Source organism: Salvelinus namaycush, chromosome 17, assembly GCF_016432855.1.
Source record: "Salvelinus namaycush isolate Seneca chromosome 17, SaNama_1.0, whole genome shotgun sequence".
In the NCBI taxonomy this organism is placed as follows: Eukaryota; Metazoa; Chordata; class Actinopteri; order Salmoniformes; family Salmonidae; genus Salvelinus; species Salvelinus namaycush.
The window spans coordinates 10,249,773-10,312,574 of record NC_052323.1 but is presented as its reverse complement, the minus strand read 5'-3'; the positions used below and the strand labels follow the sequence as shown (position 1 = coordinate 10,312,574).

The following is a 62,802-nucleotide window of genomic DNA, read 5'->3' as shown; positions in this document are numbered from 1 at the left end:
GATTTGAAATGTATTGAAAAGTAGTTGAAATTCCTGAAATAGTATTTGAACCCAGGTCTGGTGAAAACAGTCATTTGCTCTCCAAAAATGGCATAGCCTCTCACCTCTAAATTGGATTAGTTAAAATAAATATTTTAATAGATGGAAATCATTAGGCCCATGAAATAGTAAAATAATTGCATCATGGGTAATGCAGAGAGTCATGAAACCAATCTTAGTAGATTTAACTTAACCAATATTGATCATTCAATATGTGTGAAATGCTTGATAATGTATGTCATATCAACAGAGAAGTATATTTTCTGTGTGATTTAAATATTGACTGGCTCTTTCATCAAGCTGCCCACTCAAGAAACAACTTCAAACTGTAACCAGTGCCTGCAACCTGGTTCAGGTTATCAGTCAACCTACCAGGGTATTTACAAACAGTACAGGAATGAAATCATCAACATGTATTGATCACATCTTTACTAATGCTGCAGAAATTTGCTTCAAAGCAGTATCCAAATCCATAGGATGTAGTGATCACAATATAGTAGCCATATCTAGGAAAACCAAAGATCCAAAGGCTGGGCCTAATATAGTGAATAAGAGGTCATACAATACGTTTTGTAGTGATTCATATGTTGATGATGTAAAGAATATTTGCTGGTCTGTGGTGTGTAATGAGGAGCAACCAGATGCTGCACTTGACACATTTATAAAATTGCTTATTCTAGTTACTAATAAGCACGCACCCATTAAGAAAAGGACTGTTAAATCCCCTTGGGTGAAAAATTGTATGGTTGAGAGGAATGAGGCAAAACGTATGGCAAATAAGTCTGGCAGCACAACTGATTGGCAAACTACTGCCAATTAAGAAATCATGTGACTAAGCTAAATAAAAATAAAAATAAACTATACTATGACACAAAGATAAATGATAACAATGAATGATAGTAAAAAAAACTTTGGAGCACCTTAAATGACATTTTGGGGGAAAAAGCCAACTCGGCTCCATCATTCAGTGAATCAGATGGCTCATTCATTACAAAACCCACTGATATTGCCAACTACTTTAATTACTTTTTCATTGGCAAGATAAGAAAACTTAGGAATGACACTACACATCCAAGTATATCTAACCAAATTATGAAAGACAAGAATTATAATTTTGAATTACGTAAAGTCAGCGTGGAAGAGGTGAACAAATTATTGTTGTCTATCAACAATGACAAGCCACCGGGGTCTGACAATCTGGATGGAAAAGTACTGAGGATAATAGCAGACGATATTGCCACACCTATTTGCCACATGTTCAATTGAAGCCTACTAGAAAGTGTGTGCCCTCAGGCCTGGAGGGAAGCTAAAGTCATTCTGCTACCTAAGAATAGTAAAGGAAACTTTACTGGCTCAAATAGCCAACCAATCAGCCTGTTACCAACCCTTAGTAAACTTCTGGAAAAAAATGGTGTTTGACCAGATACAATGCTATTTTACAGTAAACAAATTGACAACAGACTTTCAGCACACTTATAGGGAAGGACACTCAACAAGCACAACACTTATACAAATGACTGATGATTGGCTGAGAGAAATTGATGATAAAATGATTGTGGGAGCTGTATTGTTTGACTTTAGTGCAGCTTTTGACATTATCGATCATAGTCTGTTGCTGGAAAAACGTATGTGTTATGGCTTTACACTCCCTGCTATAATGTGGATAAAGAGTTACTTGTCTAACAGAACACAGAGGGTGTTCTTTAATGGAAGCCTCTCAAACATAATCCAGGTAGAATCAGGAATTCCCTCAGGTAGCTGTTTAGGCCCCTTTCTTTTTTCAATCTTTACTAACGACATGCCACTGGCTTTGAGTAAGGCCAGTGTGTCTATGTATGCGGATAACGCAACACTATACACGTCAGCTACTACAGCAACTGAAATGACTGCAACACTTAACAAAGAGCTGCAGTTATTTTCAGAATGGTTAGCAAGGAATAAGTTAGTCCTAAATATTTCCACAACTAAAAGCATTGTATTTGGGACAAATCTTTCACTAAACCCTAAACCTCAATTAAGCCTCGTAATGAATAATGTGGAAATTGAGAAAGTTGAGGTGACTAAACTGCTTAGAGTAACCCTGGATTGTAAACTGTCATGGTCAAAACATATTGATACAACAGTAGCTAAGATGGGGAGAAGTCTATCCATAATAAAGCGCTGCTCTGCCTTCTTAACAACACTATCAACAAGGCAGGTCCTACAGGCCCTGGTTTTGTCGCACCTGGACTACTGTTCAGTACTGTGGTCAGGTGCCACGAAGAAGGACTTGGGAAAATTGCAGTTGGCTCAGAACAGGGCAGCACGGCTGGCCCTTAAAAGTACACAGAGAGCTAACATTATGACATGCATGTCAATTTCTCAATGATCAAAGTGGAAGAGACATTGACTTCATCATTACTTGTTTTTGTAAGAGGTGTTGACAAGTTGAATGTACCGAGCTGTCTGTTTACAATTCTAGCACACAGCTCAGACACCCATGCATACCCCACAAGACATGTCACCAGAGGTCCCTTCACAGTCCCCAAGTCCAGACCAGACTATGGGAGGCGCACAGTACTACATAGAGCCATGACTACATGGAACTCTATTCCATATCAGGTAACTGATGTAAGCAGTAGAATCAGATTTAAAAAGCAGGTAAAAATACACCTTTAGGAACAACAGGGAATGTGAAGAGACACACACAAAGGTACAGACACATGCATACGCACACATTGTGATATTGTTGTATGGTGGTATTGAACATTTTGTGTTGTGGACCTGTGGTGCCTAGGCAGCAGCTAACAGGGATCCCTAATAAATACAAATACAAATTCCATGCATAAAAGAGGAAACAGAATTGGATTATGACCTTTCCACTCTGCCAATCTGAATGGGAAACTCAGCTGGTTCAGAGGTCAACTAGGCCTACTCAAAGCTCAATAACTTATCAACACAGTAGCCAGGCTTCTGATCAGATAGAGCATATTCTCAGCAGACCACCTTCAACACTCTAATCAGAAAAGGGACAGTTCAAAGTTTGCAAGCCAAGTTGATATCATCCCATTATAGGCACCAGGAGAAATCTTCAGCGCATGCCTCACTCCCTTAATTAATGTGAAAGATGGGAAGAATGTATTAGTAATATTTGCAGAAGTCGAGTACTGTGAAACAAATAACAGTACAGAAAATGTAATGTTATTAACCACCAACATTTGGAGTACACTGATCTGTGACTGGTGACTCAATTCTTTCCAACTTACATTGCAGTAAATTAAAGGTTCAATGCAGCCATTTTTATCTCAATATCAAATAATTTCTGGGTAAAAATTAAGTACCTTACTGTGATTGTTTTAATTGTAAATGGTCTAAAAGAAACAAAATTATCTTCTTAGCAAAGAGCAACTGTCTGGGAGTGGTCTGAGTGGGGAGGGGAAAATGGAAAACTAGCTGTTATTGGCAGAGAGGTTTGGAACTCTCTTTCTTATTGGTCTTTTAACTATTTTACCACAGGTAGGCCAAAACTCCATCCCACCAAAACAGGCTGAAATTTCACCACTGAATCTTTGACCAGTCCATCCATCTTACCTTTTGCTGCTGGGATTGGGTAATCCTACTGCTTTGCTGACTCCTTCAACTTTCAATGTTTTTCACAAGGTGTGACTGCTCTCTAGTGGTGGAAACGAAAATGGAAAGAAATTAAACCACTTCATCACTCTGTACTGTACAAAGAGAAATCATCTACAAAATGATGACTCATCAAATGTTGCTCGTTAATCTATTTAAATTATGTACATTTCATTAAAACAAACACAGAGAACACTTCATCTGTTAAGAAATGTTTCGTCTACATTGTAGCCATACAGTTGATGATTAAAACATGGAAGGATAATCGAAAAGGACAAGGAAAACAAAGCATTCACTTGTTATGAGGACACACACACCTCTACACTCCCTACATTTGAGAAAGGGGTGCCACCGGCTGAAAATGCACACTCACTCATTACAGCCTTACAAATAAAAACACCACGTGCATGCGCATACGCGCTCGCGCACACACCCACACTCACACACTACTCACTCTCTCCCTGGTACAACAGAAAACAATGGAACAAAGGCCCCTTTTTTTGCCCTCAGACTGCCATCTCCCTGCCATTGCTTTACACAGCCTAGAAGATGGAACAGAGAAGACCAACAAGCGGGTCTCAGCAAGGGAGGCCCAGGAAAAAGGTGGATAACCCGTATTTGGGGACAGACTACAGCATGCAGATAAGTCCCGGATACCGTATGAGAGTGAGGAAAAGCGTTAATATATCTTTGTGGGGAACTTTTGAGGAACAGTTTTGGGAAAAGTGATTTGTGGTTATTTTTTCAGATTGAAAGACATTAGATACTGTATTAATTTAATTATGATTATGAGTTTGTCAACAAATTAATCTTTCAAAAACGAAATAGGCAGTTGATAGAATATTGATCAAGTAGTTTAGGCTAGAGCATCATCTCTTGGCTGATAAAAATGCATAAATGTATTAGACTCATGTGTATGCCATGGGTTTATTAGGCTACTGTTCACTGTAGCCAATTTGGAATTAGATGAGCAGCAATTGTTATTCCATTGTGTTCATTTGAATTTGATAATCGTGACACAACATTTTTTTATTGGAACATGCCCACTTAGTTATTCTACAACCATTTAAAATTGTAATATGTGCATCATGTCTTTTTAGGCCCACATCTCCAGTTTTCATAATTTCTTATAGCCTGTTATGTACCAGTGCGTCATCATGTGTGGTCACAGTGGATGGACAGAAGGCGGGTAATACAACGACAAAGTGGCGCGTTTGGAAATCGCGCGCTCCGCCCAGCGTCCCGCCATCCTCCTGTTATCTAGTCGGGTGCCAAATGCGCAGGCTCAATGAGATGAATGGACGCTACATTCCTTTTCCGGCTGCACCTGCACAATCCCCCAGGAAGTGTGGTGCGATAAATCCTAAAGTATTAATCCCTTATACCTGGAGGAAGGAGACCGATATTAGTATGCATTTCGGATGGAATATACCATTTGTGTCGCCTTTCTAATCTACAGATCGCTTAAATCGGTGCTACGCAATTAATGCAGCGTAAACATAATACCGTTAACTCCCTGCAAGTTTGGGTTATTGTTTTTCTTGTGCTGTAGCGTTGAGCTATTCGAAAATCGAACCCTGTCCTGCAATGGGATGCTGCGGTAGCACAGAGGTAAGATACCGATTTCCCCTACCCCTATGTTGCATTAATTGTTTTAATGTTGCAAATTGAACATAATGGAACGGAGATTAGGCGTCATTGTTGCGACCGCTGTCATCCAAGGACCATTCTCACCACCCCAGTCAGATTAGAAGCCTAGGCTATGTTCATCGGGGAAGGCTAGTGTAATCCTATTATTATCGAAAATGAAATATTAGGCTATAGGCTGTAGCTTCATTATAATGGGACAATAATTTGTCTTATAGTTTTCTAGTGCATTACCACCGACATTTCGCACAGGCTACCGCGTGAAAGCAGTTTTGCATACCATAAATAGCTCGTGAGCACCGTTAGCCTTGTAAACAAACCTCACCTCTCGCAATGTGCGAGATTTGAAGCTATTGATCTGCGCCTTGACAATGAAGGAGAGAGTATGGTTAAATGTGATTGTTTTCAACGCAAAGTGTAACAACGTTTCTTTACAGTGGGCCACAAATAGCCTTTATCTACGAAAATTAGATGTCAAAGTGAAATTGCGGGGGACAAAGGAAGTCAGAACTTGGCCTAATGACATTCACGGTGACTGCTAGACGGGGCGCGTTCCATTGAGGGACATTTTTGTGGCATATGTGAAATAATATTTGTGTAGCCTACATTGTCACGATTTGAATTGACAAAGACGCCTATAGACGATTTGCTAATGTGGCACTGCCGATGTGTTGGTATTTTGTTTTCCAGAGGACAAAGAGAGAATGGAAACCCTTGGAGGATCGAAGTTGCACGGATATGCCGTGGTTCCTTTTATTTACTGTATTCTGCGTCGGAATGGTAAGTAGCCAGTATGCCGATTCATTTGACAGTTGCAAACAAAGAGCAATGTTAAAAACATAAATATATTAGTTAAAACACAAATACAAAACTCACATCAACGAAAGTCGTTTAATAACTTGTCATGACACACTCTTTTTAAATGTCCAGCTGATTGATTGCCTGACAAGTGTCACCTGTGTCAGGTTGCAACACCGCCTCAGTTCAGCCAATTGGCTACAAGCATGCAGACAATTAACACCTTCTGAAGTGTAAAATTGAAGAGTACTTTGACTTTTGAGAATGGTTGACATATGGCAAAAATGTATGAAACAAACAAACCCATCTGAATAGATCAATTTACCAGTCATTTTCACTGCTGTTGTGTTGTAAACACACGTTAACATCATGCAGCACTATCTATTACAGACATGGAATGATGTGTTTCTTGTTACTACATACAGTAGGGGTTTTCATCGATGTAAGCCTATTATTTAGGAATATCAGTATTTTATATTTGCTACAGCATAGGCCTACTAGCCTATACTTAGAGTGAATATAACTTTTTGTTTGAATCTGCAACTGAGTAAAGAGTGACTTGAAGAAAAATGTTGTAAAACACACACACACACACACACACACACAAAACATGGTTATGGCCCATGTTTCCACTCAAGCTTTTTGCATTTGAGTAGCTTTAGGTACCCGTAGCCAGTTAGCTGGAAATTGGCTGTTTCAAATCCCGATCCTGGAAAAGTAGGAATTTATTTCAGATGGTTTCCATTGCCTACCGTTTTGCCTTTCAAGCAAGACACCTAATACACCCTAAATAGTTCCAGGGACACTGGCACTGCACAGCAGATGACCCTGTGCCTCTCCCAAAATGTCTGGTGTGTTGTCTGGGAGTTTGGAGAGTAGAATAAGAATAGCTGTTGTAACAGTGACAAATTAATTAGAATTAAATTTCTGTGATTTTAATGTGTACTTCAAAAAACACCAGTCCAAGCTGCTTGGTCTGCAGGATTTGGCTGTTGGTGTTTTAGTGGTGCTTTTCATTAAACTATCCGTAAGCTTCGCAGTTAGACAGTCAGGATGGTACATTACATTTTATAGCTGTCAACAATACATTTATACACAATCATACCCCACTGTCACGCACACACAGTGTATTGAATTTGCTGCATTGAATGCTAATGCTTCTTTCAGGGGAGTATCTTTGGGTTCACCATTGCCACGGGGGGCGCAGCCCGCCTGGTCTTCGGATATGACAGCTACGGGAACACCTGCGGCCAGCGCAATGAGCAGATTGAAGGGGTCAGACTGAGTGGACTGGATCAGACGGACAAAAAGTGAGTCTTACTTTCTCACCCAACTTTCACTCTTTTAGCTCAGCGGCAGTGCCATTTTGCCAAAACCCACCACTCTGTTTACAAATACAAATGTTAGGGTGAATTAGGCCATTATTGAGAAATGTTAAGAAATAGCTTTGCCACGTTGCTCATTGGTTCAATAGAAATGTCAAAATTATATTTTACCCCTGGCCTATTGGAATCTAGCATAAATAAAACCTTGAATAAATATGCAGAGGCATAAGGACATTCTGTCACACTGAACTGTATGTACTTACTGCACACGCCGCCCTCTGGGAACACAGGTATTTCAGCCCACTTCAGCTGCATGGCAGGCTGATTACATCCCCCCTTTGGATTGACTGTGTGTTTAGTGCTTGGCTAGTGGTACAGACCTGTGAGTCATCAGCAGAGGGGCATTTATTTATTTTGGTTGTGCCGCTGAAGAGATATTATTGGCTTTGAAATCGCTTGGCTTGATGTTTTTCCCCTTAACGTTTGGATAGACTGATGAAAGAATGGAATATGGAATTGTTCATCATTTGAAAGCATGAGGCTAGTTCCTATTGAACACCCATTTTTGATTTTATATGTTAATGTGCCTATGGATGTTAAGCGTTGTTTAAGGTTCTTTAAAGATTCTAAATGCAGAGGCATTTGCAGAGGCGCTGCCAATGTTTACAGACATAAGTTATAGGTGATCATAGGGTGTGGAGAACGAAAGTGGCTTGGTATCAGTTTGTGACTGTTAGTAAGCGGAGGAAGACGTTTCAGGAGAGGGTTCTGGCTGACACAAGGAGGACCCTGTCACCCAACACTCTCAGATATCATTGACTGGGAGTCTCTGTCTCTCTATTTTGTTTTTCTCTCTCGCTCTCTTTTGCTCAATTTCTCTGTTTATCTGTATCTCTCTCTCTTTCGCTTTCTTTCCATACATCGTTGTTTACGGCTCTGTTTCTGCTGTCGGGTGGTCCCAGCACCGCCTTGTCTCCGCAACACTTGGCTCGGTCTCACCAGTGTTTCCCCAGTGTTTTCAGCAGCAGTGGCAGTTTGCAGGGTGGGGGGCGATGACGACACTGCTCGCTCTTCCTTTGGAACAACCACAAACTGGCTGACTTGAGCATAACACCCACACAGTTAATTTGTGTGCTGAACAGTCTTCAGTTCCATTTTAGAGTGGAGAGTTGTATCAACAATGAGTAAGCTGATTTCACTTGTAGTGTGTTCTTGATCCTTGTGGTAGTGTTGTGTAAAAACATGCCTTTGGGCAAGGCCATTTTGAAATGAATAGCTATAGGGATATTGGACCCTTTGTTGTACATGGCTATTGTGTTGATTGATACCCCCTTGACTAGCATGCCAGTTTGATAGTCACTCATTTGCCCAGTTTGAAATCATCCTCAAACCTCTAGTCCTGGGTAATAGTCTGTGTGTGTGTGTGGACAGGCCCTTAAAAATGTATAGTGGCTTTATTCACTGAACTATTTAGAAATTCAACATCCTTTTGCCCTTGATGACCCTTTTCAGGCTCACTGGTTAGCTCCCAGTTGGTCACTGGCCTACACACAATACCCCATAATGTCAAAGTGGAATTCAGTTTTACATTTGTTTTTTTACAAAAAAAAAATATAATTAAGAGCTGAAATGTCTTGAGTCTAAGTATTCGATCCCTTTTGTTAAAGCAAGCCTAAAGTTCAGGAGTAAAAATGTGTTTAACAAGTCACATAAGTTCCATGGACTCACTATGTGCAATAGTGTTTAACATGATTTTCGAATAACTACCTCATCTCTGTACCCCACATACAATTATCTGTAAGGTCCCTCAGTCGAGCAATGAATTTCAAAACGATTCAACCACAAAGACCAGGGAGGGTTTCCAATACCTTGCAAAGAAGGGCACCTATTGGTAGATGGGTAAAAAAAGCAGACATTGAATATTTAAAAAATATATATTTTTATCTTACCTTTATTCAGCTAGGCAAGTCAGTTAAGAACAAATTCTTATTTTCAATGACGGCCTAGGCACAGTGGGTTAACTGCATTGTTCAGGGGTGGAACGACAGATTTTTACCTTGTCAGCTCAGGGATTTGATCTTGCAACCTTTCGGTGACTAGTTCAACGCTCTAACCACTAGGCTACCTGCTGCCCCTTTGAGCATGGAGAAGTTATTAATTACACTTTGGATGGTGTATCAATACGCCCAGTCACTACAAAGATACAGGCATTCCAGTTACCGGAGAGAAAGGAAACGGTGAAAGATTTCATCATGAGGCAAATGGTGACTTTTTAAAACGGTTAGTTTAATTTAGTGAAAATAGAACTGAGAATGGATCAATAACATTGTAGTTACTCAACAATACTAACCTAATTGACAGTGAAAAGAAGAAAGCCTGTACAGAATAAAAATATTCCAAAACATGCATCCTGTTTGCAACAAGGTACTGCTGCAAAAAATGTGGCAAAGCAATTAAGATACAAAGTGTAATGTTTGGGGAAAACACAACACATTACTGAGTACCGCTCTCTAAATTTTGAAGTATAGTGGTGGCTGCGTCATGCTATGGGTATGCTTGTAATTGTTAAGGACTGGAGAGTTTTAAAATGTTTTTTTTTTTTTTAATTAACAGAGTGGAGCTAAGCACAGGCAAAATCCAAGAGGAAAAGCTTTCCACCAAACACCGGGAGATTAATTCACCTTTCAGCAGGACAATAACCTAAAACACAAGGCCAAATCTACACTGGAGTTGCTTACCAAGAAAACAGTGAATGTTCCTTAGTGGCAGAGTTACAGTTTTGACTTAAATTTACAAAATAAATCTATGGCAAGACATAAATGGTTGCCTAGCAATGATCAACAATCAATTTAACAGAGCTTGAAGAATTTTGAAAAACCATAATGGGCAAATGTACAATCCAGGTTTGGAAAGCTCTTCGATACTTACCCAGAAAGAGTCACAGGTGTAATCGCTGCCAAAGGTGATTCTAACATGTATTGACTCAGGGGCTTATCTAATCAAGATATATATTAGTGTATTATAAAAAAATTCTACAAATGTTATAATTTTTCTTCCACTTTGACAGAGTATTTTTGTCTTGATTGTTGACAAAAAAATGACAAATCCATTTTAATCCCACAAAATCTGGCTAAAGTCCTGGGGTGTGAATACTTTCTGAAGGTACTGCAGCCTTTTGGCACTGGTAGAGGCATATAAACTTCTCACTGTGCGTTGTCTACAAACACGCTCGAAGAAATATACATTTTCAATATTGTTCCATGATGTTACAGTAACAAAAGCGAGTGCATGGGATTAACTAGTCAGATTCGCAGGGATTTGGTACTGAATCTCTGCTACTAGGCCCATTTTGTTTCTGTTTGTTTAGCTGAGAATCTGTTCCCTGTTCGTCTTCACAATAATCGGGTTATCACGGCGCTACATCAACGAAATAGTGTGACTTTGACAGAACTTTGAGTTGATTTAAATTGTGACTAATACAACATACTTTGATTCCAATCCATATTTTTCATGTCTGATTTATTTAGTTGTTGTTACATGCTTTTAAATAGCATTTCCGGTTCGAACAGGAATATCAGGATGGGTGCATACACATGGACAGGCGCTGTAGACTGAGATCACTGGATTAATGCTGGCCCCAGCATGTGTGTGTGGAAGATAGTTTCATTAGAAGGCTGTTTTGTCAGTTTGGGGTTTGATAAGGTTGATAACAAGGAGAGAACTCACACACACACACACACACACACACACACTTGCCCTATCGGCCGCAGAGGGTGTGAGTTTTGACTGACGGGACTTGCCTCAAGCGCAACCACCTGATGCCGAACTCCGCTGAGAATGCAGCTGTCATGGGATTCAATTAAGGACTACACAGCCGTCAATCCTGTTTCTCCCTCTCTGTCGCGCTCTGTGCTTCCCCTCCTCACTTCATAATCTCTCTTGGTAGATCTTCTCTTCATGTCATTAGAATAACACAGCAGTGGTCTATAAAGTACTGCTTTCTTGGTGGTAGTCAGAAATGGTTTGTCTGCAAGTTTTTGCCATTCCGTGGGCGAAAAAAGAAGAAAAAAAAAAAAAAGTCTTGCATCATTGGTGGGGTGGTTAAATGTAGGCCCAGTTGAGGTTGTGTTCAGTCCTGCCCTCAGCAACCTTTTACGTGACCTACCTGTGCGAGATATAGGCTAGTGTCACATAATGCGATCATTAGTGACAACAAAGTCAGAGCTTAAGGGATAACTGGTCAGGGTTTATTTGGCTAATACTGTTAAGCAGCTCCTCATTCAAAAGGCAGGGGCCAAACGTTGTAGGCCTATTCTTCTGGCAATGGCTGTTGGTTGATGATCCAGGATCAGTTTATCCAAGCCCGATCCTAACCTTAGCTGTTAGGAAGAACTGACCGCAAAGTCAAACTGCCCTCGACTATTCTGATCAATCCAGTGTGACTTGATTTTCATATCGATCTTCCTTTCAACCAGCATCAGTGCAAACCACTGAGCCAGCTTATGAATCACCAGAACAGTTCATTTGGACTACGTTCACTTTAGCCTGACCTAGACGTTTGTCTGGACCAGTGTAATTACACTGGCCTAGACATAGACTGGGCTTCACCAGTGAAGACACTACTGACTTCATTCTCCCAGCATAGTAATGTTTGTCTATGTATATTTTGTTCATTTTCAGCTTTTGTGTGCAACACCCAGGACAATTACTCCTGCAAGTGTGTGTGTGTGGGCAGGCGAGGTGCCCACCCCGTAGTGTATAAAAGCACCAGACAGATGGACTACAGTGAAGGATTCTCTTATAAAAATGTCCTTGTTCCTTTCTCTCTCCGGTCCACTTGCCAAGTCCCATGGACCAGTTCCAACAGCATCAGCAGCCAAAGGCTCTCTTGTCTCGTGCCATTTTTATCATATCTCAGTGAATAAGGTATTGTGGAGGCATTGTGCTTTGCTTTGTCCCCAAAACGAACAGGACATTGAGGGGAGGTGTAGGCTTCAGGACTTTCAGGTTATTTTGTGGCTTTTGTTTTCCCCTCTCAATATCACGTTCCCACGCCCACATTTTCACATTCCCTTCTTTCTCGTGACTCATTCCTCATATCGGTGATGAGGGAAATGGATTTTATTGATAAAGATCAGATAAACAAATTGCTGAAATTCTCACATCCCTTGTTACTCATTCCTTATGTAGGTGTTGATAAAGAACATGTCTTTGTCTTTTTTGTTGTTTGTTTCTGTCTGTAGATATGTGTTCTTCCTGGACCCGTGTAACATTGACATAGTGCAGAGGAAGATCAAGTCTATGGCCCTGTGTGTGTCCGTGTGTCCTGATGAAGAGCTGAAGACGTACCAGGACCTCAAGCGGTTTGCCATGCACAACGGTGAGTGAAGTGGGGGCCCCGAGTGAAACGGAGTGAACACTGTCAGCGTTACGCTTTTCTGCCGTCAAACCACACAAAAGCATAAGACTGACAGCATATTGAACCATTCACTGATTCTCTATTCCTCTCAGTAACTCTATTGGTCAGGCTGTGGAACCCAACACATGCAAGGTATTGATTTTGAAAATCTGTTTGTCGGTAACGGGCATGTCATGATTTGTTACGAATGGAAGCTCTTTTAGTCATCACAATCTCACACATCCATATGTTTTTTAGCACCACAAATCTTTAGATGGGAAGGCATAAAATCAACTCAAGACTGTCCCGTTGTTAGGAAAGAGTGGTATGAGGAGCTGGTGTTTCTCTTCTCCCATCACCAGAAGGCTACTAGGTCATCATTACTGCAGCCATCCATCACGTCATTGAGTGACTCACTGCCATCCTATGGAACGACAAACACTTTCCACAAACGGTGACATGCCCGTGACCCTGTGTGCCATCGACCCCTTAATACTGTTCTTTCTTTCTCACATACACGGTCTGGCACAGTGGGGGCACCTTGGCACATGTGGAGAGAGAACTAGATTAACAAAGGCACCATTAAGGACAATTCCACCCGTTGCTGTATGGGTTCTATTGTTTGTGCCATCCTAGCCCGTCCTTCAGCTAGGCTTGTGTGTCTACTGTCAGTACTGTATATACTTATCGTGACACACACACACTCCATGTATGCCCCCATGATAGACTGGACTGGGTTTATGTAACTTTGCTGTCTGAAGGGGTCTTGTGTTCTGATTCGACTGGCTGATTCTGAATTCCCGGGGCGGTGAGAATAACACCGTTAACGAGATTGAGGAAATGCGATTTCATCCGTCATTATGCATAACCTGCTCAGTTGCATAAAGGGGAAATGATGGAATCTGGATCAGGATATTTTGGTCTAGACACGATATTGTGCAGTAACTTTGATCACTTTTGGGGAGACTGAATTTCATTTAATGATCCTTGTGTTGCTTGGCGTGTTTTTATGGCTGCACTTTAAAAAATATTTGTCTCTCTTTCACTTAGGGTCGGAGCTGTGCTCCTACGAGCTAGCCGGCCACAAATATCCCAGCCTTCCAGAGAGGTTTGACAAATGTCCCAAACTTCCAGTTCCACCAAGGTAGGAAGACTTAACAATAGGGCTGCATTTCAATGTGTAATGCGATTTTTTTTTTTTCACTATTCTATATGTACTGAGATTTAATGTTCCAAACATATTGTTCACTATATGTCTGCTACAGAGAGATGAGAGAGCATGAGAAAATGAGTTTTGATCAGTCATGGAAATAAGTCCTCACTATTTAAAGAGGTGGAGAACAAGCAATAGGATGAAAAATACCAGAGTTTTGACGCAGGTACAGATCACTAACGCTACCTAGCGGAACAAAAAACTACAAATCAATACTTGAATTCAAAGTATCAATTTATTTAATTGAACTAATTGGTTATTTTCCCCCATCACTTATTTCAATAGTCCTAGACCGCTTCCGTTCCTTTTCTCATTCAGACCCATTAAAGGACTTTCACTTAACTAGTCATGTAGATCAGAGATTATTTTAGAGAACCTCCCAGGTCATGTGACATTTGACCTCTACTTCGCTCCATCCCACAGCAAATCTCTCCCGGTGTTTAACCGCTGCACGCCGGTGGACATCTCCTGCTATGCCAAGTTTGCCGAGGCTGTGGTGACGTTTGTGAGTGACAACAGCGTGCTGCACAGGCTGATCGCTGGTGTGATGGCCAGCAAGGAGATCATCGTGGGCCTCTGCCTGCTGGCACTAGGTGATGACCTCATCTGCAGGCGTTTGTTGTCAGCAGTATCTCAGGGGGGAGGCTGGATAGGTATAAGCAATATGGTGACATCTCCACCAATCGGGGTTAAGGTTGAGCTACTGCCATTCCTATCCAATTATTTCAGATGGCGAGCCAGGGCAAGGGGATACGGGTAGTTTCTGGACAGGGACTCAGTCTGAACCCAGTGAGAGTGAATAACCTGACTCTTCATTGTATTTCTGGGGCCCACTAGTCTCTGAGCCTTCCCTAATGTGAGCCAGTAAAGAATAGGCCTGCATAGGAAACATCTGTCCTGCTCTAGTGCGTTCTGCTGATTTCTCCATATCGGTATGATGTGTCAGTACACAGGCAGTTACTGTAGGTCAGAGATGGATGGTGGAGAAACGCAGCACTGGGCGGAAAATACAGGAATGTCATCACATCTTTGAGTCTCCCTTGAGACTGTAGGCCCTCTTTGGAATGAGAGGAAGAAGGCTTGAAGGTAAAGGGCATGCCATTTGAGCCAGGAACTTGTCCATTTGGGAGTTCAAGCTGACACCTTCAGAGTACATGTGGGTTAGGGTTGGACAAAGTTCTCCTATGTGTCGATTCAAGGACATTTTTTTTTTTTTTGTATGCTTCCAATCAATCAATCAATCAAGTTTATTTTATATAGCCCTTCGTACATCAGCTAATATCTCGAAGTGCTGTACAGAAACCCAGCCTAAAACCCCAAACAGCAAGCAATGCAGGTGTAGAAGCACGGTGGCTAGGAAAAACTCCCTAGAAAGGCCAAAACCTAGGAAGAAACCTAGAGAGGAACCAGGCTATGAGGGGTGGCCAGTCCTCTTCTGGCTGTGCCGGGTGGAGATTATAACACACATTGGCGGAAGGAAAAGGATTTGAATATTGTGAGCTGATCCTTACTTGGAAGTCCCGAGTGCTTATTCATGATCAGTTTTGATGTTTTTTGTGGGGGGGGGGGGGGGGGGGTTGAGGCCGAGGGCAGGGTTAGCTGATACTAGATCTGTCTTTTTAAAGGTTAGTTTAAGTGCTGTTGTGCCTGTGTTGTGCTGTAGTTCTCTCCATGATCCTGATGGTGATCATCCGCTACATCTCTGCTGTGCTGGTCTGGATCCTCACTGCCACGGTGGTCCTGGGCTCTCTGGGTGAGCTCACTTCCTGTCTCTCCTGGCCAGGGTTTTGATCAATCAAGGAGAACTGAAAACAATGACAGAATGAATGTTAAGTGCAACCCTGCCCTAACCCTGCCCTATGATAATTCTTGGCTGTTCCTCTTTGCATTTAGCAGTGTGCAGCTAGCTGATCAATCTGTCAATGATGCAGCAGCTTAAAAGCAGTCTGTTTTTCTGTAGGGGGCACAAGCATCCTGTGGTGGCTGTACATAGACCACCGGTTAACTGTCAATGAGACCCTATCTAAAAAGACTGCAGATACTGAAGATGCTAAGGAGGAAGCTGAGATGTCCAGGGACAAAGCCCAGGCGCTGCTGGTGTATGCCATCGCTGCCACCGTATTCACAGTGAGTCTAGTTAGTGTTTGTGTTTGGGGTGAAAGGGAGACTGGGGGCAACCAAGCGTTGTACATTGTGGGTGGGGTGTTGTGACATTTTGGGTTGAATGTCTAGTGCTGCTTTGAAATCTCAAACTCCTGGCACTGCCCACTTTTTATTTTATTTTTTATTTTATTTTTTCTTACCCTCTCCTCCTCGTTGACTCTTTCACCTTCCTTTCACTCTCTCTCTCTCCTCTTGGCTGTCTTCCATTTTGTTTTTGGCTCTCTCACCCTTTGTCTTCCGGTCTCTTGTCTTCCCATGTCCCACCTTGCTCTTTTCTCTTCACTCACTTGCATCCTTTTCCCTCCTTATCTCTCTCCCTCTCTTTCTACCTCTGATAGTCTGCTTGATTATCCCCTTCCTCTCTTCTGTTGTCTCATCCTCTGATTCACTCTCTTCAGGTGATCCTTCTCCTGCTGATGCTGTTCATGAGGAAGCGCGTGGCGCTGACCATCGCCCTGTTCCACGTGGCCGGCAAGGTGTTCATCCACCTGCCGCTGCTCACCCTGCAGCCCTTCTGCACCTTCCTGGCCCTGCTCCTCTTCTGGCTCTACTGGAGCCTGGTGCTGCTCTTCCTTGGGACTACCGGTGAGGGAGGGTGTCCGGGACGGGGAAAGGGCAGTGGTCCTTTTTTGAATGTGCTTGAAGTGAAAAAGGGAGGGAGAGGAAAAAGGGAGGTATAAATAGGAGAGGGAAGGGGAATGAAAACAGGAGAGAGGGAAAACCTCTTTACATAGGTAAGTGATTCATTCCAACACGACAGGACACTACACTAGTATGGTTCAGTTCACTGGGTTGGCCTTATTCAGGAACTTTTCCAAACTAGTCCCGACCACTAGACTGAGTCTGACATGTCCCCCTCAGGGAACCCGGTCCAGAACGAGGAGACGGGTCTGACAGAGTTCCGGCTGACTGGGCCTCTGCAGTACATGACGTGGTACCACGCTGTGGGCCTCATCTGGATCAGTGAGTTCATCCTGGCCTGCCAGCAGATGACTGTAGCTGGGGCTGTGGTCACGTACTACTTCACAAGGTCTGCTTCAGAAATGTTTTCATGATTTATGTACAAATGTATGTTTATTTGATAGGATATTGGCTATAATCATGCTTAAATCAAATCAAATTTGTCACATACACATGGTTAGCAGATGTTAATGCGAGTGTAGCGAAATGCTTGTGCTTCTAGTTCCGACAATGCAGTAATAACCAACGAGTAATCTAACCTAACAATTCCTCAACTACTACCTTATACACACAAGTGTAAAGGGATAAAGAATATGTACATAAAGATACATGAATGAGTGATGGTACAGAACGGCATAGGCAAGATGCAGTAGATGGTATCGAGTACAGTATATACATATGAGATGAGTAATGTAGGGTATGTAAACATAAAAGTGCATAGTTTAAAGTGGTTAGTAAAACATGTATTACATAAAGATGCCAAGATGCAGTAGATGATATAGAGTACAGTATATACATTATATTAAGTGGCATTGTTTAAAGTGGCTGGTGATACATTTTTGATCAATTTCCATTATTAAAGTGAGCTGGAGTTGAGTCAGTATGTTGGCAGCAGCCACTCAATGTTAGTGGTGGCTGTTTAAGTCTGATGGCCTTGAGATAGAAGCTGTTTTTCAGTCTCTCGGTCCCTGCTTTGATGCACCTGTACTGACCTCGCCTTCTGGATGATAGCGGGGTGAACAGGCAGTGGCTCGGGTGGTTGTTGTCCTTGATGATCTTTATGGCCTTCCTGTGACATCGGGTGGTGTAGGTGTCCTGGAGGGCAGGTAGTTTGCCCCCAGTGATGCGTTGTGCAGACCTCACTACCCTCTGGAGAGCCTTCCGGTTGTGGGCGGAGCAGTTGCCGTACCAGGCGGTGATACAGCCCGACAGGATGCTCTCGATTGTGCATCTGTAGAAGTTTATGAGTGCTTTTGGTAACAAGCCAAATTTCTTCAGCCTCCTGAGGTTGAAGAGGCGCTGCTGCCCCACAACGCTGTCTGTGTGGGCTTAGAAACAATATTTGATTTTATTGTCCGCTTGTCACAAAAATTTTCTTAACCCATAAATACTTTTTTTTTAATCATTTTTTTTTTTATCACAGAGAGATATAGAAATTAGAGAACAGGAATGTCAATTTAAACTTCTCTCTGCCCCCCCCCTCTCACTGTCGCTTCATTTAATTTACTCTTAATTTATAATTTTCTTGAAGATTGTTTTTCTTACTCATAGTAGTTAATACAAACTGAAATCCATGAGCATACAAAATATTAATGATGAGAGCAACAAAATAAAAAGATAAGCTAAAAAAAAAAGTCGATGCCGTGCGTTCTTAAAGGTCCTGCACAGTCATCCTATTTCCCAAGTAAAAATAGTATGACCAAGCATCATATTTTAACACTATTAAAATGCTCTGAATTGAAGAAATTATACCCTTTCATCTCTCTAGCTATCAGAAAGCCTGAAAGAACAGGCTGAGTGGACCGGGAGATTATATTCCTATGAGCTGACTTTGACTGACCACTCTTTGAAACGCTCTTGTGGTCGTTGCCAGGTAAACAATGGGCCACGTCATTCCGAGCCCAAATAGTATACTGTACCTCAACCCATTTTTCTCTGCAAAATGCTGTCATGGTCAACAGAGATGATCATGGACTGTTGGATGCCAGACAAACAGCAGCAATACTCAATTGCATTTCTATTGTTTGTAACTAATTACATAATGCAGTAGTACCTTCCCCTTTTGCCCTCTGAACAGCCTCAATTTGTCTGGACATGGACTCCAAGGTGTCGAAAGCGTTCAACAGGGATGCTGGCTCATGTTGACTCCAATGCTTCCCACAGTTGTCAAGTTGGATGGATGTTCTTTGGATGGTGGACATTCTTGAAACGCACGGGACACTTGAGCGTGAAAAGCCCAGCAGCGTTGCAGTTCTTGACACAAACCATTGCGCTCGGCACCTACCGTTTCCCTTTCAAAGGCACTTAAAATGTTTGTCTTGCCCAATCACCCTATGAATGGCACACATACACAATCCATGTCTCAATTGTCTCACGGCTTAAAAAATCAATATTGAACCGGTCTCCCCTTCATCTACACTGATTTGAAGTGGATTTAACAAGTGTCATCAATAAGGGATCGTAGCTTTCACCTGCTCCGTCTGTCATAGAATGAGCAGGTGGTCTTAATGTTTTGTGTATAACTCCTATTTTGAATTTAATGTAATATATTTTGTTCTTGTCTATAACTGTTCTGTATTTGTACGTTTTATGTACACCCCAGGAAGAGTAGCTGCTGCATGTGCAGTAGCTAAATGTAAGTCTCTTTGGGTAAGAGCGTCTGCTAAATGACTAAAATGTCATTGTGATGGAGATCCTAATAAACAAAACTACTCCTCAGTATAACTGGAGGGTGCGGCATGCTCTTCTGAATACGCTCCAGGTCATCAGAGTGGGCTTGGGTCAGTGAGCTGTGCCAAGCAGGGTCGGCATACTCCAGGATGTGGCGCATGTAGCCGGTGTAAATGCTCACAAGGTCTTCCTGTGGCACATGGAACCTTAAGGCGTCAAAGGAGAAAACGTGTATATATATTTTTTTCTTCATTATAATAGTAGCAACCTGCTCGCCCCATTGTAAGACCTTCTGTACTGTTCCCCTGTAAAATGTTCATGCTATCACACACTGGGCTTCTGGCCCTCGATCCGGAGAGGGCATGGGACAGGTGGATTTCCTGTGAAGGACACTGATAGGACCTTACACTTGGCAGGGTTCAGTGACGTTCTGCTTGAATGAGCCCACATGTCGAATTTGTTCGGGGCCTGCTGTGGTGTGCTGAGGGAACCTGTTGTGCACGTGTGGACCAGATTTTAGATCGCCAACATATTTCCACCTACTGTCGATGACCCAGGGACGTGCAGTCAATGACCGCAAGGAAGATGAGAAGGGCCCAGAAGAGTTCCAGGAGGCACGCCTTCGTTCAGCTCCTGACAGGCTGTCTCGGTAGTGTACCTGTTTGCGGCCGGTACAAAACGGCAGAGCCACGCTGTGAGGGGGCAGGTCTGACACCCAGTCCAATGGCCACGGGTTGGTGGCTTTTTGTCAAAGACCTCGGAGAAGTCAGTGGTGACGAGGGTGATTTATGGTATTCTCTCTCCCTCTACCCTTCGCCCCCCCCCCCATTTCAGGGACAAGAACAAGCTGCCGGTGACGCCCATCCTGTCGTCAGTGTTGAGGCTGATGAGGTACCACCTGGGCACCGTGGCCAAGGGCTCCTTCATTATCACCCTGGTCAAGATCCCACGCCTCTTCCTCATGTACGTCCACAACCAGCTCAAGGGCAAGGTAACACACACCGTTTACGCTCTTCTTTCTCTCTTCCATTTCCCTCAGAAAGACAGTCTCATTTTATTAATAAAATAATAAATAATAAAATGCTGTCCTGAGTGATGTGCAAGCTAATCAAGGCTAGCTTTTTGGCTTGTCAACAGTAGATTGAAATTGCAGTCGAAATTGCAGTCACAATCAGTTGTTGTGACATGGCATCGGCTATAATGACTTATGACGCCTATCTTCGGTTGATCCGTTTAGGACAGTTTACAGAAGAAAATAGAGGGAAAATGTTTACAGTTTAACTCTGCATAGGACTTTGCAATATTTTAGGTTCAGAGAGCTGTTAGGGTTTGGTACGGTGCTGCCTATTTTTTTTTTTAATTAAAAGGGTTGTTGGTTTGGATCATAAATGAGACATAATGACTAGATTTGAACTGTTACTCATTTAGGATAAACACATCTGGTAACCACATTACGATATTATTATCATGCTATTTCTTATAGGTATTTTGCTTTATTCTCCTTGGTGGGTGACGTAAGCTAGTGTCTTGTCCTTAGCCTGCTGTTAGTTGTCACGCCCCAAGTGTTGTTCATTGACTTGATCAATGGAGAGACACACTGCAGCACACTGAATTGAAGGGATAAATTAACATTAGAGCTCTGAGAGGGGAGGTAACTTTACCTGATGAATGCTCCGAAAGAGAGCTGCGAAGTTCGGCACGGCAATCTGACTTTGGGTCTACGTCTGCTTCTCTTTTGGTTTAGCATTGAGATGTAAGACAACCAAGTTCTGGAGCTCTGCGGGGAACATTTTTCAAATCGATTTATCAATTTCTTTTTAAAGTAGTGCACCTCGGATACCTCTCTCTCTCACACAGGAAAATGCATGTGCTCGCTGCATGTTGAAGACCTGTATCTGCTGCCTGTGGTGTTTGGAGAAGTGCCTCAACTATTTGAATCAGGTAGGTGCTCTTTCTTTCCCCCTAATTGGATCATTGTAAGTAAGGATGGATGAAGAGATGTTTTGTATCCAGCTTGTTTGCTGTAGTGACTGTAGTCTCTCTCGCTCTCTGTGTGTGTGTGTAGAATGCGTACGCGGCGACAGCCATCAACAGTACCAGTTTCTGTACGTCGGCGCGCGACGCCTTCGTGATCCTGGTGGAGAACGCTCTGAGGGTTGCGGCCATCAACGCTGTTGGAGACTTTGTCCTTTTCCTTGGCAAGGTGAGGGGGCTGCTGGGATAATGGAGGGCTTCAGAGTAGTGGACATTCATCTATACTTACAATGGATTTTTGTATTTTACCCCCCTTTTCGATCTTGTCTCATCGCTGCAACTCCCCAACGGGTTTGGGGAGGCAAAGGTCGAGTCATGCGTCCTCTGAAACATGATCCGCTAAATCGTGCTTAACACCTACCCACTTAACCCGGAAGCCAGCCGCACTAATGTGTCGGAGGAAACACGTTCAACTGACAACCGAGGTCAGCCTGCAGGCACCCGGCCCTCCACAAGGAGTCGCTAGAGCGCATTGAGCCAAGTAAAGCCCCCCCCCCCCCACCCGGTCAAACTCTCCCCTAACCCGGATGACGCTGGGTCAATTGTGCGCCGCCCTATGGGACTCCCGATCGCGGCCGGTTGTGTCACAGCCTGGGAATGAACCTGGGGCTGTAGTGGCGCTGTGCCACTCGGGAGTCCCCCTTTACAATGGACTTTTTAAGAATGAAGCTGTTTCAAGAATTAAAATGGGGTTTACTTTTTTAAGAGGATGGCACTGTATTAATGCAGGATGTAACTAATGCAGTCAGTCGTCATAATCATGTCACTTATGCATATCTTCTGTGCGTGTGTGTGTGCGGTCAGATCCTGATCGTGACTTCCACAGCGTTCGCCGGCGTACTGCTGCTTAACTACCAGCGGGACTACGCAGAGTGGGTCCTCCCCCTCATCATCGTCTGCCTCTTTGCCTTCCTGGTGGCCCACTGCTTCCTGTCCATGTTCGAGATTGTGGTGGACGTGCTCTTCCTCTGCTTCGCCATCGACACCAAATACAATGACGGCACACCGGGCAGAGAGTTCTACATGGACAAAGCCCTGATGGTAAGCTACGCGAAGATATGGTATACTGGTGGGATTTAAAAAATACAAATATGTATCTATTTGCACATGTGTGGTTTTGTTTATTGAGCAATTCTCATGACCATAGAACGGTATTCAACCATTGTTGGTCCATGTCAGGTTTATCTATGCAAAAAAATGTATTATAGTGTTTGAGTCCTACTGTTCATTTGAGTTGTTGAACACACTGTTTCTTTATCTTTGTATCTTCCCCCTCACTACATGCATCTTTGGATGCTCCATTTATCCTACAACTCAAAATCATCCAGGGATGAACATGTATTCAAAATGTGGCATTGAAATTATTTTCTTCCGTAACCTTATGCTCTTCTTTTGGGAGGGCTGTCAGCACACTTGTCAGGCATATCAGGGGGGGAAAAAACTCACAAAATATGCAAAGTGACTTGTTTCATGTAGCACACAACCTTGAACATTTAATGAGAGGTAGTGGGAGAAATCAGAAGGGAGCCTTCTTGACTGGAGTTCTCTGGATGGATGTTTAAAAATGTAGAAGCTGAAAGGAAATTGAAAATATTCTTTGTTTGGGACTCGGCAGTAGCTCCAATGTATTAATTTTTTAATATATAAATAGCCCAGTTAGAAATGTTAGGTTTAGGATGATATAAGCTGCAATACGCAACTTATGTGGCACTCATAAGTAATATAGGTTTTTCCTTTGAAACTTAAGTACCAAGGATTCTGTGGTTTAATGATGAAGGAAATGCATTCATATGGTAAATTAAGCGTATATTAATCGACACGGGTGCGTTTCAGCACATGGTATGTGACATTGCTTTCCATTCCCCCCTGTAGGAGTTTGTGGAAAACAGCAGGAAGCTGGAGCGGGTGGCGGAGCGAGGGCGGAGCCGGCCCACTGAGGTGGTGTCGGTGGAGGGGGCGGAGATAAAGCCCATGGTGAGTGACAGCGGAGGGGGTGGCGACGTGGGCGGAGAAACTGAGGCGGTGGGCTGGGGCTTGGATGGAGGCGGAGGAGAGTGGGAGGAGCTGCAGGAGTTCCATGTGTATTACCTCCTGGCAGGGGTGCTGGTGGACTGGGCCCTGGGGGAGCAAAGTACCGTGGTCCCCTTGATCCTCTGCCTGACTGAGGACATGGTCCTCTTCTTCTTCGTCTACTTGCCCACCTCCACACTCTTCCTCTTCGCCACGCTGCTCCAGAAACCCTCCCCCGCTGTCGTGCCTCAGCCACAACCGAAGCCACCTAAACGGTCTTCTTCGCATGCTAGCTAACGCATGCTATCTAATGCACAACCACGGCATCCCCCTAACCCCTACTAACTATTTTCTCACCTAACTATTCAATCCCTTTCAGTTTTTTTTTCTCGCCTGTCATCTCCTGGCTATCTTGAACCTGAAGTGTACATTTTGTTAGTTTTTTTTGTTGCCTTTTCATCACCATGGTGCTTTTTGGTAGAGAAGGACATGTCTGGTAGTGCAGATAATCAGCTGTCAGCTTAGAAAGATGGGGGGGCAAATGAACACAAAGGAACTGTACGAAATGAACAGTCCGCCCCCCCAAAGTAAACAGCAGTGAGCAACAACAATGCCAGTTTTTATTCTGCAATGCTAAAAGGGACCGATGGGGAGATGGATGTATGACTCATATTTCCCGTCTAATGTACCGTGCTACTGGATTTCCTGCCGGAATTATTTAGACAGCTGTTAGGAGCTACTGATGTTGCCAACTCTGTTTACTTGTAGATTTGGCCTTTTCTTATCTCCTAGATACACTCAGATAGCATTATGGGTAAAATTATTCTTGTAATTTGGTAGTTATAGAGGTATCTCCCCCAATAGTTTAAAGTAATAAGCTATGTGTATTTGTCATAATGCACAATCAGTGTTGGTAACAGCAGCAATTCAGCTTTTACACAAGGATACACAGGTGTATCCCTCAGCCCTCCTCTGAATGTCCAGCCTTCAGGGCACAAGATGGATCCCCTAACCTCCTCACCATTCCACTGCGTGGTGTCCATTTTCTTTTCTGTGACTTCTTGTCCATTTTTTAAAATTATTTTTGAAATTGATCTAACCCTTTTTTTCACCCATTCCATAATTTAAAAAAAAGACTGCATGCGATACTGTGAATGGAGTAATAACACTTGAATAACTTTGCTTTCCAGGCTCCAGGAACAAGTTCAGCTTGACCAAAATCACCTAATGGGACTTTTTAAAAAGACATTCCAAAATGTTTATTTTTACCAATGTGTAACATGTTTACTATGGTTTCACTCCAGGGAATACAATATTTTAATAAGAAACTGTAAAAAAAAAAAAAAACGATGTAATGAAGCACTTTATATTGAAGCCCTGCATATTTTAAAAGGCTGATGCATTTTTCGTAGTGATGTCCTTTTTTAAAGACTAAAAAAATAATTGCCATCTAGTCGAACACACAGTACTAAAATGTATTGAAACACTTTGGGTTGGACATTTGTCATGCAATGATATAGCACTTAGATGTGTGTTTTTAATCAACCACTGAAACTTAAGTACGTTAGACTCACGTTTGCATTTGAATTGTGCGCCATGTAAGAGTTTTTGTTTTGAAAGTAGGTGTATTTTTTACCTGATTGCAGCGTACTTCTGAAAGTTATTTTTTTTCTCTTCCCCAAGGCTGGCTGTGATTTTTATTTATTTTTCTTACATTTTTGGGATGTACAGAAACCGAGGATGCGATCATACAACTGTGTAACAGCAGGGGGAAGACCACTTCTAGTTCCCATGGTTTGGAGGGACGCAGAGACAAAGTTACTGCCGATTGGAAGTTTATCCCCCTTACACCTAGACACTTCTTCTTAGATATACAAGGGACCATGAGAAGTTTCTAGGTGTAGGGACTAGGGCTGCGGCGGTCATGAAATTTTGTCAGCTGGTCTCATGGTAATTTAGCATCTCCTGGCTTCCATGCATAGCCTACAAGCCACTGATGCAGACCTTTGGAACATCAACATTTAAAAAAAGTATAAATCTATTTAATATAGCCTACAGGTCTAAATAAACATGACACAAAGAAAATGTAGTCTATTTCAGAAGAACAGAATAGCATACTCTGAATTGTCCTTATGTTTGGCCCTGATCTGGCTATTCTACACTTCACTAGTGTACCTACTAGGGGTTCATTTTTTTGAATTGGACATGACATTAACAGAGAACTATCCAGAAGGCTGCAAAGTCTGTTGCTTTTCTTAGAACTCAACCAATTGTGCCCTAGTTTATTGATCAAACCAGTCAGTCTTTATTTGGATCGATGGACATTTGACCTAATTGGAGTCCTCTTCCACTGTTGTGGGAAGTCTCAGTAGAAAGCAAACTCAGACTTTGTAGCCCTCAAGCAATAACGCAACACCGTCAGTATTTACCACTACAAAAATGTCTTCCTACTTGCACTACAGTTTTTCAAGACAAACGGTCCTGGCATAGCGATAGCATCTCTGTGATGTTAGGTGAGGGGGACACAAACTCGCACTTTGCCTTAACCGGTTCCATAGGCTGCGCCCACTATGTTATTGGTTAGTAATGTGACTCCCATACGTGTATAATGGGGGTAGAAGTGCTGTAAGCCTTAAAGTCCCCTCTTCTTTTTGCAGTAGATTTGTGTATTTGATACCCAGAGCACTGAATCCATCGACGCGACTGAAGAACTGTCCCCCCTTTTTATTTTATTGATCTTCTAAGTCAGAAAATGCCACCTTTGTTTATGTGAAGGGGTTCAGAATGGTATGAATAGCACATTATGATGTATGCAGTTATTTTGTAATGGGAGTTTAATAATGTGTTGACAAGACTGAATAGTATTCTAAAATTAAGTGATCCTGGTGGATATTTTCATTGTTGTTGGTTGGAGAGGTGGCTGTGACTGTTCACATAACCTTTCATTTTCAGCCTCTCGTGTGAGCGAACAAGCGCCAGCCGTCCTTCACAAAAACAATGTTTCAAGATAGGAAAACTAAAGTATTTTGGTAAGCTTTTCTCCAGGTATACACTAGACCGTACACTAGAATTTGCCCAGGAAATATTAAGAGCATGCATGTAAAGGTCAAACCGAATCGTCGTTGGCACAAATCTAATGCGCATAGCATGTTAAGAATTGCACTAAGGTGGTATTCATTTCAACGCTGAGATCAATTTTAAGATATCTGTTAAAATAGTTAAATGTCTAGCTTGGTCAGTCAGTACAATTAGAGCTTTTTTCAGAGGACAGAACTTTCCCTAAAAGACGTATAGTGCAATCAAGGAATCCACTTATGACACAGGGCATACTACTGATAACTCGGCAATTATCTGGGTGTGTGTCCATTATAGAAGACCAAGATTATAACCGAGGGACACACTACATCGGGCACTACCAGGCATAACCCACGCCGTTCTGTTTGCCAAACTCTACCAGTCGACGCACACAATGGGAAACTCAAACACTGACAACTTGGACAGAGACGTTGTTGTGCTAAATGGGGGAACACTGATGGTGTGTTTTATTTTTCTTTCAAACATTTTATTCGCCTGTAAAGCAAGCTGCTCTGCCAACAGCGGAGACGCGAGGCTTGATTTGTCAGCTTCTATTGCCGCGCGGCAGAAAGCCCTACTACTTGGAAGAGCCAGTATTGTTAAAGCCAGTAGCTACTCAAAACGATGGACCATAAACAACCTGCATGTTTTCCGTCCCGGTTTTATTCTCGCTCCCTTTTTAGAGCGAGCCATCAATATGTTGGGTGTGAATATTACGGCATTAGATCCACGTGACTTAACACTGACTTTACTGATAGAACAATAGCTTTACTCAGCAACAAAGCCACTGTTTTTCGAGATGAGTCAACCTCTTCTTCGTTCTTGGAAACAAACTGCGCGTCTATTCTTGTCACACAGGAATGGACAATTACTAGAAAAAGATACTTATGAATAGGCAACATCAGTTTAATTGTCTGGTAACATTAGCTATTTCTCTGCGGTAAGGTTGTTTAACATTGGACAATGTTTGATTTTTATATTTATGTATGTATATTTGTTAAAGATGAAGGTAATAAATTGGAAAATGTACACTTGTCGTTGACTGTCTTAATTGTACTGTACATTTATATACGACATGGCCAAAAGTATATGTGGACACCTGCTCGTCAAACATCTCATTCCAAAATTATGGGCATGAATTAATATGCTGCTATAACAGCCTCTACTCTTCTAGGAAAGCTTTTACACTAGATGTTGGAGCCTTGCTTCCATTCAGCCACGAGCATTAGTGAGATCGGCGCTGACGTTGGGCAAGTAAGCCTGGCTCGCAGTCGGTATTCCAATTCATCCCAAAGGTGTTCGATGGGGTTGAGGTGCAGGCCAGTCAAGTTCTTCCACACCGATCTTGACAAACATTTCTGTATGGACCTCGCTTTGTACATGGGAGCATTGACATGCTGAAACAGGAAAAGGCCTTCCCAAACTGTTTACACAAAGTTGGAAGCACAGAATCATCTAGAATGTCAGTGTTAATGCTGTAGAGTTAAGATTTCCCTAGCCCGAATCATGAAAAAGAGCCCTAGACCATTACTCCTCCAAACTTTACAGTTGACAATATGTACACTGCTCAAAAAAATAAAGGGAACACTTAAACAACACAATGTAACTCCAAGTCAATCACACTTCTGTGAAATCAAACTGTCCACTTAGGAAGCAACACTGATTGACAATAAATTTCACATGCTGTTGTGCAAATGGAATAGACAACAGGTGGAAATTATAGGCAATTAGCAAGACACCCCCAATAAAGGAGTGGTTCTGCAGGTGGTGACCACTTCTCAGTTCCTATGCTTCCTGGCTGATGTTTTGGTCACTTTTGAATGCTGGCGGTGCTTTCACTCTAGTGGTAGCATGAGACGGAGTCTACAACCCACACAAGTGGCTCAGGTAGTGCAGCTCATCCAGGATGGCACATCAATGCGAGCTGTGGCAAGAAGGTTTGCTGTGTCTGTCAGCGTAGTGTCCAGAGCATGGAGGCGCTACCAGGAGACAGGCCAGTACATCAGGAGACGTGGAGGAGGCCGTAGGAGGGCAACAACCCAGCAGCAGGACCGCTACCTCCGCCTTTGTGCAAGAAGGAGCAGGAGGAGCACTGCCAGAGCCCTGCAAAATGACCTCCAGCAGGCCACAAATGTGCATGTGTCTGCTCAAACGGTCAGAAATAGACTCCATGAGGGTGGTATGAGGGCCCGACGTCCACAGGTGGGGGTTGTGCTTACAGCCCAACACAGTGCAGGACGTTTGGCATTTGCCAGAGAACACCAAGATTGGCAAATTCGCCACTGGCGCCTTGTGCTCTTCACAGATGAAAGCAGGTTCACACTGAGCACATGTGACAGACGTGACAGTCTGGAGACGCCGTGGAGAACGTTCTGCTGCCTGCAACATCCTCCAGCATGACCGGTTTGGCGGTGGGTCAGTCATGGTGTGGGGTGGCATTTCTTTGGGGGGCCGCACAGCCCTCCATGGGCTCGCCAGAGGTAGCCTGACTGCCATTAGGTACCGAGATGAGATCCTCAGACCCCTTGTGAGACCATATGCTGGTGCGGTTGGCCCTGGGTTCCTCCTAATGCAAGACAATGCTAGACCTCATGTGGCTGGAGTGTGTCAGCAGTTCCTGCAAGAGGAAGGTATTGATGCTATGGACTGGCCCGCCCGTTCCCCAGACCGGAATCCAATTGAGCACATCTGGGACATCATGTCTCGCTCCATCCACCAACGCCATGTTGCACCACAGACTGTCCAGGAGTTGGCGGATGCTTTAGTCCAGGTCTGGGAGGAGATCCCTCAGGAGACCATCCGCCACCTCATCAGGAGCATGCCCAGGCGTTGTTGGGAGGTCATACAGGCACGTGGAGGCCACACACACTACTAAGCCTCATTTTGACTTGTTTTAAGGACATTACATCAAAGTTGGATCAGCCTGTAGTGTGGTTTTCCACTTTCATTTTGAGTGTGACTCCAAATCCAGACCTCCATGGGTTGATAAATTTGATTTCCATTGATAATTTGTGTGATTTTGTTGTCAGCACATTCAACTATGTAAAGAAAAAAGTATTTAATAAGAATAGTTCATTCATTCAGATCTAGGATGTGTCATTTTAGTGTTCCCTTTATTTTTTTGAGCAGTGTATTTGGGCAGGTAGTGTTCTCCTGGCATCCGCCAAACCCAGATTCATCCATCGGACTGCCAGATGGTGAAGTGTGATTTATCACTAGAGAATGTGTTTTCTGGTGGCGAGCCTTACATCACTCCAGCTGATGCTTGGCATTGCGCATGGTGATCTTAGGCTTGTGTGCGGTTGCTCAGCTATGGAAAGTTAATTCAATGAAGTTCCTGACGAACAGGTCTTGTGCGGACGTTGCTTCCAGAGGCAGTTTGGAACTCCGGGAGTGAGTGTTGCACTTACGGTTGACCTGGGGTGGAAAAGTGGCATCCTATGACGGTGCCATGTAGAACATCAATCACTGAGCTCTTCAGTAAGGCCATTCTACTACCAATGTTTGTCTATGGAGATTGCATGGCTGTGTTTTGATTTTATACAGGTGTGGCTGAAATAGTTGAATCCACATACTTTTGGGCACATAGGGCAGTTATCATGTAATATTTTAAATTGTATATATTACATTTCATAACACTTGTGTAGCTACAAAGTTCATGACAAAATATGCAATTGAAATGTATAATACTCTACATGACCATAGTTTGAAATACCTACTGTAGTAAATGTGTAAATTGTCTTTGGCATTAATTCCCTTTGGCAGTGCATATACAGTAAATAATACTAATTCAATGATTCAGTGAGAATAAGGTTGGTCAGGTTTAGTGTTCTTGACCATAACTGACATTATTTACCTTAAAGGCACAAAACAAATGTATCCTGGGTCAAATCTGTACCAGCTGGGCCACTAACAAGATGGCCCTTCCGTAGTCTACAACAGCGTTTCCCAAACTCAATCCCGTGGGCCCCAAAGGATGCACGTTTTGATTTTTGCCCAAGCACTGCACAGCTGATTCAAATAACCAACTCGTCAACAAGCTTTGATTATTTGAATCAGCTGTGTAGTGCTAGTGCAAAACGGGGCCCCAGGACTGAGTTTGAGAAACGCTGTTCTACAAGATGGCATTTCAAACCCGTTGCCTAGTAAGTCCACAGGATTCATCGCCGTCCAGAGTCCCTAATGGTCACTACAACTCCTCATCGTCCTCGCTGACCAGTATAGTGTCCAAGTCCTTGCGCTGTGCGCTCTCTGTGACAAACTCTCTCTGCTGGGCCTCCAGCTCTCTGAGCTCCCCCTGCAGGCGCTCCAGATGCAGCGCACGCCGGTTCCTCAACAGCTTCATGGGGAACGGGTTCATGTCACTGAAGGCAATGTTGGTCAGCTTCCTATTGGAGGGAGCAGGGTACGACAAGCCCAATATTACTCAACCTGCTTTTTTCCATACAGTAGAATTGAAATCTATATGCTGCATGGCTAAATAAAACAAATTAACAAGCTGTATTGAGCTAACCCTAGATCTCTCATTGACATTTAGCAGACGTTCTTATAAAGAGTCCCTTACAGGAGCAATAGCTCCATCTCTGTGTGTGGTTGTACATGCATGCATTGGTCGGACAGAGTTTCTGATAAAGTGATGCCGAGTAAGTCATCCTGGCTATGTCTACACAGGCAGCCCAATTCTGATATTTTTTCCACTAATCACATCTGATCTTTTCACATCAAAAGACCAATTAATGAAAAATGAATCAATTGGGCTGCCTTTGTAAACACAGCCCTGGTATCTCATCTGCTCTTTGTTTGGAGATAAGAGACAGACTGTGGTGAATACTGCCCTCAATGCACTCCTCTGGCTGTATAGCCTCTTGTTATCTCCCAAGTTTTGAGCCCATAGCTCTGCCGTCACTGCTGCTATCTGAATTATATATGGTGATGTCTGTCTTGGCCTACGGCAAAAATAGCTCCTCCGTCTGCTCTGCCATTAACACACCGACTAAATAGGGCACCAGAAAAAGAATGGTCTCAGAAGGTACAGGACAAAAAGCGCAAACCATATAGATAATACAACAACTGAACGGGTTACAAATGACAAGCTAAATATGATTTGGTGGAATGGTTCAAAATCCACATAGGGGTGTATCAGGTGTGTTAGTGCTGGGCTGTAATTAAAAAATACACACCAGTCCTCCAGGAGTTTAATACCTCTGCTATAGTGGTTCCTGTCCCACTCGAGAAACACTGACCTAATATAGTGCTATATTTTCATAACACGGCATCCATATTTTGACCGTAGATGATTTTTGTGGCCCCTCACCTGCCGTCAGAGATGGTCTTGGCGAAGAAGCGCAGGTATTGGTAGATCTCCACACTGTCATGGATCTTCAAGATGTCCTCCTCTTTGTACTTGAACAGAGCCAGGGCATACCGAAATATCACCTGCACAAAAAACATGCACGCATGTTTACATTAGAAGTGGTTTATTTACTACTAATAATAATTTTATACCAGGTCAGTCATCGAGGCCCAAATTTGAATGCCTCTGGGCTAGGGGCTGTTTACATGTTTCCAGCACAGGCTCTAGTCTCTCTCAGATGGGGTACCTTGGTACCCTCATAGAGGAAGGCGTCCCACACTCGCAGGAGGATATCACTGGGCAGGCTCTCTACGAACACCACGAGGAACCAGTTGAAAGTGATGAGGGACACGTCCACGCTATGCTCCTCAAAGTGAGCCGCCAGCCGGGGTATCTTCTCAGCCATGAAGTCCTTTAGCACACACTGGTCTGCCTGCAAAATCCACACACACACCATGTCCCACTGGGTCACATCAGCAGATGGCGTTAACCGATATTGACATGATGTGACAAATCTTGAATTCATTACGTCGTTCATTAAACTGTATGCGCTATTTCAGTTTCAGTTCCATGTTTTGGAACAGATGCAGAACTAAAATGAACTAAATCAGTTAAAACCACAACTTCCCATAATGTTGTACAATTTTTACTACAGTGGAGAACTTACAGAACTGTAGATCTCGATACCATTTATGTTACGCATCTATGCCGTTCTTTAAAAACATATATATCCTTCGTGCCGAATCATTACCTGCGAGGATATGAGCGTTTTGGTGTAGTAGTCCTGAGGCATGATGGCCTCCACCACAGCTACTAGACACCAGAAAGCATCCTCCTCACTCTCCAGCACCAGGAGAGCTATGGCTGCCAGCCTGAAGGGAGAAGGAGTGGCCAACGTCACAGTTGTCCTTTGTCATTCATTTGACATTTTAGTCATTTAGCAGAGGCTCTTTTCCAGAGCACAGATTTTCATACTTTTTTCCCCTTACTGGTTCTCCGTGGGAATTGAACCCACAACCATGGTGTTGCAAGCACCATGCTCAACCAACTGAGCCACACGGCACCCCCTATTCTGTAGAGATTGTTTTGAAGTCTGAAAGCTTGTATGGTATATCTATAGCCTGCTCTGAGTAGCCAGATAGAAGAAAATGCATGTTTTAGACGAGACAGTATATTTTCACAAAAATATAATTGTCTTCATCAGGCTTTCATAAGCTGAGAACATTGTTTAGGTATTGTTTTGGAGTCAGCACTATATATCAGTTTACAACTTTGTCCATTAGGTGGCAGTATTTCTTGTTTTTTATATTTTATTCAGCACACTGCTGATTAATATAGGTAGTCTTGTGCACCTGTTGAGGCCCTGGCAGTAGCCGATGGTGGGGTTTTGCCAGGAGAAGGCCAGCAGGATTCTTTGGAGCTGCTGCAGGGCGGGGCTGGAGGGTGAGGAGAAGTGCTGATTGGTGGTGAGAGTGCGGTACAGGTCCAACTGGATCTGTCTGGAGGCCTGGTGGGGCGATGTAAGGCTCTTCTGGCACAGCTACAACAATAACGGACGGATTTCATGTAGATGGATAGAAAGATGGACAGACAGATACAGTGCATTCTAAAACTATTCAGACCCCTCAACTTTTTTCACATTTTGTTACGTTACAGCCTTATTCTAAAATGGATATAAAATAAAAAATCCTCAAATCTACACACAAAACCCCATAATAACTAAACAAAAACGGGTTTTTAGAATGTTTGCAAATGTATTAAAAAAAAGGAACATTTACATAAAGTATTCAGACCCTTTACTCAATACTTTGTTGAAGCACCTTTGGAAGTGATTACAGAGCATAAAGTCTTCTTGGGTATCACAATACAAGCTTGGCACACCTGTATTTGGGGAGTTTGTCACATTCTCCTCTTCAGATCCTCTCAAGCTCTGTCAGGTTGGATGGGGAGCATCGCTGCACAGCTATTTTCAGGTCTCTCCAGAGATGTTCCATCGGGTTCAAGTCCGGGCTCTGGCTGGGCCACTCAAGGACATTCAGAGACTTGTCCCGAAGCCACCCCTGCATTGTCCTGGCTGTGTGCTTAGAGTCGTTGTCATGTTGGAAGGTGAACCTTCACCCCAGTCTGAGGTCCTGAGTGCTTTGGAGCAGCTTTTCATTTCATTTTGGCAAACTCTAAGTGGGCTGTCATGTGCCTTTTACTGAGGAGTGGCTTCCATCTGGCCACTCTACCATAAAGGCCTGATTGGTGGAATGCGGCAGAGATAGGTGTCCTTCTGGAAGGTTCTCCCATCTCCACAGAGGAACTCTGGAGCTCTGTCAGAGTGACCATCGAGTTCTTGGTCACCTCCCTGACCAAGGCCCTTTCCCCCGGTTTGCTCAGTTTGGCTGGGCGGCCAGCTCTAGGAAGAGTCTTGTTGGTTCCAAACTTCTTCCATTTAAGAATGATGGAGGCTCTTGGGGACCTTCAATGCGGCAGAAATGTTTTGGTACCCTTCCCCAGATCTGTGTCTCAACACAATCCTGTCTCGGAGCTCTATGGACAATTCCTTCGACCTCATGGCTTGGCTTTTGCTCTGACATGTACTTTCAACTGTGGGACCTTATATAGACAGGTGTGTGCCTTTCCAAATCATGTCCAATCAATTGAATTTACCACAGGTGGACTCCAATCCAGATGTAGAAACATCTCAAGGATGATCAATGGAAACAGGATGCACCTAAGCCCAATTTCATGTCTAAAAAGAACTAAAAAGAAAAACAGCAACACATCGTCTCCCTTATGCATTCAAACAGCTGAATATGACCAGGCCAAAGAGATTACAAGAGCAATAGGTAGGCTATGTTAATAATTTTTACAGTCTGGGTTATAGCAAAGGGTCTGAATACTTGTGTAAGATATTTCTGTTTTTATATTTGTAAAAATGTCTAAAAACCTGTTTTCGCTTGTCATTATGCAGTATTGTGTGTAGATTGATGAGGATTTTTATTTTATTTATTCAATTTTAGAATAAGGCTGTAACGTAACAAAATGTGGAAAAAGGGAAGGGGTCAGAAATACTTTCCGAATGCACTGTAGATACTGTATATTGAGACATACACTACCGTTCAAAAGTTTAGGGCCACTTAGAAATGTCCTTATTTTTGAAAGAAATGCAAAAAAAATTGTCCATTAAAATAACATCAAATTGATCAGAAATACAGTGTAGACATTTAGTGTTGTAAATGATGATTGTAGTTGGAAACGGCAGATTTTTTATGGAATATCTACATAGGCGTACAGAGGCCCATTATCAGCAACCATCGGTCCTGTGTTCCAATGGCACGTTGTGTTAGCTAATCCAAGTTTATAATTTTAAAAGGCTAATTGAGCATTAGAAAACCCTTTTGCAGTTAATGTGCTTGTCCTCTTGCTCAGTTGTGCACCGGGGCCTCCCACTCCTCTTTCTATTCTGGTTAGAGCCAGTTTGCGCTGTTCTGTGAAGGGAGTAGTACACAGCTTTGTACGAGATCTTCAGTTTCTTGGCAATTTCTCGCATGGAATAGCCTTCATTTCTCAGAACAAGAATAGACTGACGAGTTTCAAAAGAAAGTTCTTTGTTTCTGGCCATTTTGAGCCTGTAATCAAACCCACAAATGCTGATGCTATAGATACTCAACTAGTCTAAAGAAGGCAAGTTTTATTGCTTCTTTAATAAGCACAACAGATTTCAGCTGTTGCTAACATAATTGCAAAAGGGTTTTCTAATGATTAATTAGCCATTTAAAATGATAAACTTGGATTAGCTAACACAACGTGCCATTGGAACACAGGAGTGATGGTTGCTGATAATGGGCCTCTGTACCCCTATGTAGATATTCCATACAAAAATCAGCCGTTTCCAGCTACAATAGTCATTTAAAAACATTAACAATGTCTACACTGTATTTCTGATCAATTTTATGATATTTTAATGGACAAAAAATGTGCTTTTCTTTCAGAAATAAGGACATTTCTAAATGACCCCAAACTGTTGAACGGTAGTGTACAGTAGATAGAGAAATTGAGAGCTACATTGGAAGGAAGTGAACTCGCTTAATCCAATACCACCCACCTGCTGGTAGCGATCCGGGTGGCGCTCCCATAGCGCGCGTGTGCGCACCCTCACCACCCAGCGCCACACCCGTGGGCGGTACTCGCACGGCACGCCGCCCCGCAGAAGGCTTTTGAGCTCCGAAGAGGGGCAGAGGTTGTCGGACGGGCGGCCTCCCAGGTACTGAGCCCAGCGGCCCAGCAGGAGTCTGTCCCCGGCCTCCTGCCTCAGCAGGCTGTGGGAGCGGATCTCCAGGGCCTGGATCTTGGCCAGCAGTTTTATGTCCTCCACCTCGTAGTCTGGGATGATCTTGAAGCCGTACTCGTCGTGCTCCCTGAGGGACAGCCAAAAGAAAAAGATCAATGGTTTTGACGATATAAAAATGTTCGCTCATTGTCTGACTGTATTGTTGATTTAATGTATTGTTTATAACATGTGTCTCTCTCTTATGTCTCATTGTTAATTATCACAGGACATGACAGCTGAAAGCAGCATGGTGAATAACGATCCAGTCCTGTCATCTGTCAGTGTAGTGAAGCAGAGGAGACAAGGAGACAAAGAAGGAAGCCATTTTAGACTATTGAGCCCCTGTTACCTGACAGGGTTGAGTTTGAGCACGTCGTTCAGGTCTCCCTGTAGTGGGTCCTCTCCTTGTAGTTTCCTCACAGCCTCCTGCTGGCCCGGTTCTAGAGCCTTGTTCTCCTGCAGCTTCCCCAGTACGCCCAGATAACGACTCTCTATCTGACAGTTACGGGCCTCCAGGTATGCACACTGCAACACAAAATAAGCACCCCCTAATCAAGACTAAGGTCCCAATTCAATCAACTGTAGTGGCTAAGAGTGTTTCACACTAACCGCAATCCACTCTAACCCTCTTCCTCTTTTATTTATTTTTACTATTTTCTACATTGTAGAATAATAGTGAAATAACACAGTAACCAAAAAGTGTTAAACAAATCCAAAAATATTTTATTTTTGAGATTCTTCAAAGTAGCCACCCTTTGCCTTGATGACAGCTTTGCACGCTCTTGGCATTCTCTCAACCAGCTCCATGAGGTGGTCAACTGGAATCCATTTCAATTAACAGGTGTGCCTTGTTAAAAGTTAATTTGTGGAATTTCTTTCCTTCTTAATGCGTTTGAGCCAATCAGTTGTGTTGTGACAAGGTAGGGGTGGTATATAGAAGATAGCCCTATTTGGTAAAAGACCAAGTCCATATTATGGCAAGAACAGCTCAAATAAGCAAAGAGAAACAACAGTCCATCATTACTTTAAGACATGAAGGTCAGTCAATCTGAAATATTTCAAGAACTTTTAAAGTTTCTTCAAGTGCAGTCGTAAAAATAATCAAGCGCTATGATGAAATTGGCTCTAATGCGGACCGCCACAGGTAAGAAAGACCCAGAGTTACCTCTGCTGCAGAAGATAAGTTCATTAGAGTTACCAGCCTCAGATTTCAGCCCAAATAAATTCTTCACAGTTCAAGTAGCAGACACATCTCAACATCAACTGTTCAGAGGAGACTGCGTGAATCAGGCCTTCATGGTCGAATTTCTGCAAAGAAACCACTACTAAAGGACACCAATAAGAAGAAGAGACTCGCTTGGGCCAAGAAACACGAGCAATGGACATTAGATCGGTGGAAATCTGTCCTTTGGTCTGTGTCCAAATTTGAGATTTTTGGTTCCAACCGTCGTGTCTTTGTGAGACGTAGAGTAGGTGAACGGATGATGTCCGCATGTGTGGTTCCCACAGTGAAGCATAGAGGAGGAGATGTGATGGTGTGGGGGTGTTTTGCTGGTGACACTGTCTGTGATTTATTTGGAATTCAAGGCACACTTAACCAGCATGGCTACCACAGCATTCTGCAGCGATACGCCATATCATCCCGCTTAGTGGGACTATTATTTGTTTTTCAACAGAATAATGACCCAACACACCTCCAGGCTGTGTAAGGGCTGTTTGACCAAGAATGAGAGTGATGGAGTGCTGCATCAGATGACCTGGCCTCCACAATCACCTGACCTCAACCAAATTGAGATGGTTTGGGATGAGTTGGACCGCAGAGTGAAGGAAAAGCTGCCAACAAGTGTTCAGCATATGTGGGAACTCCTTCAAGACTGTTGGAAAAGCATTCCAGGTGAAGCTACTTGAGAGAATGCCAAGAGTGTGCAAAGCTGTCATCAAGGCAAAGGGTGGCTACTTTGAAGAATCTCAAATATATGGTTACTACATGATTCCATATGTGTTATTTCATAGTTTTGATGTCTTCACTATTATGCTACAATGTAGAAAATAGCACAAATAAAGAAAAACCCTTGAATGAGTAGGTGTGTCCAAACTTTTGACTGGTACTGTATTTGCCACTGAATAGCCCACATAGCGACTAGGCAGGCCCACCTTCACCATTAGGCTTTTCTCCTGCTCGGAACTGTTGAGCCATAGCTTGGTCAACTGGTAGATCTCAGAGTTCAGGAACTTGTTCTGGATCTTGTAGGCCTCAATGTCACCCTGTGAAAAAGATTAATAGAGAGCTAGGAAGGACAGGGTACGGGGTATTTAAAGAAGCAAAGAAGAAAAATGCTTCAGATTTGGACTACCAACATAATCTACTTCAAAAGACTCTATGGTTCTGGTCTGGGTCTTGAGGCCGGACTTCACTCTGCTGGTCGACCGATCAAACCACAAACCAACCTTGAGGTTCTCTGTGTCCTCATTTAACTGGCGGAAGGTCTGGGCCTCCAGGCCGTTGGTGGTGGACATTGTGCGTGTAGGGTCGGCCATGCAGGCTGACACCTTCTCTAACAGCTTCAGGATCACCTGGAATGATACCAAGAGACAATGATATCGTAAATCTCTACATTAGATCAGGAAGTGTAGAGCTACACTGGGAACAAAATAGAATAGAATAGACCCTCGAATCCCAAATCAACCCCTAGATCTAACCCCTACTTTGCATTCTGATTGGTTACTTGGAATTTCACCGTAATGCTTAAAACCACCTATCCAATCCTTTCAGGATAATGATGACGACATGCCTATTCTAATCCTTCCCTAGCTGACCCTTCCTGTCTGAGCCTCACTTCCTGTTTTGCGTGGTTCTTCTTCCTCATCAGGGTCACGTTCTCCTGCAGCTCAGCCACGTGGGCGTCCCTCTGGACTAGGCTCGTTCTCAGGTCTTCCCCCTCGGCCTTCAACTCCTCCAAGCGACGTCGTAGGTCAGCGGCGTGACGCTCGTAGTGCCTCAGCAGCTCCAGGCGCTCCTGCTCGCCCTCGGCTGCCAGGAACTCTGTGCACGTCCGCTTCTCCAGCTGAGCCACCTCCAGGGCCTTGTGTAGGAGCCACACCAGCTCCTGGATGGGGGAAGAGGAGAAATAAGAGGATAGGATGCAGGAGCAGGGTGGGAATAAAAATTCAACTTAATGGAGCTGCTACTGATATCAGAAGACACTGCTTACGAGTGTGATTGATGAACTTTGGTCTTAGCTCTAACCTTTTGGGCCTTGACATCCTCATCCAGTATGTGCTTCTCGTGCTGGAGGCAGGTCGTCCTGTCTGCGCTTTCTGAAGGAGCTTCCCGGAGCACAGCAGGCATGGTGGCACAGCTTCCCCTCGTCTTCTTCCTGATCCTCGGGGACGGGGACGGCAATGGGCACGACCTGCCCTCTACAGGGGAGAGCTGGTCCCTGGGGTCCACCAACAGCAGCAGGGGGTCAATGGGAGTCCTAGGACCTATACACTCTTGGGAAAAAAGGTGCCATCTTGAACCTAAAAGTGTCCTTCGGCTGTCTCCATGGGAGGACCCTTTGAAGAACACTTTTTGGTTCCAGGTAGAACCCTTTCCACATAGAGTTCTACATGGAACCAAAAAGGGTTCTCCTTTGGGGACAGTTGAAAAACCCTTTTGGAACCCTTTTTTCTAAAAGTGTAAGAGGGCGTGGCTCTGTGGTTATTATGGACTGTGACAAATCACTAATGTGTCAAGGAAAATTTATTTTTACTTTAGTCAAGAAAAAATGACAATGTTACTAGAGAAATGACAGCATTATACTGTACATAGTTATCAGACAATGAGAAAACCTGGTCCTTCTGATTTCAATCAGCTGCCAACAGAGGGCAGAAGTATGCGAGAGAGAACATCTCCAGAAGCTGCGGGGTGTGTGAGACGTACCAAGCCTGTTCTGGGCTGTCCGGGAGGGGTTCAGTGGGTTCCAGGGAGGAGGCACCTCCAAATGGAACACACTCCGACTCCGCTCCAGGGAGAACCGCTTGGAAAACAGACTGTGCACTGAGTTCCTGTAGGAGCAACACACACACAACCATGTGTAACCATGCACACCAACACACACGCACGCACAGCAGTATCATTAACATGCAATCAATCTGGCCCACACTTTTGAACAAAACAACTATACCAGCTGGACTGAAAGTGAAAACCCACTACTAGAACAATCCCATGATGATCGAGCAATTAGCTGTTAAGGTACAGGCAAAAAAATGACTTTCATCTCAAAGTCACTTTTGCTACTAATTAAAATGTTGGCATGTTAGCAGATTGGCAGATAATAAGCACCTGTAGTCACAAAGCCACAAACAGTTGTAATGACTACAATCAACAAAGTCGATGAATATCACGTCCAACGTCAACTACTTCAACGTATCCCATGCCGTATGTTGTACAGGACCAGTCATATGCCTCAATCACAAATGAATGGGATAAGATGGGAACATCTAAAACGATGAGGCACTTACTGAATCTCTATCAGAGGGTGTTTGATGGAGAAGTTGCTTAGGGGGTTCCGTTGTGGCGGCGCGGGGAGATTGGTGGCCTCCTCGCCGAAGAGGCCTGGCGGGGTCTTCACCTTGGGCAGGAAGTAATCTACATTACAGGAAGTAACAGCAAAGAACGTCAGTGGATCACACCCTCTGGAGCCAGGGAACACAAAGGACACAGCTACTCATGTAACAAGCAGGAAACTTCCGGCTATAGACAATGAGAGTGATATCATGGGTTGAAATACAGAGGATAAAGATTATGACTGGGCACCAGACTTGTGTTAACTTGTTCTTCAGGTGAAGTTGTTTGCTCTTACTGTACTGCTATGAACTGAAGACTATCACATTGGGTGAGAGCTGGGGGGAAAGATCCAACCCATTGAAACATCAAGAGATTCGTATATTTTTGTGTGAACGGAATAAATTCCGGGCTACTTTTGGCCAGCCAGGTTGTGCACGCTGGATGAAACTAGTCAAAATATACTGTTTTGTTCCTCCATAAGCCCTGTGAAACATTTTGGGCCTGTCAGGACAAGCATGAAATACCTCACAATTCACAAACCAGTTGGTAGAAAGGTTGTGTCTATACCAGGAGCAAACTCAGTTATGTTGTCCATAGCCATAACAGGGTAGTAACAATAACATAACTTTCACGTTGTTCATTCATGCTTATTCCAGACATCTATGACTTGAACACTTGAATATCTTAGGTAATCTTATGTCTCTTTTAAATTCAAGCTGTTTGCACTTCAAAATAACACAAGGATATACAGTACCAGTCAAATATTCTTTGCAGCAATTCGACTATGAAGGCCTGATTCACGCAGTCTCCTCTGAACAGTTGATGTGGCTGTTACTTGTTACTTACTTTTACTGTGAAGCATTTATTTGGGCTGCAGTCTGAAGTGCAGTTAACTCTAATGAACTTATCCTCTGCAGCAGAGGTAACTCTGGGTCTTCCTTTCCTGTGGCGGTCCTCGTGAGAGCCAGTTTCATCACAGCGCTTGATGGTTTTTGCGACTGCACTTGAAGAAACGTTTAAAGTTCTTCAAATTTTCCCGATTGACTGACCTTCATGTCTTAAAGTAATGATGGACTGTTGTTTCTCTTTGCTTATTTGAGCTGTTCTTGCCATAATATGGACTTGGTCTTTTACCAAATAGGGCTATCTTCTGTATACCACCCACACCTTGTCACAACACAACTGATTGGCTCAAACACATTAATTCCACAAATGAACATTTAACAAGGCACACCTGATAATTGAAATGCATGACTATCTCATGAAGCTGGTTGAGAGAATGCCAAGAGTGTGCAAAGCTGTCATCAAGGCAAAGGGTGGCTATTTGAAGAATCTCAAATATACTTTTTTGGCTACTACATGATTCCATATGTGTTATTTCACAGTTTTGATGTCCTCACTATTAATTCTACAATGTATAAAATAGTAAAAAATAAAGGAAAACCCTTGAATGAGTAGGAGTGTCCAAACTTTTGACTGGTACTGTATGTTGATTTATTGGACCAGAATAGCCTGTAGCCTGTGTGTAGTGTAGCCATGTTGTGCTGTAACCACAGCTATATTTAGTCTGTGGGCCCTGCAGCCACCTGCTCCTAGCGCAGCAGGGTGTCAGACGTGCACTTCCTCTCTCTCTGGGCAATGCAGAACCACTTCCTGCAGCTGTCAGAGGGGCTGTAGCCTAAACATGAATTACCCAGACTCCCCAGGGGTGAAAGAGCAGGGCACGCTGGAATCACCTGGGACACGTTCAGTAGGCAAACTTTGTGGAACTCTCAGAAATATGTCTCTGAATAAAATAGAAATATGTCTCTCTGAATAAGATAGAAATATGTCTCTCTGAATAAGGAATGTTAGCTCTATTCATGACATTTCTATCTGCAACATTCTACAATTTTTACCCTGGTTAGATTTCGTTTACCACTTCATATTCTACTGTTGAAATACTATTGTAAAATTGGTGCTGCTTATTTAATTGACTAGCTAAGAAAGTGTGGCGTAGCAACGGAGTAATTCCATTGGGTAATACAGTACTGCTACCAAGTCCTATCTAATACCAAGTGGATAAAATCCAACTGAGTTCATCTTCACATTCAGATTGAATGACGGTACATTAACGTCTCCATTCCTGTAAAATCACTAATGGTAGATAAGTGGCTTAAGTCTCCAGAGATGAAAGCGGAAAAGCATCCAGCGTGAGCATTATAGCTTTGCGATCCAGTCAAGCCAGGCGCTGCCAGGAAATGTCTCCAATTTGCAGATGGAAAAATCAAAGCACATCTTATCAATGTTGTTTCCTGTCCCAAACCCCACCCCAGCAATCTCAACCTTGGCCAGGTCACGCATGGGTCATGAACTATACTTCAACACCGGAATGTTGAATCATTTATTTTCAATGATGAAAGCCTGTGTAGGTGAAAATAACCTTCAATCTTTTTCATGAAAATGCCATGACCCTAAAGGCCTTTAAATAGTAAATCTACATTTTGGGCCCCAAAAGGGAAGTCAAACCTTAATTTGTTGATCATGTACCTTTAAGACATTCTATTGTTTGGACAGCAAATACCAGTGTGTCATTTATTATCTGTTTCAAAGTTGAAACATGAATGTTGGCTATGAATGAACATTCTTCTCGAAACTATTGCAACAGATAAAAGCAATCTGCCAGGGCCAGTCATTGTGTACAGTCACCTCCAAAATTATTTGCACCCTGGATAAAGATGAGCAAAATATACTTTATCAAATAAATAATACAAATACTGAGCTATACTGTATGCAAAAAAATATTAAAAGGTTTTAGTTTATAGTAGTACAATTCCTCAGAGAAAAACATGGTTTAACAAGCAATAAAAAAATTTTTCTTTCAAATGATAGGTGTCAAAATTGTTGCCACCCCTGTTTTCATTACTTTGTGCACCATCCACTTGCGAGGATAACTGCAGTTAGCCTTTTTCTATAATGTTTTATGAGATTGGAGAACACATTGGGAGGGATCTTTGATCATTCCTCCATACAGAATCTTTCCAGATTCTTGATATCCTTCATCTGCGTTTAATGGACTGCCCTCTTCAATTCAAACCACGGCTTTTTAATGGGGTTCAAGTCCGGGGACTGAGATAGCCAATGCAAAATGTTGATTTTGCAGTCAGTTAACAATTCATTTGTGGATTTTGATGTGTTTGGGGTCATTCTTGCTGGAAGATCCACTTGCAACCAAGTTTCAGCCTCCTGGCAGGGGATATATTGTGCAGATGTTATCGCAAGTGCAGCGAAATGCTTATCTTTCTAACTCCAACAGTGCTGTAATACTTAACAATACACACAACTCCCCCCACAAAATCTAATTAAGAAATATCAGAATGAGCAATGTCAGAATATATATACAATGGTGTGTATAGACAGTATATGAATAGAAAAGGTGTACAGCAGTAGTTATATAGCATGAGCCTTGACTAGAATACACTATATGATTTGGGTAAAATAGTATGTAAACATTATTAAAGTGACCAGTGTTCAATGACTATGTACAGTAGTCTCTCACGAGGGCACACGGCCTGCCCTCCAGAACATCTACAACACTCGGTGTCACAGGAAGGCCAAGAAAATCATCAAGGACCTCAACCACCTGAGCTACGGCCTGTTCACCCAGCTATCATCTAGATACAGGGGTGGGCAATTCCAGTCCTCAAAGGCCTGATTGGTGTCACACTTTTTCTGCATCCCCAGCAAAACACAGCTGATTAATCAAATTGCATTCTAAACGGAAGATCATGATTAGGTGATTGTTGGAGTCCGGTGTGTTAGCTGGGGCTGGGGCAAAAGTGTGATACACATGTGTAAACTCCATGGGACCAAGCATGGCAAAGAGGGACTTTGCAATTAATTGTAATTCATCTGATCACTCTTCATAACATTCTGGAGTATATGCAAATTGCCATCAAACAAATTGAGGCAGCAGACTTTGTGAAGATTAATATTTGTGCCATTCTCAAAACTTTTGGCCACGACTGTACAGTTTCCCGTGTGTATCAAGAATGGCCCACCACCCAAAGGACATCCAGCCAATTTGACACAACTGTGGGAAGCATTGGCGCCAACATGGGACAGCATTCCTGTGGAACGCTTTCAACACCTTGTAGAGTCCATGCCCCAATGAATTGAGGCTGTTCTGAGGGCAAAAGGGGGTGCAACTCAATATTAGGAAGGTGTTCCTAATGTTTTGTACACTCACTGTATATTGAGCATACAATATAGCAGGGATCATCAAATAGATTCAGCTGCGGGACGATCTTTTCTTGAGCAGATGATCGGGGGGCCGGAACATAATTACAAATAATTTGTAGACTGCAAGAAGCCTACACCGATATAATATTTAACTAAAACAATAATTTCAAACCTTTCTTACATTTACATACGATTGCGTGTCTTACAAACTTTCTATTATCTTTATCAAGGGTGACAATAATTTTGGAAGTGACTGTATATTATTTATATATAAATGTCTGATTTTATTATTGTGGAAATACTGTATCTTACATGACGGAAACTAGTAGCAAGGAGAGCTTCCTTATTATTTTGAAAAACAGGTCTCTATTCAAAAAGACTTTAAAAAAAAGTAAAAATAGGCCAGTTGTTTCCCAGCGCCAGACATCAGCTGACTGGACTGTCAGAGGAGCATGGAACAAGTCTGTTGATCCTCCAGAAAGGTAAAACACTGGAAGGGCCTGGTTCAGAACGCTGCAGCGTTACAGAATGTTCAGATAGAAATTAATTTTGTAGAACAGATATGACGGTCTGATAAAAAAAAAAAAAGGGGAATCATGTCAACGCTTCTCATAGTATTTCTATCTGGGAAGTTCGGAGTGCTTCAATTACCTGAATACATATCACTGCTTCCTTAGTAACCTTAGTGTAACAATGATGAGTTACAATATTTGTTGCACTGTGCAAACAAGAATAATGTAACATTAAAGTTTACATTTTGTATGTACACTAGTTGGTTTTTGATAGAATGCTTGTATGAAAGTCTATTTGAGAGTTAAAGATGAATGAGTTACCCAATGTTCTGTTCATGTGTCTTGACTGGCTTGCTACACTTGATGTGCACAGTGGATTTGCTCAATCACTGAGAGGAAGTGGGTAACAGTATTACGGGAAAGCTAGGGGTCAGTGGGAGAATAGGGAAATCCCTAGTGCCTAACCAAGCAGGGAGATGAGGATTAATGAAGTTACTATGTAGCCAAGGGATGACTGTGGTAAATATGAACACCACACTGCAATTTATTTATGTCTGTTTTCACCTCATTGATTTACAGTAAACTATTGACTGTAGTATACTCAGGTTTGTTGTTTTATATTTAAGCAATAAGGCCCGGGTGGGGGGGGTATATGGCCAACATACCCCGGCTAAAGGCCGTTCTTATGTACAATGCAACGCGGAGTGCTAGGACACAGCCATATACCACAAACCCCCGAGGTGCCTTATTGCTATTATAAACTGGTTACCAACGTAATTAGAGCAGTAAAAATAAATGTTTTGTTATACCCATGGTATACGGACTGATATACCAGGGCTTTCAGCCAATCAGCAATCAGGGCTCGAACCACCCAGTTTATAATGTCTTATATTGTAGTGCTTGGTTGCAATTTTGAGTTCAATTCAACGGACTGTATTTATCCCCTCATTAACAATTAAAAGTTTTTTTCTACCTCTGCAATAAGACATTGTCGTCACACATTGTCATAGGGTGTGTTCTGCAGCAGTGTTTGGAATCTTGTAGCCTACATGGAGATTACATTTAAAATGGCATGTATCAAGAGGGAGCGGTATAACTTGCGACAATTGTTTTTGTCAGAATACTTGATTAAAAGTTAATTTGAGATACAAGACAAGGTATTCAAATTAAACGTTTTATTTATTTATTTAACTAGGCAAGTCAGTTAAGAATAAATTCTTATTTACAATGACGGCCTACACCGGCCAAACCCTAACGACGCTGGGCCAATTGTGCGCCGCCCTAAGGCGCCAGCCTGGAATCGAACCAGGGTCTGTAGTGACGCTTCCAACACAATGCTTTAGACCGCTATACCACTCAGGAGACCCAACTTTAGTATGACATCAACAACAAACAGAAAATGTAATCAGCTATCAAAGCAAAACTTGATCCAACTGGTTACAACATTTTCATAAATGAAACCAGTCATTGTTGATGTTACTGCAGTGGATAGCATCCATTTTACGGACTCCAGACCAATTCTGCTATTTTGTGTGTGTTTTTACGCTGATCTTATTTTTATTTGCATTATCTTTAACTCTGTATTGTTGGAAAAGGACCCATATGTAAGCATTTCACTGTTAGTCCACACCTGTTGTTTCCGAAGCATGGGACAAATAAAATGCGTCAACTCACCAAAAAAAAAAAAAAAATCCCACTGAGGAACAGATATTGAAACTATGCAAAGTATATTGTTCCTATTTTATAAGTGTGGCACTGATTACGTGTCTGATGGCTTTTACCGTTCAGTGCCATGATGTGCCTTAAACCTGCCTGAAGTATTACATTTCTATTTCATCTTTTCGTGGTTCCCTAAATCATTAACCATGCATGGAATATGATGGCATTTGATTTGAACAGCTGGTATTCTTAGCCTGGTTGCCAGATCTGTTTCTACATGAACAACCTTCTCTGTCGTTCAATGTCAGGCCGAACATAATCTTGATCAGTGTCTGGGGCCACTTCATCCTACTCCCTGTCTTACTGTACCTGTGCAGTTGGTGGGTAGTTCCCCCTGTCCCTCTGGTCTCTTGTGGTCAGTGCAGTGGCTTGTGGACTCTCCTGTCAGCTGGTCTCGGTGCTGCCATCTCTTCAGCTGCAGCTGCTGTAGCCAGTACATCATGGCCTCCTGGTTAGCTGCCTGAAACAGAAAGAAGATATATTGTTAGCCTACTGTACATACACGAGTGTGCCATGAGTCAGAATATCTGTAATGCATGACTTCTGAAATGTTTTGAGTTCTTTTTAAATCAGAATGTTCCTTTGTGGACCAAGATAAAGTATTCCAATGCCAATGTGTGAATATGAGTGTATTTGTCTTCCTGTATATCAAACATGGACACTATAAACAATAATACAACAGTTTCTTCTACATTAAGGAGAAACAGAATAAGAGATGCCTCCATTTTGTATTAGTAAGCATTCCCATTCAGCTCTCATGATTCAGCCCTTTGACAAAAAGGATCTGTTGTTTTCTTATTGAGAGAAATACTGTAGATTGACACTACACAGCTGTGTGACCCAAATAGCTGGGTTAACATGAGACAGGTATTCAAATACAAGAGCACCACTGTTTCGCTGCCTCATTTTTTATCCTCTTAGCAGTCTTCCCCATCCCGCCCCCAAAAACAACGACCTTTCAGAAATTTTGATGACACTCACATTCAGAACAACGTCCTACATTTCAAACCCTGGTGATAGTGAAAATCTGAGGGTCCCAAATGTGATTCCCCTCTAATCAGGGACTCTCTGGCCAACCAATGACATTATTCATGAATTAATTAACTATTCATTCAAGAAAACCAGCAGAACTGTCAACATCAAAATTCAGATTTAAATACCCATTGAATTGAATATTCGATAAGCCTTACCTTGAGGACAAAGGTGCGTTCGGGGGTCTCGATGTGAAAGGTGCCCTGCTCTCCTTGGAGGGGGTATCCAAGCGTGGCGCTGCACAGCTGGATTCTCCCCAGAGAGGTCACATCCAGCGCCGTCCTGTAGTAAAACAACTGGCTCTTCTTCACCTCGTACGTGAACCAGCGCGACTTCCATGTCTTCAGGGGACCTCCTTGTTTAAGGAGGTACCCACAGAGTTTACTGTTAGACAGGCTTTCCGTGGGTTGTTGCTGGGCTTGGTCGTCCGTGGTGGTGGCGAACTGAGTAAGGAATACTTGGCTCTGGCTGTTGTCTGTGGTAGCGGTCTTAGCCGGGACCTCTTCAGTCTGGTGGTCTTGACTCAGCTGGCCCATGCTGTTTGTGTGTGTTGCGGTCTCTTTAGTGCTCCCAGTCCCCAGTGTTGAGATACAATCATCACCATCATCATTCGCTGGGCTTACCGCCTCTGCTTGCAGAGGAAGTGAGTGAGACGAGGCAGCGATGGGATTTCCTTCTGGGCCCTCTCCCTCCATCACGCTGAGAGAAGAAGAGGGAGAAGAAAAAAGAGAAGAAAAAACAAAGCAAACAATGACTTGGTAGCCTACAATAGAGAGGTCAGGATGCTATATATAACCAATTGGACACTTGACATAGGAAGTGATGGCATCACAATGGGATCAGCATGAACACATGTTACAGGTCCTATGCAACTGTTTTTATCTCAATAACCACTCATGTGTATTCAATTATTTAATAGACCAATAAGAAAGAGTTCCAAACCTCTGCCAATAACAGCTAGTTTTCAGTTTTCCCCTGCCCACTCAGACCACTCCCAGGCAGTCCTGGCAAAACTCTTGCTTGAGAAATGTCTAATTTTATTTATTTTTGACAATTTTAATTTATAACAATCACAGTAAGGAACTTAATTGTTACCCAGAAATGATTTGATATTGAGATAAAAACAGCTACATTGAACCTTCAAGCTTTTAACTGGGAATTGATTTAATACACACTTCAAAAGATTCACACACACATGCTCACGTACAGGCACACACTTGATATGACCACATTTTACGTCCATTGATGTCATGTAGGGAACTTGTAAATGCTGGTGCTTTCAAGACAACTGCTAACTCGGAAATAACCAAGGTCAAATCATGACCTTGGTGATCTTCTGGTCATTAAGTCAGAGCTCTAGAAAGATGCCCGGGTTTCTGGCATGGAATTCCAAGTTGGATGACAATTCAAAAAGATTTTTCCCAGTCAGAATTTATTTCAGATTTCCAAGTTGTCTTGAATGCACTGATGTCTGAAGTCAAAGATTTCCGAGTTCCCAGTTGTTTTGAACGAGGCATACAACCTTCCTACAGGGGAAAATGCACGTGAATGCCCCTCCACTCGTAATTATGCCTAGTGGCTCGATCACACTGACAGTGTTTATGCACAAAATGGTACGCAGCATCAATGGTACGCAGCATCATCTGGATATGTGTGCAACAAAAGTTTGACATTCGCCTTCTGCTACCATTTCTGTCAAGCCATTTACGCATACAACTCGATGCATACGCTCAATCCAACCTATGCGCCACACAGAACGCACTGCAACTGGCTCTGCAACGCATTGGGAATGAATGTACTTCAGGTGTGGCAAAGCGCAATGACACTGTAGGTGTGATCGAAGCGTTATCCATTATATTGACCAGATACTATAGTGGCCACACGAACAATGAAAGTAAACGTCTTAAAAAATGGAAGATAGTTGGGAGGAGGCAAGATCAGGTGAGACCAATCTAGCCAATGAGAGGGAAGATACGGGTGTGAACAACAGGCACAATGGTTTCCACTAGTTACAACAGCCAAATTGGCTATAGCACCAACATTTATGTAAACAAAAATGGCCTTTTTTGGGTATTAATTTATAGAGCCCCACAGTGGGGGTGTCATAATACCCATAAAACCTAGCAGTCAAACAGGCAATAGTTTTTAGAAACACTTAAAATAATGGCTGTGTTTCGTGTAGGCTTACCCTGCGTGATGTTTTCATAACCAAGGAGACTTTTAGCAATATATTCAACTATTTGCTCTCAGATTCGAAAATCCTAATCAGCGTCAACATAGACATCATGCAAAACCACAAATCCCTGCAAGCTCCTTGCACATCATCTCTAGTTGACACATTTGCTGACAGGTAGTGTCAATTTAAAACTTGCACAAGACAGTTCGCAGAATAGCCACATTAGCAGCTAATTATCGTTTCATTTTTGGGGAGTAAAAACAGGCGAATGTACTGATAAGAGCCACATGTTACTAGACAGATTTACACGGCTATCAAAACGGCACACCAGGACAAGCCTACAAGAAACACAGCCCTTATTTTAAGCGTTTCTAAAATCCCCTATGGGAAAAATGAATGCTGTAAAAACAATTGGAACAATTTCCCAGTTTGACCGCTAGGTTTTCTATGTATTATAACTCATACTGTGGTACTCTACTATACGTTTATCAGTGTAGTTAAGATTAGGTTTAAAATCTAATTTTAATAAGAAGATAAATTGTAGAAATAAGCGGGGTTTCTTTTCTCAAAGTTGCCGGGATGTCACTTGTCCTACTTATATCAGTACAATTGTAACAACCTAATCATTACGGAACTTAAATAGTGCAAGAGGCGTCACTGCAGTACCTGGTTCGAATCCAGGCTGCATCCCATCCGGCCGTGATTGGGAGTCCCATAGAGCGGCGCACAATTGACCCTGCGTCGTCCGGGTTTGGCCGTCATTGTAAATAAGAATTTGTTCTTAACTGACTTGCCTACTTAAATAAAGGTTAAATAAATAAATAACATACAAAATTAAGCCATTAGAATTTTGTTAAACAAATTCGACACTCAATGAACTTCATACAAAAACTCCTCGCTCTGTGAGAGAAAAAACGCCACTTGCTGGAAAAACAGATTTTGAACCCAGTTATCCCTCTCGAAGCACCTTCCTCTGGAATAGCTGGCTTGGACCTAGTCAGTCGTCAAAGTCATGCAATTATCCTCCGTACAGGAAGAGGGAGACATTGAAATAGGGCTCTTCGTATTTCAGCATTTTACGTCAGGGTTGTAAGGTAAATAATTTGACAGCGCAGCAGCATGTGTGTTGTGTTGTTGATGCAGTAACGTTAGCTTCTGTAAATGTTATTGGAGCTACGCAAAGGTAGGTTACTTAGCTTTGTGTCACATCATGTAACTTATTCGTTTTAACTTTAACATTGAATCCCATGGCTTGTCTCTGCACGCACAGCTAGTTAGTTAGCTACCTTTCCATATTGGCTAGCTTGCTAGCTACAGATGCTAATCAACGCTCATTGCCGCAATCTGTGTATAGGTAAATAGGATTTGTGTGTGATGCGCAACTTGAGGTTGCTGAAGAGCCTTCGTTGCTTGAAGCTGCAAGTCCCGGGCACGCCGCAATGTTTCACTGTTCGGACGGACACAGGCACCGTGCTCATCGCTTCAGAATACTCCGTCACAGAGTTGGACACACGAGCTGGCCAGGTACTTTACGCATAGAAGTGTTCTCCAATCCTAGTCCTGGAGAGCCACATGGTGCAGGTTTTTGTTCCAGCCCATCACTAACACACTGTATTCAACTATTCCTATTACCCATCATGTTCAGGTGGTGAATGAGGTGTCGTTGACAGTTGAGCGCTATCTTCCAGAGGATGGGGGTGGGACAGTTGTTGGTATCCAAGACTTACCAGACCAGGAGTCTGTGTGTGTGGCTACAGCCACTGGGGATGTCATTCTTTACAATCTGAACACTAACCAGGTATCAAGATTTGAAGTAGTAAACCTGTTTATTGAAATGACATAAGATTGCACTCATAACAGGTCTGTTCTGCCTCTGTTTTCACGTGTGTGTGGGTGTCCATCTCAGCTGGAGTGTGTGGGTAGTGTGGACAGTGGTCTGTCAGCCATGAGCTGGAGCCCGGACCAGGAGCTGGTCACTCTCACCACTGGTCAGTATACCAACCACCTCTAGATGATGGTCATTTATTGAATAGGCTATTGTTCACGGGGTCTATCACGAGCCATCAGAAGTAATGCTCTCTTTCTTGATACCTTTCAGGTCAGGACACCATTATCATGATGACCAAAAACTTTGAACCCATCACGGAGGTTGGGATCCATCAGGATGACTTTGGAGCGGGTAAGTGATCAAATCACATTAAGATGGGACCATAATGTAAAATCTCTGTATGTACACGACGCATATGCTTGACTGACACACTTTTTAAAATGTGTTTTAGGGAAGTTTATCACAGTGGGCTGGGGGAAGAAAGAGACCCAGTTCCATGGTTCAGAGGGCAAGCACGCTGCCCAGAGGAAGATTATAGTAAGGAGTATTATTCAACTTTCACCCTAAAAAGAGCAGTTGAACACTATTTGATGAAGGTCTCTGTTCCTCCCCTCTCTCTCTCTGTGACAGGAGGTGCAGCCGGCCATGTCGTGGGACGACCGCAGGCCGAGGGTGACTTGGAGAGGAGACGGGCAGCTCTTCGCTGTGAGCGCAGTTTGCCCCCTGACTGGTGAGAATCAATGTTTTTCACAAACTCTGAGGAGTGAAGTGAAACCATTTCTGTAAAACGATAAATACTGTAGAATGTGTTGGTATCACATGCATTGCATATGTGTGGTGTTTCAGGCGCCAGGAAGGTCAGAGTGTGGAACAGAGAGTGTGTCTTACAGTCGACAAGTGAAACCGTCAACGGTCTGGAGCAGTCACTGTGCTGGAAGTAAGATTTCTGTGGAGAATCCTTCAACATCTTTGAGCACCTTGTTGTATTATATTTTAGGGTTTATGGTACTCAAATACAACGAATATCACAACATGGTTTGCGTGTGAGCTACATTGAAACCAATGCCTTGTTTCAGACCGTCAGGTAGTTTGATAGCGGCCACACAGCGTCATCCTAACAAGCACAGTGTGGTGTTTATGGAGAAGAACGGCCTCCTGCACGGCGACTTCACCCTGCCCTTTGGCAAAGAACAGGTCAAGGTAGGTGACGGTCACACAAATACTATACACACTGATCTAAGATCAGTTTAGAATTTTCTTAATGGTTAGGATTTGGGGAGGGATCCTAGATCTGTGTGACTGTTGCAGGTGAAGGAGCTGCTATGGAACAGTGACTCGACTGTGTTGGCTGTGTGGCTGGAGGACATGACACCGGGAGAGGGGGGTCAAGTCAACACATACAGTAAGATACTCTACCCATTACTCCCAATATTATTTCTTACATTTATAATATTGGTTAATCAAATTGTCTTTCAGTCAATTTGTTGCCTTTTTACCAAGTAGATGTTCTAATGTGTTAAACTGATCTGGAGGGACGTTCAGCATACATTGTAGTATCAAGGATGAAGCCAACCGCGGCATAGCTTTTTTGGACCCCTGCCTCACTCCCTCTCCGTCCCTCCTCCAGTTCAGCTGTGGACAGTAGGTAACTACCACTGGTACCTGAAGCAGAACCTGTACTTCGGCAGCGACCCCCAGAGGGCACCAGCCTACGTGAGCTGGGATCCTGAGAGGCCCCTGCGGCTGCACCTGGTGACCCGAGGCTGGGTCAGCCTGAACTACGACTGGGGCTGGAGCACCGACCGCAGCCACGGGGAGGACGGGCATGACAATGCCAACGTGGCCGTGATCGACGGAGGTGAGTCAGTCAGACACGGACATTGTTTGTAGTAATCTTTGACAGAGCACTGATATTTAAGTGAGTGGATAGATGAAGATATGGTTTCCAATCGCATTGCTTTCACAAATCGTACTGTGTCAGATCAGTGATTTCCTCAAGGACAGGAAGGAAAGAAATGTGCATTTTTAAAAAATAATTCAAAAAGGGCCAATGAATTAGAGCAGGGGAGATATGGAGCATCGAAAACGCATCGAGTTTGTCTGAATGCCTCTGTTTTGTAGACAAGGTCCTCGTATCAACGTTTCGTCAGTGTGTGGTGCCCCCGCCCATGTGTGCCTACGACCTTCAGCTTCCCGCCCCCGTCAACCTGGTGACCTTCCAGCGCCAGAGGACCAATGAGCTGGCAGCGCTCACAGCCGACGGACACATCTCTGTCTACGGCCAAGGTGGGTCATCTGAAGTTTCCTCTTATTTCTCAGCCATTACTCTTCTCTCTCGTCGCCCCTAATCTCTTGATACATGTATCTCCATGGCCGCTTTTTCCTCTACATCTCCTTTCCCACTCATACTGTGCTGTTAATTCATTAAGACGGGTACTGGGTACATAAAGTCTGGTTATGTGTTCAGGTACTGCGGAACTGAGTGAGCCTGCAGCCGGATTGGGAGGATTCCGATCTGTCACACACGCCCCTCAGCTAAAGGCAACCTACAGGTACAATGGGGACAGTCATTCATCCAAAGCTTTTTCTATTCTGACCCTCACACTAACGTTGTATTGCGCCCAAACATTGTGGCTGTGTTGCAGGGTTGCGGTGGATCAGGAGGAGCCCCTGGCTCTGCGTCTGCTGCTGTGGCTGAGGGAGGATGTGTTCCTGGGGGTGGGGGCCTGTACAGACGGGCCGTCCCAGTCCAAGATGCTCATCCTGGGACCCTCAGAGGCCCAGGGACCCCAGCCAACCCTGGAGATCAGGTAAGGAGGAATTATAGTTGACGACAACAACGCAACATATGTGCTGTCAAATGTCCCCCTAACTGTTTCTATATCCCCAGGTCACATGTGGAGGTTGAAGGTCACGTGATCAGCATGTGTCACAGCTCCAAGACGGGCACGGTGGCGCTGCAGCTGGAGGACGGCCAGATCAGGAAGTTCCTCTGGGGTCAGTAACGACTACTTCCTGTGTTATGAGAATATTGCTTGTAGACTTGCTTGCATAGTTCGATCATGAGATGTCTTTTATGTCTCCAGCTGGAACAGCACTGTATGTTAAAAAAAAAATATATATATATATAATAATTATAATAAAAAGTATTATAATTTGATCTGTGTATGGTGTCCCCAGACTCCCTGAAGCCTAGTGTGGTGGAGTGGCAGGACTCAACAGGCTGCAGAATCAACTTCCCAGATCCCTGTGTGCAGACGGCCCTGTTTACCATAGAAGAGGTAAAGAAACAATCTAACTGAATACTGTTCTCACAGAAAATGGCAATATTACTATAATTTGGTGATTTGATCATTTTGATTGTGCCAAAAGTACCTACCTCCTGGTCTCTAATCAAGGGGATCTTTGGGGGGTAATCTCAACAGGAGCATCTGTTAGGCCTTACGGACCGATCTCACCTGTTTGTTGGTGAGACAGAGGTATGTCTATTGTTTTGCCTTGGGGATTCAGCACAAAGGCAGAGTCACCATTGTGATTGATGCAAACACACCTCTTACTTGAATGAATTAGCTGCAGTGACTGTGGCACTCATGTCATTCATTAAAAACATTTGACTTTATTAACCAACCTGATGGTGCCATTGCCTCCCTCTGTTCATCATCCACAGGTGGCCTCCAACGTTTCCTCCTTCGTGGTCTACGACGACTTCCTGCTGCTCACCACACACTCGCACACTTGCCGCTGCTTCCGACTCACCACGCTCACTGTCAAAGGGCTGCAGGTGGCCTTGGCTGCCGACGGAGGTCAGAATCAGAATGACCAGAATGACGAGACTCTCCGCAGGGTAGAGAGGGGCTCCAGAATCGTCACTGTGGTCCCCCAGGACACCAGGCTCATCCTACAGGTCTGAACTGTTCCGTCTGTCATAAAACAAATAAAAAACCCAGGTTACATCATCGCTATTACCCATATTGCTTAGCGCTACGCCTCTGGTCGTGTTGATTTTTGAGCACGTTGGATGTGTGTCTGCAGATGCCTCGCGGTAACTTGGAGACCATCCGCCATCGAGCACTGGTTTTGGCTCAGCTCCGAAAGTGGCTGGACAGTCATAAGTTCCGAGAGGCCTTTGAGTGCATGAGGAAGCTGCGGATCAACCTCAACCTGATCTACGACCACAACCCCAAGGTGGGTAAACGCACAACCAGGTCGCTTCTTCTTTTTCAACTAACCTGTCTGTGACCTTCTGGTGTAGAATGGCACATGCAACAAGACTGTGGTTGCTTTCGGGCAGGTGTTTTTAGAGAGCGTGGAGACTTTCCTGAGACAGCTGGACTCTATCAATCACATCAACCTGTTCCTCACAGAGCTCAAGTAAGAACATTCAGCCTTTTGTTTTTTCTACAACAATGACAAACGATGCCCATTTGTAATGTATTTTAGGAAATTGTCATTCGTTTCAGTATGTACTTATTTTGTCCTTTTTCAGGGAGGAAGATACCACTACAACAATGTACCCTTGTCCAGTGAACACTACAGGACAGTCAGCCCCTGTGGCTTGTGGGAAAAAGGTGGATATTGTGTGTGATGCGTTGCGCTGCACCATGGAATCTATGGACCAGCACAAGTGAGTGTGCTCTTGATACGGGTTATCCTTATCCTTTTTGTCATTGGAAACAAATAACATTTGTTTTGTATTGCACTATTTACAGAGCATTTGAACTAAACTCAGCAAAAAAAGAAACGTCCCTTTTTCAGGACCCTGTCTTTCAAAGATAATTCGTAAAAATCCAAATAACTTCACAGATCTTTATTGTAAAGGGTTTAAACACTGTTTCCCATGCTTGTTCAATGAACCATAAACAATTAATGAACATGCACCTGTGGAACGGTTGTTAAAGACACTAACAGCTTACAGACGGTAGGCCATTAAGGTCACAGTTAGGGAAAACCTAGGACACTAAAGAGGCCTTTCTACTGACTCTGAAAAACACCAAAAGAAAGATGCCCAGGGTCCCTGCTCATCTGCATGAATGTGCCTTAGGCATGCTGCAAGGAGGCATGAGGACTGCAGATGTGGCCAGGGCAATAAATTGCAATGTCCGTACTGTGAGACGCCTAAGACGGCGCTACAGGGAGACAGGACGGACAGCTGATCGTCCTTGCAGTGGCAGAACACGTGTAACAACACCTGCACAGGATCGGTACATCCGAACATCACACCTGCGGGACAGGTACAGGATGGCAACAACAACTGCCCGAGTTACACCAGGAACATACAATCCCTCCATCAGTGCTCAGACTGTCTGCAATAGGCTGAGAGAGGCTGAACTGAGGGCTTGTATATCTGTTGTAAGGCAGGTCCTCACCAGACATCACTGGAAACAACGTCGCCTATGGGCACAAACCCACCGTTGCTGGACCAGACAGGACTGGCAATAAGTGCTCTTCACTGAAGAGTCATTGGAGCAGGATCGATTTGGAGGTAGAGGGTCCGTCATGGTCTGGGGCGGTGTGTCACAGCATCATCGGACTGAGCTTGTTGTCATTGCAGCCAATCTCAACGCTGTGCGTTACAGGGAAGACATCCTCCTCCCTCGTGTGGTACCCTTCCTGCAGGCTCATCCTGTTATGACCCTCCAGTATGACAATGCCATACTGCTCGTTCTGTGTGTGATTTTCTGCAAGACAGGAATGTCAGTGTTCTGCCATGGCCAGCGAAGAGCCCGGATCTCAATCCCATTGAGCACGTCTGAGACCTGTTGGATTGGAGGGTGAGGGCTAGAGCCATCCCCCCCAGAAATGACCAGGAACTTGCAGGTGCCTTGGTGGAAGAGTGGGGTAACATCTCACAGCAAGAACTGGCCAATCTGGTGCAGTCCATGAGGAGATGCACTGAAGTACTTAATGCAGCTGGTGGCCACACCAGATACTGACTGTTACTTTTGATTTTGACCCCCCCCCCTTTGTTCAGGGACACATGTCTGTGGAACTTGTTCAATGTATGTCTGTTGTTGAATCTTATGTTCATACAAATATTTACACATGTTAAGTTTGCTGAAAATAAACGCAGTTGACAGTGAGAGGACGTTTCTTTTTTTTGCCGAGTTTAGTATTGCACTTAAATCATGTTTCTTTTACAAGATTCTTGATAGAGAGAATAATATTGTCATTATCATCCTCAGGTACTGTCTGTCTATTTTGACGTCACATGTGAAGAAGACTGTTCCTGAGCTGGAGGTTGCCCTGCAGAAAGTCCACGAGCTTCGAGGTAAAACGGACGTGAGCAGATCAGCAAGACGAACAAGGAATTGTTATCAAGATATCTGAAATCTGTGTTTGTAACGTGTGTATTTGTAGTGAACCCACCCAGTGCTGCCAACGCAGTGAGTGCGGAGGAGGCTCTGAAGTACCTGCTGTTCTTGGTCAATGTCAACGAGCTGTATGAACACTCTCTGGGCACCTACGACTTTGACTTAGTCCTCATGGTGGCCGAGAAGTCCCAAAAGGTGAGTGACAGTCGAATAGTACTTCACTGTACAGAACAGTACCTAATACAGTTACCGTGACGAAGCCATTGCTGCAGAAACTTTGGTGGATGACTGGACGTTCACTGCAAATAGAGAAACGACTGTGCTACTTACATACATTTTTATGGGTATTAAAGCGATTTGATTCTCCTTTGCCTTCCCAAACATTCAAGGACCCCAAAGAGTACCTTCCCTTCCTGAACATGCTGAAGACTCTAGAGCCCAACTACCAGCGCTACACCATCGACAAACACCTCAAGAGATACAGGAAGGCCTTGCATCACCTCAGCAAGTGTGGTGAGTGTGTCCTGCCATGGTCAGCTCAGCATGTCATCAAGCGGACAATTCATCATTTTGAAATGAATGACCTAAACTGGGTGTTGTGTTTTGTGCCAGGTGAGGAGCACTTCACCGAGGCCCTGAATCTGGTGAAGGACCAGAGGCTGTATAGTGAAGCCCTGGGGCTCTACCCAACAGACAGCCCTCAGTACAAGGTAATGCACATTTTAATAAATAAGTAGCTGCACTGTCTCTGACCTCTAACCCCTAACCTCTGTCCAGGCGCTGAGCTGTGCCTACGCCGAGTACCTGGTGGAGCAGCAGCAGGCGGAGCAGGCAGGGTTGTTGCTGTGGCGCTGCGGCGAGGCGACCCGCGCCCTCCAGGCCTTTGTGGGCAGTGCCAGCTGGAGGAACGCCCTCTGTGTGGCAGAGCAGATCCCCCTGCCATCCGACCAGCTGGCACTGCTGGCCAGGGACCTGGCAGGTACAGTGGCTACTCTGCGCCTCACAGCTCCACCATCAAGTCTTTAAAGTTGCTGTGATATTCAATATGTGCTGCTCATTTGGTTTCATATTTCCCCCTTATCATTTCAGAGAAACTGATAGAGCTCAGAAGATATACGGAGGCGGCCATATTGTTGGAGCGGTATGCCAAGGACTGTGAGGAGGCCATCTCAGCTCTGATCACAGGTGCAGTCTGGGAAGAAGCACTTCGATTGGTGAGTTAACAAGATGGCCCCCATCGTTCAACACGCTCTTCAAAAATGTCCCAAACCAAGACAAAATGACATTCTATTTTGTCTGTTCTAGGTGTATTTGTACAACAGACAAGACATCATTGAAACGAACCTCAAACCAGCTCTCTTGGAAGGTAAACCCCCATTTTGCATGACAAAGTGCTAATGATGTTTCAATGTTCAATATATTCGTTATATAGGTCATCTTCATGGCACCAAATGTATATGCATTGTTTTTATCAACACTGTCTTTAGCATGTAGTTCTCAGACCTCTTACCTGGAAGCTCAGAAGGCGATGTTCACTCGTCACAAAACCCGTCTGTCCGTGGTACGGGAGCTTAAGGAAAAAGCCAGGCTGGAGTTACTGGGTAAACCATTAATTGTTGTGTTACTTACGCAAGTATACAGTTTATAGTAGTTTTTAAGGCTCTGACAATTTGGCTTGTCCATGTTACATTGACCTGCCTCCCTCGCTCTGTTTCTCCCTTTCTCTTGTTCTGTCTCTCCATCTCTCCTTCTAGATGAGGATGTCCCAGACTGTCCGGAGGCAGAGCTCTACTCAGAGGCCAGTAGTGTGATGACAGGCAGCCATGCCGGCTCCAAGTACTCGCATAGTAACTCCCGCATCTCCTCGTGAGTCAGCACTTTACACGTCTGTATAAATGACATGAAATACCTAGTGGGGCTAGATGTGGGTTTGGGAGTAAGGTGTCAGCAGTCTCACTATGAGATAGGAACTGACCTCTGTCTCTCAGGAGGTCGTCTAAGAACCGCCGGAAGGCCGAGCGCAAGAAGCTGAGTCTGAAGGAAGGGACCCCCCTAGAGGACATGGCCCTGCTGCATGCCCTGGCAGAGATCATCCACTCTGTGGACAAGATGAGAGGTGGGAGATGCACACCCTTCCCCCTTTATTTCTCTCTCTCTTTCATCTCGTTGGCCTACTCTCACACATAATGATTTTCTCTGAAATCCTCAATGGAATTAGTTACCTGGTTGGAGTAGTTTTTAATCGTCTCATTTCATGTTTGTTATAGTGCTACTTAAACGGTAGAGTGGTGTGGGCAGCTCCTGTGTGATTTACATTGTTTTGTTCCACCCCTGCAGAAGAGGTGCACAGCCTGCTGAAGGCCCTGGTGCTGTTCCAGTTTGACGGACAGGCGGGGAGGTTGCAACATGCATATGGGGAGGCTCTCCAAATGATAGAGGTGGCCCTTCCCGAGGTGTGGCAGGAGGGTCTTCAGCAGACCCAGGCACCGGTGAGAGACACACACAGACACACACACACACACACACACAGAGACTTGTTCTTAGAGTTCATTTAACCTGTTTCCATTTTGTTCTTCAGATCACAGGTCCTAACTCCACAGCCAACAGCATCATGGCTTCATTTCAACAGCCAAGAACCTCAGCAACCCAAGGTGCGTTTTAGTAGTATTCCTATTTATTGCTATTGAAAACATAGTATTTACTTATTTGTTTAGCAATACTAGGTGCTAAAATGTTCTTATTCCCTTTAGTTTTATTAATAAAATATGCTCTTCCTCTTTGCAGATTCAGAGACCCCACCACCCCCAAAAATGAGAAACGGTGTCAAGTGGAAGCTGAGTATTCTGAAGTAGCTTTTTGTCAAAATGGTTTTATTATTTTGAACTGTAAAGCAATAATAATCTTATCATAAACGTATCCTATTAATAAAGACTGGATCTCTTGTCATTCTTGTATGACTAAGGTATTATGAACAGAGCTCTGTCTTGTTAAATGGTACAATTTATAGCATTATTTTCTGAAAAAACTTCGAAAAATAGCAGAGGGCCCTTTTCCTCTGTCTTTCCTCCGAATCCAAAGTGACTGGAACGAGGACAGGGAGGATGGAACCTCCAAGCCACAATGTTTTGACGCTCCTGGGATGCCACAACCGTAGTCCCACTGCATGATGCCATTTGGTGGAAGACCACTGAACATTGTGCCTTTGCATATTAGGATGTTTTGCAGTATGTCTCTTCAGTTTGATGTAACATTTATTGATACAGTTCATGACCATAATACGAAGTCCTGGGTCATGGGATCCAATCATATTTGGCTGGAATAGCACCTCTGGACAAAGAACACTCCTTACCCAATGAGAGAGAATTCCCATCTGGAAGCTTGTATTGCACCTTCTCACTTTCTCTTTTAATTCAGTGTCTATATCAGGCTACATACAGTAACACCATTTTGCCTTGATTAAATCCATTATGTCACACACACTTTTTCCAGACTCCTGCAAGTAGAGGTCAAGGCTTCATCCTGCGTATTCTGCACGACGTGTAACTTGGCATGCAGCAGGGACTGGTAAGGGCGTCCGTGCCCTCACTCCAAAACCAGTCCACTGGCCCTACCATAGGAATACGTGGATACAACTGACTGGTGCCGAAGCTCTCGAACATGATTTCAGCTAGCTCTTTTCTGGTGGTCGGACTATGGCGGGTCATGTAAAAGCGCGTCGTGCCCTTCGCTTGGGATACAACACATCGTTTTGAACGCAGTCTCTCTTTGGCATCCCATTCTGTTACTATGCCAGTATCCAATACTTTCTCTCCTACATAATAAAAGTAACAATTATTCAATTTGTTAAAGGAGCTATATGTAATATTTCTGCATTGGGGCGGCAGGGTAGCCTAGTGGTTAGAGCGTTGGACTAGTAACCGAAAGGTTGCAAGTTCAAATCCCCGAGCTGACAAGGTACAAATCTGTCGTTCTGCCCCTGAACAGGCAGTTAACCCACAGTTCCTAGGCCGTCATTGAAAATAAGAATTTGTTCTTAACTGACTTGCCTAGTTAACTAAAGTTAAAAATAGTCATTTCAGAAAATGTCCTTTAATACCAGATCCCAGCAAAAAAAATTG

The 62,802-nt window shown here is 43.6% G+C and overlaps 3 protein-coding genes across 4 annotated transcripts; 2 read left to right on the top strand and 1 right to left on the bottom strand.

The window, feature by feature from the left end:
* The first annotated feature begins 4,980 nt into the window (after positions 1-4,980).
* On the top strand, positions 4,981-27,693 carry LOC120062279 (choline transporter-like protein 1). Its single transcript, XM_039012116.1, has 16 exons — positions 4,981-5,259; positions 5,986-6,075; positions 7,261-7,403; positions 12,662-12,798; positions 13,867-13,960; positions 14,453-14,622; positions 15,693-15,782; positions 15,990-16,156; positions 16,591-16,777; positions 17,054-17,222; positions 20,378-20,534; positions 21,401-21,484; positions 21,609-21,746; positions 22,382-22,618; positions 23,450-23,551; positions 24,778-27,693. The coding sequence occupies exons 1-16, from the start codon at positions 5,236-5,238 to the stop codon at positions 24,799-24,801; spliced, it is 2,013 nt and encodes a 670-aa protein (XP_038868044.1). The 5' UTR covers positions 4,981-5,235; the 3' UTR covers positions 24,802-27,693.
* A 3,158-nt stretch (positions 27,694-30,851) lies between these two features.
* Positions 30,852-49,064, bottom strand: LOC120061888 (TBC1 domain family member 2A-like). Its single transcript, XM_039011666.1, has 15 exons — positions 48,528-49,064; positions 47,647-47,797; positions 40,840-40,966; positions 40,259-40,383; positions 39,581-39,828; positions 39,171-39,440; positions 38,782-38,907; positions 38,488-38,598; positions 36,683-36,858; positions 36,109-36,421; positions 33,368-33,555; positions 32,767-32,887; positions 32,263-32,448; positions 31,977-32,098; positions 30,852-31,050 (listed from the first exon to the last, which is right to left on the bottom strand). The coding sequence occupies exons 1-15, from the start codon at positions 49,062-49,064 to the stop codon at positions 30,852-30,854; spliced, it is 3,000 nt and encodes a 999-aa protein (XP_038867594.1).
* A 2,574-nt stretch (positions 49,065-51,638) lies between these two features.
* On the top strand, positions 51,639-61,609 carry LOC120062278 (elongator complex protein 1-like). 2 transcript variants are annotated; one of them, XM_039012114.1, is made up of 34 exons: positions 51,639-51,728; positions 51,900-52,069; positions 52,191-52,343; positions 52,452-52,533; positions 52,644-52,724; positions 52,825-52,910; positions 53,004-53,103; positions 53,220-53,310; positions 53,450-53,573; positions 53,682-53,775; positions 54,001-54,231; positions 54,495-54,659; positions 54,841-54,925; positions 55,019-55,183; positions 55,264-55,370; positions 55,554-55,654; positions 55,799-55,852; positions 56,041-56,277; positions 56,406-56,558; positions 56,665-56,744; positions 56,860-56,997; positions 58,556-58,641; positions 58,731-58,879; positions 59,074-59,197; positions 59,297-59,394; positions 59,462-59,663; positions 59,774-59,898; positions 59,990-60,050; positions 60,172-60,285; positions 60,439-60,550; positions 60,673-60,800; positions 61,022-61,173; positions 61,263-61,335; positions 61,469-61,609. In XM_039012114.1, exons 2-34 carry the CDS (start codon positions 51,920-51,922, stop codon positions 61,534-61,536), a joined length of 3,969 nt encoding a protein of 1,322 aa, XP_038868042.1. In that variant the 5' UTR covers positions 51,639-51,728; positions 51,900-51,919; the 3' UTR covers positions 61,537-61,609. The 2 variants fall into 2 exon arrangements, with proteins under 2 accessions (XP_038868042.1, XP_038868043.1); XM_039012115.1 differs by lacking the exon at positions 55,799-55,852.
* The last annotated feature ends 1,193 nt before the right edge of the window (positions 61,610-62,802 follow it).

Coding starts and splice junctions, on each gene's coding strand:
- LOC120062279 (XM_039012116.1), top strand. CDS start 5,236: ATGGGATGCTGCGGTAGCACAGAG. Junction 13,961..14,452: donor AAACTTCCAGTTCCACCAAG/GTAGGAAGACTT, acceptor TCCATCCCACAG/CAAATCTCTCCCGGTGTTTA. Junction 21,747..22,381: donor TTGTCCTTTTCCTTGGCAAG/GTGAGGGGGCTG, acceptor GTGTGCGGTCAG/ATCCTGATCGTGACTTCCAC.
- LOC120061888 (XM_039011666.1), bottom strand. CDS start 49,064: ATGGAGGGAGAGGGCCCAGAAGGAAATCCCATCGCTGCCTCGTCTCAC. Junction 39,441..39,580: donor AGGATGTCAAGGCCCAAAAG/GTTAGAGCTAAG, acceptor TCCCCCATCCAG/GAGCTGGTGTGGCTCCTACA. Junction 32,099..32,262: donor TCCTCTATGAGGGTACCAAG/GTACCCCATCTG, acceptor TTTTTTGTGCAG/GTGATATTTCGGTATGCCCT.
- LOC120062278 (XM_039012114.1), top strand. CDS start 51,920: ATGCGCAACTTGAGGTTGCTGAAGAGCCTTCGTTGCTTGAAGCTGCAA. Junction 55,853..56,040: donor TGTTTGTTGGTGAGACAGAG/GTATGTCTATTG, acceptor CATCATCCACAG/GTGGCCTCCAACGTTTCCTC. Junction 59,664..59,773: donor GCTGGCCAGGGACCTGGCAG/GTACAGTGGCTA, acceptor TTATCATTTCAG/AGAAACTGATAGAGCTCAGA.